Below are 72,089 nucleotides of genomic sequence, written 5' to 3'. Positions count from 1 at the left end.
GCATTGCAACTTTATATTTGGAACCAAATCAGTTTGTATGGTATCAATAGCTTTTCTCTCGTAAATAAATTGTTACTTGGGCAATTTTTACAGATGAAATGATAGCACATTATGAGGATACAAAAATAAACATTTTTTTAGCCAGTTGATAAATCTCAAACAAAAGGGTCCAATGATGGAGCACATTGAGGACTTCCAAAATTTGAATATAAGGGTAAAAGATATTCCAGAGGAGAATAGGGTTGATGTGTTCATAGAGACTTTAAAGGATAACATCCAACATGAGGTTCACCTTTGGGAACCTGATTCATTGGAGAAGGCATTCAGGTTGGTAAGAAAAATGGAAAGAAAAATTATGGCAACAAGGAAGCCTACCACTCACAATTATAAAGATGGAAGTGTTGTTGCCCCTAGCCTTCCACAACCTACAAGGTTGACACCACAAAAATTGGAAGAAAAAAGAACAAAATGGCTTTGTTACAGTTGTGATAGCAAATACACTAAAGGTCATAATTGCGCTGAGAAGAAATTATTTTACATAGATTTTGAAAAGGAGGAAGAAAAGGAACAAGAAATTTCAAAAGAATAGGATATACACCAGGAACAAACCCTAGAGAAAGACGAAATGAATCCGGTCTTATCTTGTAATGCATTGGCTGGAATTTCCACTCCTCAAACTATCAAGATAGAAGGACATATCAAGAAGAAAAAGGTAATAGTGTCAATTGATTTGGGCAGTACCCATAATTTTATTCATTGTAAGATAGCCAAGGAATTGAATTGTTTCCTATATCCAGCACCAGAGTGTCAACTGATGGTTGCAAGTGGAGGAACCATAAATTTCTCTGGAAAGTGCCATAATATCAAGCTATCCATGGAAGAATATGTATTGAATAGCCCAATGCTTTCCATTCCAATGGGTGGTGTTAATGTTGTACTAGGAGTCCAATGGCTACAATCCTTGGGTACAATAGCTTTTAATTTTCAAGAAATTTTCATTAAATTTTCTTCAGAAGGAAAGGAAGTTGAATTAAGGAGTATCGCAAGGAAACTGGGAAAGATAATCATCTCTAATGAAATGATATAGCTTCTAAAGAAATCATAATGAGGCATAATTGCACAATTATGTTCGCTAGAGGTTCCAGCATCAAAATCATCTATTTATCCAGAGCTCCAAAAATTCTTAGACAATCATTCCAAGGTATTTGAGACTCCCAAAGGCCTCCCACCTATTTGTGATCATGATCATGTTATTCATTTGATTCCAGGAAGTTTTCCTCCAAACATCAGGCCTTACAAACATCCCTATGCCCAAAAGAGTGAAATTGAATGTATGGTTGCAGAAATGCTAAAGGCTGGTATAATTCAACCTGGTCAAAGTACTCCAGTAGTATTGGTTCACAAGAAGGATGGATCATGGCGCATGTGTTTGGATTATAGGGAGCTCAACAAGATCATTATTAAAGATAAATTTCCCATTCCTGTCATTGATGAATTATTGGATCAATTTACTTCACCAAGTTGGATCTTTGTTCAAGATATCATCAAAATGGAATGAAGACTGAAGACATTCCAAAAACAGAAATTAGAACTCATGAGGGTCATTATGAATTTTTGGTTATGCCTTTAGACCTTACCAATGCACCTTCTACATTTCAAGGTTTGGTGAATTCCATTTTCAAACCCTTCCTTAGAAATTTATGTTAGTATTTTTTGATGATATACTAATCTACAGCAGGTCTTTGAAGGATCATGTTCAACATGTTGACAAGGTGCTCAAACTATTGGAGGAGAAACAATTATATGCAAAAAGCTCCAAATGTTTCTTTGGAGTACAAGAGGTGGAATATCTGGGTCATATTGTAGCTCATGAAGGTGTTAAGGTAGACCGTAGAAAAATTAAAACCATTAAGGAATGGAAAATCCCCACATCCATAAAGCGTCTGCAAGGATTTCTCGGGTTGACTGGTTATTATCACAAGTTTGTTAAGAATTATGGGAGAATAGCAGCACCTCTAAAAACATTATTGAAGAAATACGCATTTTCATGGACTCCAGAAGCAAAGAAAGCCTTTGAACATCCTAAAGAGGCAATGTTCCAAGAACCGATCTTAACTACGTCGGACTTCACAAAAACCTTTATTGTAGAATCTCGGGAAATGGAATTAGTGTTGTTTTAATGCAAGAAGAAAGACCCATTGCTTTCAAAAGTCATCCAATCAAAGGAAAGTATTTACACAAAGCTATTTATGAGAAGGAAATTTTGGCAATACTACATGCACTTAAGAAATGGTGACCCTACCTAATGGGAAGACACTTCAAGGTAAAAACGGATCATGATAGCCTTAAATACTTTTTAGAACAAAGATTATCTTCAGAAGAGCAAAAAAAATGGGTCACAAAGATGTTGGGTTATGACTTTGAAATCATCTACAAAAAAGGGAAGCAAAATGTTGTTGCAATGCACTCTCAAGAAAGGATGAGGATGTGGAAGCATTTCTTTACGCCATTTCTATTATCTAACCAGATTGGATAAACGAAGCAAGGGATGAATGGAAGAATGACGAAGAAGTGTGGGCACTCATTCAAAAGATACAACAAGATCCCAGTACATTTAATACATTTAGTTGGAAAAATGATTCGTTATGGTACAAGGATCTCTTATACCTATGTAAGAATTCCCAACTCAAACAAAAGATTCTTATGGAATTGCACACCTCTCCCTTAGGAGGGCACTCAAGATTTCTAAAAACTTACCACATGGTTAAGAAGGAATTTTTTCGGATGGCCTTAAATTGGATATTCAAAAGTTTGTGGAGGAATGTTTGGTTTGCCAACAAAATAAAGTTGAAACAATTAAGACCCCAGGTTTATTACAACCTTTATCCATTCCAAGCCAACATTGGGAGGAGGTTTCAATGGATTTTATCACAGGTTTACCCAAGTCCGAAGGAAATAGTGTTATCGTGGTGGTAGTTGACAGACTTACCAAGTATGCACACTTTTTTGCATTATCTCATCCATTTAAAGAGAATACAGTTTCTACTGCATTTATGGAAACAATTCAAAAGCTACATGGAAATCTAAAGATTATTGTAAGTGACAGAGATCCCATTTTCACTGGAAATTTTTGGACAGAATTATTTTCATGTCTTAGTACTCAGTTAGCTCATAGCTCATCTTATCATCCTCAATATGATGGGCAAACTGAGATAGAAAACAAATGTTTGGAAGGATATCTTCATTGCTTTATATCTGATAAATAGACACAATGGGTCAAATGGTTGCCTCTGGTTGAATGGTGGTATAACACTTCCTTCCATACTATAGCAAAAATGACCCCATTTATGGCACTTTATGGATATCATCCACTGTCCATCACATCATATTTAAGAGAAAATTCTATGGTTCAAGCAGTGGAAGATCACATCGAGCATCAACAAAAATTTCTCCAACTCTTAAAGGATAACCTCACTTTGGCGTAGAATATAATGAAACAATAGGAAGATCAACATCGTAGCAAAAGAAGTTTTGATGTAGGTGATTGGGTATTCCTACGACTACAACCATATAAAAAAATGTCCCTCAAGCAAGCTAAGAAGGATAATAAATTATCACCAAAGTATTATGGTTCGTACAAGGTGTTGCAAAAGATAGGTACTATGGCATACAAATTGGAGCTTCCTACAACTTCCCGATTGCACCCAGTTTTCCATGTTTCATGCTTAAAGAAGGTTATAGGTGACAAGCTCCCAGTTCAAACAATATTTCCATAACTTGATGAGGAAAGAAAATTCATATTGGGACTTGAAGCAGTCACAAAAACAAGAACTTGACAGCTATGAAATTGATCGATTTCGGAGTATTTCATCAAGTGGAAGAACTTCTCGCTGAAGATTCCACATGGGAGGATGAGAATTTTATACAGAAGCATCCAGAACTACTCAAACGTTGAGGACAACACTTTTTTGAAGGAGAGGGACATGTTAGGTCCCTATATTACTGGTGATTCCCCCATTATTATTGTCATTGTATTCCTTATTGTTATTGTTGTGCTCCTATTATCCCCATATTGTTATTATTGTGCCCCATAGAAGCCCACTATTGTTATTTTTGTATCATTATATTATTATTATTATGTCGGCTTTGATTATATTGTGACCCCTTAGACTCCTGTATATAGAAAGGAGGTTTTGTCATTTGTATCATCCAATAATTGTTCATTTGTGTAATGTAAAGGAGGTTTCCCCCTCGAAGAGGTTGATTTCTAAGTCGTTTATGTATCTTTTCTATCTTTTTGTGAGTTGATTTCATAACAAATGATTTTGTTATTCTTCCATATTTTTCAAACTAATCGAACAACCCTTAATTCAATTTTAGAGCTCTAATCAAAGTTTCAGCAAACCTATTCCATGCAAATAGGCATCGGTTGATTCTCCTAGTTGATCTGCTCTAAATTGGATGCTCCACATCACCATAGTGATATGACAATCAAAACAACTTTATTTACTTTTCATGCATCCAATGAATGTAACCAATCGTGTCTTAATTTAAAATATTAATGGTTGAGTGACCCTCATATGCAAGGGATGGTTTGCATGGGTGTTAATGCCTTCTTTTTTCAACCTTTCACAATGAAATTTTAAATCTGCATACTCTAACATTATTTTTTTGGGGGGAGGGGGTGGATGATAGCCAATTTCTTGCAATTCAAACACTCAAGTGGTAGGGGATCAAGCTGCAAAGGAGATGTTGCATTTCTCTGTCATTTTCATGTTGAAACAAAGAATTTTTTTCTACACAACTTCAACATCATACATTGGCCTTCCTGCAGAGTGTGCTAGAGGAGGTAGGGCCCCCTCTCTGATATACCATACATTATTTCAATTTTCTATAGGTAGATGCTTAATTTTATTTCATCATATATGTGTGTTGTTCCTTTCCTTCAGACTATTCATTGTCTGCTTGAATTATTGTTTTAATCATGCTCCTTTTCTTTTATTCTTTGCTTTCAATTATTAAATAATGTGAAATGGAAATTCCAGTGGAATTTTTTATTTATGTCCTTAGATCTAAACATTCCTAACCCAATGAAACTTGAGAAGGTTGTAAAACATACTAGGATCTAAAACTACAACCATAAGTTCCTTTGGATCGAGTTTAGTGATTTAATTTCTCTTTTGATTACAGTTTAAAAGTATGATAAAACTACATGAATTAGTCAAGTTTTGGAGAATGTGAATGTTGAGTATTAATACTTCATTTGTTAATTGAACCAAAATAAAGTCGTATCAATCATTAAAGATACACTTGACTTTGGTTTCTGGAAGTAATTTATCAAACTATTTGATTGTAATATATTAGTATTTCCTGACATGGTCCTACATATATTTTTCCAATGCCTCATAAGCTTATGAGCATTTAGATTGATAATTTAATGATTAGAAATTTAAAGTAACTAAATTGTCCAAAAATGAGTCCACGTCACCTTTTATAAGCCTCCATGGACTCCATCAATCCTCCTAAGCAATGTACTCCACTAGATCAATTTTCCCTACAAGAACATTATTGGAGCCCAAGAATCCCTTACACAACTACAAGTATTTGGACAACAATCCAAGAAACTCCATGCTATCTAGGGTCTGATGCCATCCTCTTATATGTACTAAACCCATTTTCACAAGTCGAGCATTATCCAAGAAAGTGAACACTCCATGTAGCTATCATGAAGGATATCCACTAAATTGTAAAGAGAATTCCAACACCTAAGGGAAGAATACCAAGCTAAATGTTGGAAACATAATCCTTAGGGTCATGTAAATTTGGCACATTCACTTTATTGAATGGCAAAAATCCTCAAGTGAAGGCCAATAGTCATGAAAATTCCAAGATATCTCTTCAAATATGAAAACAAGGGTCAAGAAAATGTGTATTTATATGTATATTTAGTTAGTAATATGCATCTCACATTTATCATAATTTTGCTTTCCAATTTTGTGAGTTCCAATAGTGGCATCAGAGCTTCTCATATTTTCATTTAGGCACTCTACCTTCTCTGCTTTTTAGGTTTCTGACCTGCACAAGAACACCCCTAGCCCCTTTGTTTCATCCAGATCTTCCATCCCTATCTTTCCCTTGGTATGTTCCACCAACTTTGAGAGTATGGACGAACGCTCGACCTATAGTGCCCCTAATATACTCATCATAGAACTCAATTCATTCAACCCACACTAAAGAATATACCACTCTAAGCCTTTGATAAATCATGAGCATTTCACTTGACCTTGTCAATGCAGAAAAATGAGTGCATGAAAAAGGGTCATAACAGTCTAGATTTGTATAGGTGTAATTTGGCACCTACGATATCTCTTTGTCACACATGGGGGAACAGACATATTAGTGGGTTGTTTTAAGTTAAATTTAAAGTATAAATATTAAATATTGAGTTGTTCCTCCCTTTTATAGGTCTCCTAAGACTTGTAGACTCCATTTATGGATGATTGTTTACCAGTAAATATTAAATAGATTCATGCATGCATGATGTATGGGGAAATGATGTTTTCTATTATGACACCAATGTCTGGTAACAACAACCCATGAATTGGTGAACCCTTTTATATGCAAGGGACGACTATTTGTTCACCCTCAGTCGTCCACATCATCGTTAGCCTCCTCAACCAATCTAGTGAACCTTCCACTAGCCTTGTTTCCCATCTTCTAGAACTATTAAACTCATTTTCATTCTTTTGGTTTCTTTAAACTTGCTCTTGTTCTGAAGCTTGCATTGATTTGGTGGCTATGGTCAAAGTCTACACAAGTTGTTGGTAAATCTTTGAGCCAACCATTTTTTGAATCTAACCCTTCTAAGGGAACTAATTGGGTTTAGGTTTTTATCCTCTTCCATTGCTTATTAGAGAACGTATTCCATCAAACCTATGTTCCTACATGGATGATTTTATAGATGGATTAATATTGTAGTCAAAAAAAAAAAAATCCTTGTAAAGTTTAATATGGTTAAGTGATTTAATAGTTAGCTATGCATTTCCTGTAAAGATTGGATGTGGTGTTGGGTTCAATATTCTTGGAGTATTTTTCACAAAAAACTTATTCAATGACTGGGTTAGTAAAGGATCCCTTTACAAATGCTAGAGAGATATCATGGCATTCATGGCATATGAAGAACGTTGTAAGCACTCCATCGAATGTTGTGTGTTGTATCACAAAGATGATTGAAAATTTTGATATAGGGATTCTTGTTTGACAAATCAAAGTTGCATATAGTTTTGAGATGAGTAGTGGTCATTGTGCATGATGGTTGCTTTGATTGGTCAGCCTCTTGGATCATATGAGCTTGTAGAAGCAGTTGAAGAGCAAGGATTTAGTGAAATTTTACAGATTGTGATAGGCAAGGACAAGGTCCCAATATAGACCTACTCAAAGCAGCCTTATGTGTAATGTTGTAAATATTCTTATCATTACTAGAAATGGTTATAGTGTTGTAGAGAAATTCTCTCAAGTCTTTCAATGAACATATATATTGCCCTCATGGTTGGAATTTTCCATATGAAAGAGGTACCAATACTTCCCATGAAAGAGAATCTACCTTTCTTGCATTCATTATAACTAGAAAGTCATTCTTGCTCGGAAAGCCAATAATTTCTTTGGTGGTATCCAATGCCTTGATTCTTGTCTTTTTATTAATGTCCTAAGAGCCCAAGTTGGTATCTATTTTTTCATCATTATCTTACCATTTTTTGAGCTTGAGAAAATAGCCAAACTTCATGGATTATTAGAGTTATTGAACACTATAATGCACTCTAATGTTGATGTTACAATCGAAATCGGCAAATCCATTTCCATCGATATTCAAACCTATTTACAGGATGCACAGTTGAAGATCGATTTCTCTAATTTGAATCACATATTCAACAAGATGAATTACAAAAAAGGAATATAAATTATGATTTGGTTCTCGTTAAGAATAATTCTTTGTTTGACGTTGATTCCCAACAACAGCGTGCACATGATCATATCATTTCACATGAACATATAGGGGTTCTACTTGCACTCTCCAATCCTATCATTAGACCTTGGGAAGAAATTCTCAGTAATAAGCATAAAACCAGTATTGGATATGAAAAGGATGTGACCTTTCACATTCCAAACTATTATAAACCCATCCAATTTCAAAATGTTGGATTTCCTTAGGAAAACTTGTCTTCACCTACTCCACTTCCATAGCCACTTCAGATTGTGAAATGCCAACATTGTGATTGAGTTAGCCACATGAAATATCAATGTTTTGATCTTCATTCTTGTGAGCATTCTAGAAAACCTTATCATCATTTAGGTAGATGTTCTAGACATAGGACTCCTGCAAGAGAAAAGATTCACCTTGGATGGATTTCTTATTGGCAATGGTATTCAACACCCAAGAAGATATATTAGTCATAGCTCAAAGTTCATTCTCGAGTGTTGATAGATCTTGTAGTGGAGAGATATTCATAATATCACCTTGTATCTGAGATGGAGGGAATTGATAGTCAACTACTAGATTCAAAGTCATATCAAGCGAGCATGAGGGCCACATCTTGAACCATAGCCCACTACCAGAGCCTAGAGCCAGATTCATAGTTATAGCCAAAGATAGACTCATGTTCCATGAGCATGATGTACTTGGCGCTCAGCCCTAAACCACCATTTGTAGAAGATTGTGGCTTCTGTTATCCACCTCATCAGTTTGTGATCATCTTTAAACAATTATCAGGGAGCACTTCCACTTTGAAAAATACTTTAGCTTCTAAGTCATATTCATAATTGTTCCAAGAATTGCTTCGAGCCAAGTTTCAAAGTTGGTTGTCTGCATCAAATCACCACCCGTAGAAGACTTCGGCTTCTACTACCTCATTTGGTTTATGGTCTTCCTTAAACCCCCAGATTTAGAGAGAATATCTAGTCATTCACTGTTATCCACCTTTTTGTATCAACTCTCTTCTTGGACTCATATACACCTCTTCGAATAAGGGGGGGAATGTTGGAATCATAATCCATAGAGTTATGTAAATTTGGCACATTCACTTAAGTGGAATGTGAAAAACCTCAAGTGAAGGCAAACATTCATGGGGAGTCCAAGAGACCTCTTCAAATATCAAACCAAGGGTCAAGAAAATGTGTATTTATATGTATATTCTATTAATAATATGCATCTCACGTTGATCCTAAATATGTTTTCCAATTTCATGAATTACAACACCAACATCCAGCTAAGTTTATGCACTCATTGAGTAAACTGTTTCAACCATGCAAATCCATCACGAACGATCTCCCATGTAACATTCCTCCATCTCGGACCATCCAAGGACTAAACATAGACCATGTACCCCAAGGTTCATGAATAACCCCAAACATGGTGTAAGCACCTTTGAAGTAAGTTGAAAAACTAATAATGTTTGTAAAAGTAATTAGAGTTTTGTCAACATCAACATGCCTCGACAACCCCCTCCAATGGCACTTCCATTCATTGCACGAACACCTCATGCTCTTATGAGATGTAATGCTCCTTGAGAAGCACATTTATGGAACTAAATAAATAGCCTATTGTGTCACATTCAATGAAAGTTGAGGACAAAGCCCTAAAAGGGAATTCAAGGAAAGATGAGGACAAAGTCATGAAATCCTTTAAAGTGTATGTTTTTCATGTCTAGTTTATCTTAATTTTAAATATTTCATGAAACACAAACATAGATCCAACATTTCCTCAAGGATGGTCACAAAAATGGCCACAAGAGTTATCCTCGTATGGCTTTTCAATATCAAAAATTGGAGGTACAAAAAAATGTCGCATTAATTCCCTTGTAGTGAACTTTCCAAAATTTATATGCAATGCAAAGAAGCTAGTACAACACAACCTTCTTCAATCAATTGGAATTATTTGATTTGACCCCTTAAACTAGAGTTATTACCCTACGTCATCACATGACAGTGTTTAGGCTAACAAAGATTTGGTGCCATTGTTACAGAGGATTTCTATTCAAAAGAAACATTCTATGAACATTATTGTTCACCTTAGTGTCAAATTGATAAACATAGAAAAATCCAAGTTTCTTAAAGATTACCTTCCTGTAGTATTTCCATATACATTGGTTGATTATTTCTGACAAGTTTTGGTTTATGGTTCGACCTTGATGACAATCCATTTCCACGATTATATAATCTTCTAAATCAAGTGATTGGCGTTGAGCTTTGTCTCCGCCATTTGCATGTCCATCGTACCAATAGCAAATCTATGTAACGAGGATTTTATGAATATGTGTGATGTCTCTAACACAACCCTCATAACAATTATACAATGCTAGCAAATTTTCTTGGTGTCTTTCCAAATCTTGTGATTCAAAGAAAAGATGTTGATCAAGATATGTTTGTTCACCTCAACAAACAAATCTATTAAGCCTACAATAATCACATGATTTCCATGATGAAGAATATGATTTTGACAAGATTTATTTTTGTAATTTTGATGAATGTCGTTGAGTACTACCAAAGTCAAGTAGCGGGAGCATAATAGACCCTTCTAACCACTATGTGCATTGGTTCCTTGTAGCCTTCCTTTCTTTTCTCCTAAAAGACACTAGCATCGAACTTAATATGACTATAATTCATCTAATATTATTTCACTTCTTGGTTTATAAAATTTTGGTTCTAGAGTTGAGATCAAGGGTTGTGGCATATATTTTAGACTCATGCAATGAATTAGGAAGAATGAATTAGGAAGAATAAGTGGTTCACCAAAGCCTTGTAAGATCAGTGAATTTTTGTGGATATTTCGTTGGATAGTTAGTCACACTAGATCTAATAAAAGTCTATTTAAAATCCAAAATCTATACTATGAGGGTTATATTTCTTTAGACTCGTGGATTTATTAAGTTATTGTTTTCATGCATGCAATATAAAAAATGTAGAAAATAGAGAACATACACAAATACAATCATTCACAACCATAATAACATGAGATATAATCTAGGAAACACTTTCTGGAGAAAACTCAACTAGAAAATGAGGCTATTGTGCTCTCCCTTTCTCTAAATGGAAATGGATGCAAGTACAAAGGAGTCAGAGTTGTGGCATGTGGGCTGCTACACTGCACAAACCATATGTGGTTAAGTTTGACTTCTTCAAATTTTAACTAGAGTTACAATATGGACTCCTCTAAAGTCCTCTTGTTAATTTTTCTTCCAAGGGCTAGAAGGGGTTTTGCTTGATGAGGAAGATTGTCCAAAGGAGAGAATTTATCTTTGAGCTGCTGAATTAACTCTCCCTCTTAGCTAGGGAGAAATTACTGACTGCAACATATGTCCTATCATAAATATCTTGTCATCATCAAATGTCATCTCTACTCTTCTCGACTCATCTTTGCTTATCTCTGCTTATCCCTGCTTACCTTTGTTCGTCTCTGCTCATACATTGAACACTCTTGAATCTAAAAGAAGAAGAATTTGACCTCAAAGGGGAGCCCAATGCTACTACCGGGAAATATTTGCAAGTGGGGAGCTCAGTGCTACTCCCTGAGAAACATCGTCATCAGGGAGTTCCAACTCAACCCACATCATAGTCAAGGAGCCCAACTCAACTCTTAACAACATCGAAGAGCTTCTTCAATCCGAAACAACATCAGGGAGCCCTGCTCAACTTGGAACCATATTGAGGAGCCAAGCTCAACCCTCTATCAGCAGACAATAGGAAGGATATGGCTCATTGAAAGGTGAGGATCATAGCTCTCCTATTGTCCAGAGTTCTCTCAACCCCAGGAGCTCTTTGTCTCAATTCCTCACCCTGGGAGCTCAGACAAGGGGTAAGAGCATAGCTCAGTGTCCTTGATCATCTCGGACCCTTACCCAAGAAATTCACATCCATCAGTCCATGTTGCTCTCTCTGAAGATCAAAAACATATCAAGGTGCTTGTATCTAGTTTCGGCTTTAACAACTCATTGAAGAGTTCAATCACACTATGTCATACATTATCAAAAGCAACAACCCTTTGTTTTCTTGTTCATGCAGGGTATCAAATCAAATATTATATTAGAACAAATGTCATAAAAGAATACCTTATTCATCATTTCTCCCTCACATGGGCAGCAACCGCAAGCCTAAGCATGTCTCATACAGTGGTATTGTCTAAATACATGAAGATGTCTTTGTCCCAGTGATATACAGGACTCTCTGTCAATTGGATCACACTCTTGTTGTCGCAATATATCACTGTCGCATCCAGAACTTGCTCAAACAACTCTCCAACGAGATTCCTTAACCAAATTGTCTCACAGCTAGCCATGCTAGCAACAATGTACTCAATGTGGGTCGTGCTTCAAGCTACGGACTTCTATTTCCTGCTCATCCAAAATATCATTGCAGATCTCAAACTAAAGCATCATCCAAATGTGCTCTTCCTATCAATAATGTTTCCAACCTAATTAGCATCAGTGCATCCATGCAATCCCATGCAGATATTTCAAAATGTGCTCGGCGACAACCCAATTTGTATGAAGCGACTCAAACATGAATTGACTTAAGGTGTTCACTGCAAAGCATATATCCAAACAAGTGTTCACAAGGGACATCAATGCCTCAATCATCTGTTGGTTTTCAAAGGGATCTGCCAAGTTAGGTCCAACAACATCTCTGCATAATTTCTTTGAAATTCAATTCCATCAAGGTGTCCAAGGATTTGCATTCTATCTTTCCAAAACTCTCCAATAGCTTCACGACATATTTTCCTTGAGAAAGGAAGATTTCTCCAAGTCTTTGCCAAACTTTTAATCCTAGAAAGTAATGTATCGTGCCAAGATCCTTCATGTCAAAGTTAGAGGCCAACTCCTTATTTTGATCATCAGAGGCTCAATACATGTCAAAAATAGATCATCAACATATAATACCAAAATCAACAGCATACCTTGGACCACCTTGAAGTAGGGATTGGAATTAACACTACTCCCTGTAAATCCAAGCTTCATCGAGTAATTGTTAATGCAAACATACCAAACTCAAGGAGCTTGCTTCAAACCATACAATGCTTTCTGCAAACTTAACATTGGCCAAACCAATATACTCAGCGTCAAACAAATCAAGATTGTGTAATCGAATCAACCAAGTCTTGTTATCAAGCCTTTATCATACTCCAGGGTTTCTTCCAAACCCTAACCTTATGTTATATGTCAAACCTTAATAACCAGTTTGCCTAAGGTTTCTTTCAAGCCCTAGCATTCTTTTAGGTCTTTGTCATCTTCACTTGCTTCCATCAATGGTGTCTTCACGAGAGTGATCTTTAATGACTTTTCTTCAACCCAGCTTTGATACCATGTTAGTTCTTCTTCCAAGGGCTAGGAGGGGTTTTGCTTGATGAGGAAGACTATCCAAAGGATAGAATTTGTCCTTGTGCCAAATTAACACCTCTTCATCATAATCATATGGCTAGCCCCTCTTTTATGAATAATGGCAGCCAATGTAGCATCCTCTCAAATCATGGAGGACAAACAAGGAAGTCAAATTACTGGTGGCATAACTTTTGCATACAAACTCCAATTGAGGCAAGCAATTTGAAGGCGATTCTTGCATCATTGGAAAGGTATATGTGTAGCATAACGTTATGGGGTGCAATGCTTAAGCAGCAAAGTTTTACCCACCAAAAATATCAATTGATACCTCAAACTACTTCCAAAAAGTTTCAGACCTTGTCAAACTCAAACTCGCTAGTAAAAATGGTATTGTGCACTAATTCCTCCATTTTTTCCACTTACCTGCATCAAAATGGATGACAAATAATATAATATAATTATCTAATTCGGGGCATTGCAACTGTATGTAAATAGAGTTTTTAATATTGAGAAACCTGTTGGAGACTACATCCAATTATTAATCTTATTGCACATCTAATTTATGTTCAGTTTTCAATTCAGTTCTCTAGTTGTATTTTTATTCATATTGCACATTCAATTTTTGTGGTCTTTTTATTCATATTGCACATTTAATTGTTGTTTGGTTCTCTGCACTTCTCCATTAGTATTTAATGTCGAACTATTATGTCCATATTTTCCACTTCTATTAGATACATCCAACACAATAGAATCCCTTCTATTAGATACATCCAACACAATAGAATCCCTTCTACCAATAGTGTTGACTCATGATTGCACGACAAGAAACCATACCACTATATTGGGTTGTCAATGCAGGGCAAACTAATGTACCAAGGAAAAAGTTCACCCAGAAATAAATTGAGACTTCGAAAACAATGGACCCTTGCTCCCAAAAGGGGGGAGCCCACTAACTAGACACTCACAACATTGAATCAAAGCATTCAAAGCACTTGAGACTTCGAAAACAATGGACCCTTGCTCCCAAAAGGGGGGAGCCCACTAACTAGACACTCACAACATTGAATCAAAGCATTCAAAGCACTTTCTCGATCACGCAACGCAGTGAACCATAAAAACAAGGTAGAGCAATTCTGTTCAAACCCATTCGAATGACCGCCACTAACTTGAATGAATGAATTCAAAGGTGTCTAAATGGCCATATCCGAAGGTCCAGGTTTGAATGAATTCATTCGAACCTCTCCCAACAATCACATTCAAATGGATAGTGTTAAACAAATCCATTTAAACTTATCCAAACAATCCCTCTCCATATTGAATGGTCCAAAAAAGGCCTATGTATGGTTCAACTGGGTGCCACGAATCTCTAAATCGTTGACACTCTATGCAAGCTAACGTGATTTTGGCTCCTGCGTATCCACAACCCGTGTCCATGTTCAAACAATATTTTTTGGCCTCAAGACTTTCTGAGTGTAATTCCCACCCCTTGACAACATTCTTCATATTGAAACTCGAGAGCTTTCTAATGAGAATTGGATCACTTTATTCAGAGTTTGTGTCCAAGTGCTATGATCATGACAAGATGACCATGATTTTGCACCTCAATGCCCCCAAGTCCTTGCTTCCTCCAACATTATCTTTTCAACTTCTATTATAATTTTAAAGTATAAGCGCTCTAGGGGCACTTTTTGCCCGTAAGTGTAACACGCATCTCGTTACAGAGATGCCTACCACCATTATTGGACCCATTGATGAATATAGGCGTTGTTATTGATACTCTCTACAAGCAATTGCAATAGAGGATATGTCGTGTGTGAAGAAAATCAAACGTGTTCGTGCGGCTTTAAGCAATTCACCATCCCAACAGCTCACAAGAACAAATACAATTACGGTATTCCAACCACTATTTTCTGCCATTTTGGCTCCGAAAAATGACATTTCCTAAATTTAAGATCAATTTTCTTTCCTGATTAAAAAAATTGAATGATATAAATCAAGTACATTGTTGTAATAATTATTTGCAATTGGTATAAATTTAAATAGTCTAAAAGGTTTGGAGACTAATTGAATCCTATGCACTTGGAGTTTGACTATTGAGAGTTTGACTATTAAAGATAACACATGAATGAACTGCCAATGAACTGTGTTCAGAAGCTTCCTTTTAACCTCTGAAAAGTAAAGAAACTTTACACTGCCAGGAAACAACACGGGTCCCAAGAGATTTCGAAATTTCCAAAAAGAATAAAATGATAACTCTATAATATGACATTTGGCTGTCAGCGACCTGAAGTTGAAAAAAAAATGTTATTTAAAATGCACTTATGTTACAAATATCCATCAAAGACGCTAAGCGAGATGAATATGCTAACATTACAGATAAAATTAACAAGATCCAACCATCCGCCAAAATGTAGAGAGACCAAAAATACAATTCGCAATATTTTAGTATATATTTCAGTTGTGCTGTAGGGATCTCCCCTCAATACATAAAGAACCAGCCCACAGATGCTGCATAAAGCTACACTCGCTTAACAAGTTGATATTCCAGATTCTCCTGTAATGTAGACTTTTGAGAAAAGCACAGCCTTTCTCTAGAATCTATATACAGCTTCTAGCCATCACAACTTGACGACATGGCTCTCTAAAACTGATAAACTGAGATCTTCTCTTGATTGTGATCGTCGACTCTGCAACCGCATTTGACCTCTGTGAGGCGTCCACAAGGGTCCAGTATCAGTTTGTATTTGCCCCAAATTGCTTGGAAAACACAATCCAACTGACACAGTTGACTGATGCTTGAGAGAATCAGCATGTTGCACACTTCCACCCGCAAGGGTTTGCGCAAGTCCAAATGGTTGCTGACACCCTGAATTTGAAGGGCTAAGTGGTATCTTTGCTCTTCCATCCCCTGAAAATAATGAAGAAAAATAATTCCAGTTACATTACAGAATATGATGCTTGGGAAAACACAAACAGAAATCATATACAATTTGCAACATCATGATTCATAACTGTTTTAATTTCATTTCAAGGAAGAATAAGCAACATTATTAGAATTTCATGACAAATGAATTTGGAAGGTTTCCTGTGATGAGATCAATAAAGTAGATACAAAATCCTGCTTGTAAAGTAAAACTAAACAATAGAAATCTTAATGGCGAACACATGAATTTCTATCTCATCCAATCAGGATTAGTAGACTGAGCATGTTATTAAAAGAAGCAAAGCTCCCCCCCGAACCACTTATAGGGAAGGCAGTTTCACAACACATGAGACAGAATAAAATGGGGGAAACTAGTTGAAGGATCAAACCAAAGACAATAGAAACAGATCTACAAACTGTAAGTCCTGACTTAAATTTCAGTTCAACGATAATACATGAGAAGAGTAGAACATGCAGCCTACCTCCTACAATGGATGTCAGCCCATCCCCTAGAATTGCCTTATTTGATCCTTTTTTAGTTTTTTATAGCAGCTTCAACCACACCAGTTAGCAATTCTGGAAATGAGTTCAAACAACTTTAGGAAAATGGAAAAGAAAAGATGAAATTCCTCATTGTAAATAAATGTCAGTTGCATTAGAACCAAGCCCATAAAAAAAGAAATCCAATCAGATCCAAAACGTATCCATGTTTACAGTATGTGTAAACAAAGCTAAAGCTTTTGGAGAGATGCAAAAGTGGTGACTTCTATTCGATCCTTGCTAATTCTGTCCATGATATGAACAACTTCCCCATATAACTCCGTTTGTCAAGAATAACTTAGAGCAATGCCTTTGGAGAAAAATGGAAATGATAAGCAAATAATGAGCATGTAAGAAGTTGGGGAAGTTAAGCCTAGATCGCACGGGAAACACATTCAACTTGAGTTTGTCACCATGTTGATGGTTATCCCCTGGATTGACTACCTACGAAGGTGCACTGTCTTCGATATCTCTTGCATGTAAAATTTTCCCTCAATTTCCAGGATCGAAGAAGTATGCATTGTATTAAATTATAACCAAAATTGGAATCAAACTATTCTAATGTTAAAAACTTCTTCTGAACGTCACTCATCAGAAAAGGAATGCATTGCCATGGATCAGTGGCCAATGAAGAGGAGCATTAAAAAAAATAGTGACAAGCATGATCTGCAATGTTACAATTGATGTTATAGCTCAGATCTTTTTGACACATTTCACAAGCAGGGAACAAGGAAAGAATCCTGAGCATATGACCAGAAACAAGGGTCAACTAAGATGCCCTAAGGCACTTGCCAAGAAACGTGTTGGTGTGAAAACAGAACTAGAGAGGACACCCCTTTGTGACCAGATGCTGAAAAGAGTCATGGCTATGCAGGTTAGCCCAGTAGCAAATTTAGGCACTATGGAACTGGTCTTGAATAGAAAAAACGAAATAATTAATTGCTAGATTCCGGTTTGCATATTAAATACAAGGGGTCAAAAACATATCATTAATAATTTCTCAGTACTACAAGGTACCTCAAGGGAAATACACTTGTTGTTTCTTCAATTTGGTCGCTTCTTTAACATAGTTACGACACATACTAATGACCACACAACATTTCAAATTAAAGTTAGCCTCTTTTCCTAAATTACCATCTCGTCTGTAGAAAAGATCAGCTCTATAAACTCTATTATAAGGTTTATTAAGGAACACACACATGGTATGACTTCTACATTTGAGAAATATATGTGTTTTATAATTAAACAAGCTTTGGGAAGTATCCTGTGTACAGTGTTAAATCTTTTATATTTGCTTTAAGGAAGGCATGCTTTTTGAAATTCATGGAATCTCCAAATGTTTCATTGTCCACTTTGACTGTTTGACATAATCCAGCAACGTCAACAGTATCATGTAGAATGTCATCGAGTATCCCATTCTTCATATCCACAGTTCTTGACTCACGCAAATGGTACATCAAAGGCACTTGGTTTCATCCTTGTGAACAGAGCATCCAGCAAGGGAGGCACCTCAGCTCACTTGGAATCCCAGAAACCTGATTATGAGGAAACATTAGATGCAGCCACATTATAATATACTCATTTTCCACACAATACTGCCATAGGTGTTCCCAATCATCTGAAACACTTCATAGACTTTAAACCTGTTCTGCATTTAATTGTGTAGTAATCACAAAAATGAAAAATGTGGAACAGCAGTAGCCAAACATATCAAGAGCCCATGAGCTTTTAGTCTTGAACAGCTCATGACCTGAGGATGCCTCTTCTGTGGTTTTACCCTTGTTGAGATTAGTGGAACATGAGAAAATTAATTGACATCCTCACCGGGAGTGAGCTGACTTTATTCCACATACTACAGGTTCACATGTACAATCCTTTGTTGTGTGCTGTTTTTTCATGGAACAAGTCATCATCATGAGTATGGTTACAGAAATTATAAACTATTGCTAATACTCAGCTGAGCACTAGTCCAAACTAACCGTATTAATTTTCTCAAAACCTTTGGCAAACCAAAGACAACCAACCATGGCACTCAAGCAACAAACACTTGTAAATTCAATAAGAAACTTAAGTGAAAATTTTATGCAAACATATGCAGCGGACTTGTGGAAAAAGCAGGGGAATCAACATTTCTGTAACCACAGAGGTTAAAAACTTGACATAAGCATAAGATGCAGCGAAGAGTAATAAATGCATAGCCTCTGAAAGAAAAGAGAATTAAAAGGAAACATAAACGCAAACATATAGAGGCAGATTGTCAAGTGAGTGAAGGGAAAGAAAAATGATCAATCAAGATTATTCAATTGGTAAAATAACTTTTTTTCTGAGTTAAGGCTTCTGTGATGTGAATAACTTCGATTAATTTTTTTGGATCCATCACACTGAGTTTTTTGAGTCGATATTTGGATGCTTCGAGCCAGCAAGTGTTTTTTGAGTCCTGATGATGAGCCACTGTGGCTGGCTCAAAATGTCAACTCAAAAAACTCACTGTGATCCAGTGTATCCAGTGTACCTCTCAGGTGACCTCCTCTATCTGCGCTGAGAAGATGGTGCTCCCACATTCTCTCTCGCATCCTCCAACAATTTGTTAGCTTCTCTTGTGGACTTTCGTCCATCTCTGGAAGACTCTGCTTGAGTGGATGTCTCCACTCCTGGCACCTCTGCATGCGGCTTCTCTTCATCAATCTGAGGCTCCTCCTCCTTAGGAACCAACAGTTCCTCCATAGCCTGTAGTTGGAGCTCCCTCTCAAGGGAAATTTGCATGGCCTTCTTCTCATCAAACTTGAGATCTCTGTAAACCACTGTCTTCCAACTGGTAGGCAAGTACACCCAATAGTTTTGAGGTGTATCAGTGTACCCCACAAATATCCCCAAATTTGTTGTTGGCTCAAGCTTCTTCCGTGCATCCTTTGTCACATGGCAATATACCGATGAGCCAAAGATCCTGAAGTGACCCACATCTGGTCTCTTACCGGAGAAAGCTTCCTCTGGTGTCTTCATCCCAAGTATATGATGCAGGCTTCTATTATGCAAATAGACCATTGTGTTGCATGCCTTAGCCCACAAGTGAAGTGGTAGGCCTTGGTCATGCAACATTTCCCGTGTTGCCCCTACAATAGTTATGTTCTTCCTCTTGGCCACCCCATTTTGTTGTGGGTTATGAGGTTCCGTCAACTCTCGTTTAATTCCTTACGCTGCATAGAATTCCTTAAACTCTTGAGCGACATATTCTCCACCGTTGCCGCTTCTCAAGGCCTTGATCTTCTTCCCTGACTCTTTCTCGACCAAAGCTTTGAACTCACAAAACTTTGTGAAAGTTTATTCCTTCTTCTGCATGAAATAAATCCAGCATTTACGAGAATAGTCATCAATGAAAATCACATAATACATTTTCTTCGTTGTGGATGATGTCGAGAATGGTCCACACAAATCAGTATGAACTCGCTCTAAGATAGCCTCTGCTCGACTATCTCAATCATGAAAGGAAGACTTGGTGTACTTTCCCAAGGTACAACCTTTGCATGTGTCAACTTGCTCAAGTTTACCTTTGGGAAGTCCTGTAGATATCTGCTGCATTCTCTTCAAAGCCCCATGATGCAAATGGCTCAACCGCCTATCCCACAACTCACCAATGTCTTGGCTTTGCACCAATTCTGCTTTCGTACTCAATGCTGCATAATCATCTACCTCTAGTTTATAGAGATCCTTCACTCGAATCCCTATCCTCTTGGTTTGACCTGTGGCTATGTGTCTTAGGAACACCTTTTCTTTACTGAAGACAACATCGTAGCCTTTGTCCTCCAACATCTTGAGCGATACCAAGTTCTTCTTCAGTCCAGGCACATACATCACATCTGTTAAGGTGAGAGGAGCTCCATGCTCCCTCTGAAAGGCAACCATGCCCACTTCTGAAACACTATACCTTCTGTTGTCACCCATCTCTATGTGCATCTTGAGGTCTTTCTCCTTCAAGGCACTGAATAAATTTTTATCAGCGGTCATGTGGAATGACACTCCACTGTCAAGATACTAGACACAGCCCATCATCGATGACACCATGCATGCAATGAGGGTAAAGTCCATTTCAAACTGAGAGGCTAATGCCTCACCTTTCGATCCTTCCGAGGATCCCTTCTTGGACTTCTTCGATGGAAATTAGTTGCATAATGTCCCATCTTGTGACAATTAAAGCATCTTACTTTAGACATGTCACCCTTCTTCCCTCCATGAGAAGAATTCGATTTCAAACGGGAAGCCTTCCCCTTCCCTTTCCTTGCCTTACTTGCTAATGCCAAATTTTCTTCATCATTATTCTTGGATGAAGAACCATCTCGTGTGCTCCTCCTGATCTCCTCCTGCATAAGATCCTACCATAGTCGTTCCCAATCTAGTAGTTTCTCCCTTCCATTCACAAAGTCCTGGTAGTTATTCCAACTCTTTAGAAGACCAAGGAGAGCGAGGCTCACCATTTCATCATTGACAGTAGTTATACCCACACTGCCAAACTCATCTCTGGAGGTGGTGAGATTATTCAGATATGTGGAAATAATATTGCCCTTCTCCATCTTGATTCTTCGAAGCTTATCCTTGAGCTCCAATTTCCTCTAGTCGCTACTGTTCTGGTAGAGGTCCTTCAATGTCTTCCACACTGAAAAGGAGTATCCTTCCCATAGAGACTTGAGACAATATGTGTCAAACTCCCTCAAGGATGATCTATCTCGCCTTCACCACACCCTTCTTCCACTCAACCAACTCTTGTGCATTAGCTGAAGTTGGCTTTGGGATTTCTTGATCAATGAATTCCTTCGAGCCATTTCCTTCTAATAAAACCTCCATTTTATTTTTCCATGCTATGTAATTCGAGCTACCTTCCAAGGCATACTCGAGTCTCAAGCCATAGAATGCCATTGTCCAACCTTGAAGTATGATATGAATTCAATTTTCACCTGCAACCCCGAACTTCAAACTTCGAATTCTCTTCTCAGTATATTGTTCACAACTCTGATACCATGTAGAAAATATGTTATAGGTTAACCCGATAATGAAATATAAATCAAAGAAGAATACTATAACCTACTTCTACTATCAATTTGTGGAATCTTAAAGATCGAGCTGAACAATATAACCAGAAGAAGAAGAATCAATGGCACAATACACATGAAAATACTTTGGGAAAAGTCTCAGATAAAAACCCCACACTATTGTATTATCATACATGGTGGAAATACATAGGAATTATACAAAGCCTTAGCTCTCACAGCTAGCCAGCTCTCAGTACAATCCTCACAGATGCTCACAGGCAATCTTGGCTTCTCTCCAACCTTCCTCTCTGCCCTCCAAGATCCTATTTCCTTGTGTTGTTCCTTGTGGATGATTAGACTATTACCAAGTGGAAAAACAAGCCTTCAAAACTGCGCAATAGTCAAAGATGAATCCTTGACTGCATGCATAAGTTTTCTCCATGAGAAAACACATGCAACTGATAGTACATTGTCCTTGAACATCAATCTCAATTGATTCTTTCTCAAAATAGACATGCATGAGTTTCTGATGAGGGAATCTTCAGTTAACTGGAGCAGCACTAGTTGAGTGCATTAATGCATCAACTTACTATTAGTTCCTCAAATAGTTTGGAATTAATTTAACTGGACTTAACTCAGTAAACTAAGTTAACTAATTACAACTCAAATATAACTCAATCTTATCTCCTTAATTTAAGGGATAACTCTTGCATGACTTCAAAAGGACTTCTAACTTGAATTTCTCCAACTAATTAATTTAAAATAAATTAATTAATTATTTCCAAGTAGCTGTTAAGACTAAATTCAATTTTAATTCACAATTTAATTCAAGGACAAACTAAATTGGAATATTCTTGTTTCCATATGTCAACAAGCAGTGGAGAAACACCATAGATGAAACTAAGACTCTGACGACTATACTGCTTGTGCATCATATACTCTTCAACCCCAATCGAAACAACTGTGTTGACTTGGCTTGGAATGTGTGTCGACTTTCCAAGGGTTTGGAAGATTCTACATCTTACAATCAAGCTAGTGTGGAAACCAAGACAAAATGAGAACTGAACAATACCTTTGGAGGTGTTAGACTTGTTTTTCACAAACAAGGTCCATTCAAAGAGTTGGAGTTCTACCAGTGTGTCGCTAAGTGTTGTAGCGGCTACAACCGCCCTCCAAAATTTTACCTTAGCTTTGTTTTGGAGCCTCCCTACCAACCTTTCACAACAGCATGTATTGCCTTGCCAAGTAGACAAGCTCTAGTTTTTTTCTTGCAGAATGGAAACCTTTCCGTGAGAGCTTGATGCATCTCCCTCATAGGCTGTTTCACCAGACTTGGTCGAGCTACAGGCTGAGTAGCGCCCTCAAGAAGTTGCACAATTCTGGAGGGAAACTAGCCTTCCCTCCAGAAATTGTGCAATTTTGTATGGCAGCCTGCTGGGCTCCAGAATTGCGCAAATCTGCCTATCACAGTTCAATGATAAAATTGCATAATTCCTCCTAGCAGGGCTGCTCAACCTAGAAATTGCACAATTCTCGGAAGAAGTCAGTTGCTCTGCACAGAAATTGTGCAATCCCTCTAGGCAACTAGCCCAGCTCCCTCTAAGAAATGCACATTTTTTCCTCCCATCTGAGCATACTGTTGCATGTGTAGTTGAGTTGACAGGTTCCCTCCGGGACCGAGCAAAATTGATTTGCATGCATGGGTTGCTCCTCCCAAAGTGGCATGCAAAGGCATCCCTTGATTCAGGGATTTATTTTTAACAGCTAGAGGTTACATGCAAGGATCGTCTCAAAATCCTCCTGCCAAGTGTCACTTTTCCTAGATTTGTGGCATGCGCGTCACAACCTCGATCTTATCAAAACTCATCAACTGGATGCTGCAGAGCTCAATCCTCACATTGACCTTCCAGCTCTCACATCCCGCATTGCATGTAGGAGTTGTCAGCACATTCAGCTCAGTTGTCTTGGGGTAAGTGCGCTACTCATGACTTGCACCGCGTTTATGTCACTTTTGGTGTTTTTCTTTTTGTGAGTGTTGTCTTCTTTATTTCAATGAGCGCTTGTTGTTGTTTGCATGCATACTAGCTTGTACTAGCACCATTTCAGTTTTTGTTTGCATCTCACTACTGTCACATGCATGATATTGTTTTGCATGGATGGTCGTTGTTACGGTGACTCACTTCGCACACATGCATGCTTTCTATTTTCTAAATCCTACACTTTTTGTTTGCATGAATGATCATTCACTCTCATTTACGCTCATCTCACCATGCATTCAGACTTCTCATGTTTTCAGTCGCCCGTCGGTCGAACTGGGCTGCCTTGGCCCAGATTGTGCCTTTCCCTGCTAGCATTGCACATTTCAGGATGCGAAGGCTCTGCCTTCCCTCCAAAAATTGTGCAAGTCTAGCTAGGCACTGACATCTAGGCTTGCATTGGGCAATTCTTGGAGGCATTGTCCCACTGTTCCCAGAAACTATGCAATGCAGTTTGTTGATTACATGTCATTGTTGACTAAAATTGTGCATTGTGTAGTTTCAGTGCTCAACAGACCAAGATGGACTATGCATTACATAGTTCCAGCAGTCAATCAACTTCTTGACAACCTAGACTGTGCCTTGCACAGTTTTGGTAGTTATTCTCCCAACCTCCCGACGGAAATTGCGAAACCAACATGATCAGTCACACAAGTATGTTGCAAGTCAATTCTCAAGTTTGTTTTGGTTTTCGACTGATAGATTTCTTGCCATGAGTGTTTCCATGTCTCTAGGTATCACAGGTTTTTATCTACCTATCAGCAGCACAAGTACTATGGCCTTCACGAGAGGAGAGTCAAAGGACACCATTGAGATCACAACGTGGGTTGCAGCCAAGAAAGTTTCTATGAGCTTGCCTACCTATGAAGACATCAAGTTGTTCGTAGACAAGGACATCAAGATAAGATGGTAGCAACATCAAAACGATCAACATCACAATGAGTAGCACCATAAGAAGCAACAGAAGGCAGCACACTCGCATGCGGTGAATGCAAGAGGAAGGTTGTTGACAACACAGAGGCAAAACAAAGTTGCAAGGTCGAGCAGATCCACTTGTGATGAAAGAAACTTTAGAGATTGAGGCTATGAGGTGACAACGCGACAAGACTATTGTACAAGAGTAGAGAAAAGAACAAAGAAGGAGTTGCAGGTGATGAAGCAACAACTCAAGGAAGAACATGAGCTGCACAGATGAGAGAATGAGTTGCAGTAGGAACATGTACAACATGGGGTGCAACATGCATAGACAGATGAAATTGCACCCGTATAAGTGATAGATCCATCCCATCAACTGGCATGGAGCAGACATCGTGAGTGGTGTTGTTGATCACATGCAAGGGAATTCAACAGCATGCATGTCATTATGCGCATGCATGTGACCTAACCCATTTGGCACACTCACCGAGGAAAAGACAAGAAGCAAGTCTGACTGGATCTAAACATGCAGTTGGCGGTTGATGCACATGACCACTAGCACACACTGGAAGACCAACACAAGCACTACGCATCAACGTTTTGTCAGTTCGGACACACCCAAGAAGACCATGCACATGCTAGCAGACAAGTTGGATGGAGGAGCCATACCAATGCACCCGGATGCAACAAAGGCAAGAGTTTGCTTCAGCAAGATGTCACCATGGAGCACATGCACACCATAATGGAAGACCAAACTTGGCATCAGCTCACCAACTTCACCATCACAAGCATGTCAAAGAGTTGGTCTCATGACAACAGACCGAGTGTCGGTGATGTCTTGCATGGCTTGCTCAAGCGTTTTTGTCTCACATGGGCACATGTGCATTTTAGTGTAACATCTTGTCAAGTGGAAGTTCAAGTGCGGATAATTGGATGTAATAGGCATATAGTAGATGAAGAGCCATGAGGGTAGATGAACTGTCACAAAGGGTAATTTCAAGGGTCACCCCACCCTTTGGTATAAATAGAACCTCATAACTCATTATAAAGGCTTTTGGTCAACCAAGATTTTGATATGACTATCTTAGAGAAAGCTTGGATAATATTGTAAGGAGCCTTGGCTTCTTCATTGTGCATATCTAGTACATCTCTTTGGAGGAGCATGCGATTGTGGCTGTAAAGTTCCACTATTTGAACTAGTGGTTAGACATGGATATATTGTATCACTGGAACTTACACTTATTAATATAAGAGAGCTAGCACATTTCATGCATATGTTGTATTGTATTTTATGCTATTTGGTTTACTCTAAATGATATATGTAATTGTTTTCTTATGCATGCATGTATGGACTTTTCTGTGTATGTATGTATGAATCTTTCTATTGTTGGTTTAACCATCACTTTGGATCGCTAGCTAACTTGCCTTCCATGTTGTGATGCATCTTTTCTCATGTGTTCCCTTCTTAACTCCATGCTATCACAAGTTTCCAAGGGGCGCACTCATCTCAACTCGCATGTGTTTGAACCTCTCATGCACCTTCATTGGCTTGCTACGACTGTCACACCCTTGCTACCAATAGAGACATATTTCTTTCCTCTATGTGAAATCGCAGTCAATGCATTACCGTACCACCCATTGCTGGGACTCCTACACCAAATGGTCTGAGATCAAATTGGGAATTCTTACCATGGAGATCCCCTTACATGTTGGTGGGTCCAACACTGTCAACAAAATCTCATGTCTAGTTTTTACTGCATAACTAGTCTGTTTTTACTCTGTTTTGTTATGCATAAATTTGCTTAAGATTTTTTTGAGCTCTATTTCGTTGCAGAAGTCAACTGTGTGATTTAATCTTCGTAATTACAGTCTCAAGGAAGACTCCTCTTCCTAAAATTTCATGTGGTACCAAAGCTAGTGTAAAATTTTCTTAGAGTAAGTGAAAGTGTTTTTATTGGGAGCTAAAAGTTGATTTGAAGGCATTATTTCTGGAGCATATTTTACCAGCAGGAAGAATGTTCTTTTTAGCAGTCAGAAATGGTAGCATCAAGCACAATCTTGACGAATCCTCAAATACCTCAGTTTAATGGAAAACATCATGACTATTGGGCTATTGCAATGAATGCTATGATTTCTTCTCAAGATATTTGGGATTTGGTGGAGAATGGTTTTCAAGAACCAATATATGCAACAATATACAATGTGTTGACACAAGCAGAAAAGTGTTTGGTTAGGGACAACAGGAAGAATGATTCAAAATCCATATATTACATTTTTCAAGCAATTCAAGAAAGTATTTTCCTAAGAATTGTAGCAGAAACAAAGTCCAAACAAGCATGTGATACCCTCCAGAAAGCATAAAAAGGCATGGGTAAAGTGAAGACAACAAAGCTACAAATGGTAAGGAGATATTTTGAGATAATTTGTATGAAAGAGTTTGAGAATGTAGACTCATTTTTTACACAAGTAATTGGATTGGTTACTCAAATCAGGTCTCATGGTGAGACACTTGAGGAAAGGATAATAGTTGAGAAAATTTTGAGAAGCATTCTAGCAAGATTTGATGTCATTGTTGTATAGGAAAGAAGAAAAGTATCTCTCACAATTTTCAGTGGATGAGCTTCATGCATCACTTATTTCTCATGAACATACATTGAACAGAGCAACACTCTTCTCATTGGAGCATGCCTTCAAGACACAAGTTTCATTTGGTCAAGGTAGAGGAAGAGAAATATCAAATGGTAGAGGAAGAGGCAGAAGCCCACATAGAGGTGGAAAAGGAATCCCTTCAAGCTCAAGTGGAAGGGGCAATAATCAAAATACAAGTCAAGGCTCAAGCTAGAATCAAACAAAAGGTTAGAGGTATGATAAATCTCAAGTTCAACGTCATTATTGTAAGAAGTATGGTCATTATGCAAATGAATGTAGAAAGAAGAAACATGATATAAGTAACAAACCAAGTGAAAAATTTCATAAAGGAAAATCAAAACAAAGATAGCATGTTTTTATATTTTAATGTAGCACAAGAAAAATAAAGGAATGTATGGTTTCTAGATTCACAGTGTAGCAATCACATGACAAGGAACATAGAAATGTTTACCAATATAGATGAAGTGTGAAACTTGAAGTGACATTAGGGACAGATAACAAAGTCTTTTTCATGGGAAAAATGAAGAGTCACCATTCTAATAAAGAAGGGGGAGAATAAGTACATTTCAGATGGTTATTTTGTCCATGGTTTGAAGCATAACCTTATAAGCATTGGACAACTCATGCAAAAGGGCTACAATGTCTTTTTCAAGAATGGAGAGTGCACAATTTTGGATAAGTCTCCAAGCAAATAGTTGATTGCAAAAGTTTATATGACAAGAAATATAATGTTTCCCCTAAAGATAAAACTAGATTTGAAGGAAGAAGATGCACAAGAACAATTGTCAATGAATTCACAAGAGGATGGAAGAAAATTTGTTGTTGTCACATAAGTAAACTTTCAAGCAAAGGTCAAAGATGAAAACTGGTTATGACATCTGAGATTTGGTCACCTTAATTTTGGAGGTTTGAATTTGTTGCATAGGAAAGGCATGTTGATGAGACTGCCACTCATAGAAAAACTGGATAGCTTATGTGAGGGATGCATCTTGGGAAAACAACATAGAGAGACATTTCCTGCAGGAAAGTCGATAAGGGAAAAAACACCTTTGGAGATTGTCCATTCATACTTATGTGGACCAATGCAGACACCACCAATTAGGGGAAGCTATTATTTCTTGACTCCAATAGATGATTGCACAAGGAAAACATGGGTTTACTTCCTAAAACTGAAAAGTGAAGTGTTTGAGCGCTTCCACCAATACAAATATTTTGCTGAGAAGAAAAGCGGACACTACATCAAAATTTTGAGGACTAACAGAGGTGGTCAATACATCTCAAAAGACTTCCAACGTTTTTGTAGGGAGAATGGAATTCACAAGAAATTTAGAATGAGGTATACACCTCAACAAAATGGTGTCGTGGAAAGGAAGAATAGGACTATTATGGAAATGTCAAGGAGTATGTTGAAGGAAAAACATTTTCCAAATGACTATTGAGTTGAAGCTGTCACTTGCGCAACATATATCATCAATAGGTGTCCAACCAAAAGTGTCAAGAATATGGTTCCTGAAGAGGCATTCAGTGGAAGAAAGCGTAGTGTCACTCACATAAGAGTGTTTGGATGTGTGGATTATGCACATGTCCCAGATGAATCAAGGAAGAAGTTTGACAACAAGGGGGGGGGAATGAATATTTATTGTATATAGTGATGAATCCAAGGCATACAATCTCCAAAATTCAATAACCAAGAAGGTCATAATCAATAGAGATGTGCATTTTATAGAAGAGGAAGTATGGGATGGAATTTTAGAGAAGACAACTAATGTGAAAACATGCATACCACACGAATACAAAGAGGAATTCACCACAACAAGTAATTCCTCAATGGTGAATCCTCCTACTCCTATTCAAGCTCAACAAAGTAGTCACCAAGTGACACCTTCAATAAATAATAGGATAGTGTCATGCATTCAAGAAATTACTACTCGAAGCACACTACAAATACCTGCAACGTCATATACCACAAGCTCAACATCAAGTGACATGTCAAGCCCATATTCTACAAACATAAGAAGACAACAATTCGGAAATTTAAGTCAAATTTATGAGCAAAATGAAGTTGATAGCATTGTAGGTATTAATTCCTTATTTGAATTGTTTTGTCATGTACATGACCCAATCCATTTTGAGGATTTAGTCAAAGAGGAAAAATGGATCGCAACAATGGATGAAGAAATAGGAGCAACATAAAAGAATGATACATGGGATTTAGTGAACCTTTCGTAGGGAAAATAAGTCATTAGAGTGAAGTGGGTCTATAAGACTAAGAGAAATGTTGAAGGAAATATTGGAGGGCATAAAGCAAGGCTAGTTGTCAAAGGATACAAGCAGAAACATGGAAGAGATTATGCGGTGACATTTGCGCTAGTCATGAGAATGGAGACAGTGCATACAATATTATCAATTGCCGCGAAACATAAATGGAAAGTGTATGAAATGGATGTAAAATCAGCATTTTTGAATGGAGTGATGAAAGAGGAAGTATATGTTGCACAATCACCTGGTTATGAGGTAGAAGGCCAAGAAGACAAGGTGTATAGGTTGAATAAAGATCTTTATGGGTTGAAGCAAGCACTGTATTCATGGTATAACAAAATAGAAACTTACTTGATGGACAATGGCATTAACAAATGTGATGGTGAACCTATTCTCTATATCAAAGAGAGTGATTGTAAGATTTTTATTATTGCCTTATATGTAGAATGATTTGATTTTTACAGGGAGTGATGATTTCCTCATTCTTGATTTCAAAGAAGTCATGAAAAGTGAGTTTGAAATGACTGAATTGGGGTTGTTAAGTTATTTTTTGGACATAGAGTTGAACTAAACAAAAAATCGAATTTTTATTTCCTAAGAAAAGTATGTACTAGGAATTTTAGAGAGGTTTAATATGTAGAACAACAAGCCCACACGAACTCCAATTGTCATAGGATTGAAGTTGAGCAAAGAATATTGTAGAAGAAGTGTCAATCCAACATTATACAAAAGTATGGTGGGAAGCTTGATGTATTTGAAAGAAACTAAGACGGATATAATGTATACAGTAAGCCTGGTGTCAAGGTTCATGGAGACACCCAAGGAGACACATTGACAAGCAGCGAAAATGATTTTAAGGTATGTCAATGGGACAAAGGAGTATGGTATTTTGTACACCACAACGAATGATTTTAGGCTGGTTGATCACACTGATAATGACTGGGTAGGCAGTGTTGATGATAGAAAGAAGCACATAAGGATATGTTTTTCATTTAGGTTTGGGAGACATTTCATGGGCCTCTAAGAAGTAGCTAATAGTATCATTTTCAACTGCAGAAGCTAAATATGTTGTCCCAACAGAAGGAGTGTGTCAAGAAGTTTGGATGAGAAGAATATTGAGGGATTTATGCCATGAACAAGAGGGAAAAACAACTATTTTTTGTGATAATAATTCTGCAATTGCACTGTCAAAGAATTTTATTTTTCACAAGAGAAAGCAAATTGACACTAAATATCAGTTTATTAGAGAATTGATTAACAATGGTGAAATTGTTTTGGAACATTGCAGGTCGCAAAAATAGTTGGCACACATCTTCACAAAGCCATCATCACATGAAAATTTTGTCAATATAAGAGACTGTTTGGGAATTGTCAATGATGGAAGTTTTGATTAAGGGGGATTGTTGGAAAAATAATCCCAACCACCGCAGTTATAATACTGAGAACAAACATCCTCCGAAATTACAACAACAAATCGAACACCATTTTTCCTTGCATGGAGAAGATTTTGTTTGCAAGCTCAAGGACATGGATTAAATGAAGTTCTGGGTTGGAGTACAAACTTCTCATTCCGCAACACATCAGATAATTAAGAAAGAATGTGAATTTAATGCAGGGTTGGCAAAATGTATGGTCCAAAAATTTATTCCACAACCGACATATGTGCTTTGTAACATCTGCAAGTTCAGACAATTATGTTTTAGTACACACAGGTAACATATGGAAGTTCATAAAATTATGTTTTAGTACAAACACCCATCCTAGGTTTGAATACTTCGACTTTTCATGTATTAAAATATTAAAAAATGTATGTTTTGAATATAGATGTATGTAGAAGTACTTTTATATGAGGTAAGTCTCAAAAGTTTTAGGGAGAAAATCATGGAGCAATTTGTGGAGGGCAAGTAAAAACAACTTAGTTACAGGCTTTACAGTGAGTTACTATGTAAAGTGTAAATCTCAGTGAGAACTCCTTGGTGAAGGAACCACAACTTTCATATATAAATGTCTTTCATGTATTTGAAAATATAATCTAATTGGAAAATCATTCTAAAAATATCATGTCTAGTTTTTACAACACTCTGTTACTCTTACCCTGTTTTGTTGTGAAAGTCAACTGTGTGATTTAATCTCCGCAATTATAGTCTAAGGAAGACCCCTTTGCTTTTCATATAAGTGTTAAAATAAAGAAATGAATAATATTATTGAGCCTAGAAGCTCATTCTACAACCCAATATGAGGGGATGTGTAATTTTGTTGAGTTGACATGTGCCGGTTAAAAAAGAAAATTATGCTCTAATAGAAAAATAATGTGACTATAATAAAAAAATTGAATATGCTATAAAGTAATTAGAAGTGAAAGAATGTAAGTAAAATATTTAAATCTTATACTTTTCAAAAATATTTCAACAATAAATTTAAATAAACTATTTGAAGAACTATGATAACCAATTTATGTCGATATCAACTTCTTATATATCTATGTATAAAAAAAAATTGATAGAATAAAATATTTTAATGTTGTATATAAAAAATATTCAATGTGGGTTATCAATAAAACATTTTAATGTGAATTAATATTGATATATACTTAAAAATCTATTAATAATAAAAACCCATTTTAATTTAACTATAAAATATAAAATATTTGAATGTACATGTGATGTAAAATATTTTAATGTCAATTATGTATATACTATATATCATTTAATTTTTTTAATGTACATACCATGAAAAAATTAGGTTTTAAGACTAAAACATATAAAATTAGGTTTCAAGACTAAAACATATATTTGGTCCTATATATACTCTATAGAGCATTCAAAAATACAATTTAAACAATGAGAAATAACACATTGTATTTTAAGTTATAAAGAAGTTTGTACATGAAGAAATTTCATCCCTCCCTGCTCATATTAAATCTGTACTTAAAATAAATCTATGCTAGTTCCAACTCATCTTTTATATATATATATATATATATTCCAATGAAAAATTCATACTTAAAATAACTCATATATCTAGTTCCAATTCATCTCATATATATATATATATATATATATTCCAGTGAAAAATTCATACTTAAAATAACTCATATATATATACTTAAAATAACATCTTTCCCTGCTCATATTAAATCTACTCATCTCATCTAACATTATATATATATAAATCTATGCTAATTCCAACTCATCTCATCTAACATATATATATATATATATATAAAATCATACTTAAAAAATTCAAGTGAAAAAATCATACTTAAAATAACTCTCGCTTACACCACTTAAACCACACTCACCCTCACAACTAACTAACTAGTCAAAATCTATACATGAGAAAAATCATGGCAAGCCAAGGCTTATTCTCGTTCGTCTCTGTCCGAGAGAAATGGCGATGGAATCTAGAAAGAGCAGGCGACAATATTTTGCCGGACCAAGGGGGGAGATTATTGTTGGTAGTAGTACCAGAGTTTATTGATGTGCTGGGGCTGGCGTTGCTCATAACATGGCTGGCTCTCAAATGAAATATTCACAGAATGGTTCTCCTAACTCCCATTTTCTTTAAATAAATCGTCCCATTTTCTTTAAATAAATCGTCCCTCCTTGGGGGATCTTTGATAGCACCCGGCCATCTCTTTGAAATAATTGTTTCATTATACTCAATTTAATATACATAAGGTTTGTGTCAGCTGCTTATATTTTATATCTAATGGCAGCGATTCTCGACAACTGATTGCATCTCATTATTGGTTGGGAAATCTGTCATGAACAAAATATTGGTTGAGAAATCTGTCATTTATCAAGCTATATCTAATCGATAAATTGATCTAAAAAATAACCATCATAATCATTTTGCAAAAATGATTAACGCAATAAAGAATGGAGTCTCTCTCCAAATAATGGATGCAATTTACAACGTGTATTACTTTAATTTGTTTTTAGAAGTTTAAGATGAAAAATGAAAATTAAAAGTTATTATTATTTAATCATCGAGAAAAGCCCAAGTACAACTTGGAATATGGCTCTGTTTCCCAATTCCAAATCACGGAAGATGGCCTCGCCAATTGCAAGCTGTTCTTCAACATTACGACCAGGAATCGCAACGAGAAAGTGGGCATCTGGTATGACATAATCTACGCATTCCTTTTGAACGATGACAAAGAAATTGCGTCGGATTACATTCCGCAATTCTTTCGGGGCCACAAGAACAACACCTCCCTCCATGCTTCCTCCCTGCATGCTTCTTTAAGTGGATACTTAGTTTCTATGGAGCCAGACACTTGGGGAGATCTCAAGCTGGAGCATTCCTCCGGTAAGGTTGATCTGGTTTTGAGATTGTACGCTAGGTTTCGATTCCAGAGAGGGCACTGGAATCGAGGCATTACACAATGAGTGTCAAGTGCAACCATTTCAAATTAGGCAACGCTCTGTCCCAGTGGAGCAGAAAGAGTCTTGAAAATGTAGTTTTTAAACATCTTTACATAATTTTTACGCCTTAAGGCGTTCCCTTTGAAATGAACTCCCCTCCATGCAACTGTGTCTCGATGTGGGCTGTTAAATGCAACCGTGTCTCGATGTGGGCTGTTAAATGGATTGTTAGACGATTCAATAATCTAGAGCCATTAGATCATCAGTTCTGAAGCGACACAGGGAAATTTTATGGGTATATCGAAGTGGGTGGCGGTATTCAGACCATTTTTGGTTTGGATTCTCAGATTTTTGGAGCCCAATCCCCAGTTCGCAGATTTTTGTATCTGCTTCCTGTTTTCTGATTCTGGTTCTCACATTTTCGTATCTCTATCTTCTTGTCTGATTTGGGTCAGCAGTGGTTTTTGGTGTGGGAAGAAAACTTCTGAAGATGAAGATCAAGGCATATATTCCTGATTTCAAGCTTGCATTTGAGCGTTTCTGTATACATGCTGGAGGGAGGGCAGTCTTGGATGAGTTGGAGAAGAATATACCCTATCGGAATGTTCTGCTTTGTATCTATTTCAATATCGAGGACCAGGCCCTGAATCGGATCTGTTAGGGGCATTTCCAGCGAAATTGTGGAAAAGGGTTTCATCCGGATTCGAACTCCAGACCTCCAAGATGATGCACATAATGTTTTACTGCAGGAGCTGCTGTTCGACGGCTGGAAGACTCAATCATGGCTTGGTTACTCGCTTACCCTTCTTGCTGTATTGCTTTTTTCTGTATTTCATGAGTATATTGTCAATCTGCGGTCTCGTTTCAAGGGGATTTTCCGAGTGGTAAAGCTGCCTCGGACCTCAATGCTCCTCTGATTGGAAGAAACCCTAGAGCACTTGGATTTAGGGTCATGGAATCCGCCATTTTTGGTCTGAATGCAGGGCTGGGATATTTGCTCATGTTGGCAGCGATGTCTTTCAATGGGGTTTTTTTTATAGCTGTGATCCTGGGGTTTGTTGTTGGGTATTTCTTCTTGCCATGGGGAAGGCGAAGAAGAAAACATTGAAAGTCCATGTGGGTGCTCGTGAACTTCATGATCATTGTATATTGTTGTTTTCTTTTGATGCTTTCGGTTGTGGGAGACATGACCCTGCTGTTCGAGGGCTGGAAGACTCAATCATGGCTTGGTTACTCGCTTACCCTTGTTGCTCCTTGTTTTTTTTGTTTTTTGCTTTTGTATTTCATGAGTATATTGTTAATCTACGGTCTTGTTTCAAGGGGATTTCGAGTGGTAAAGCTGCCTTGGACCTTAATGCTTCTCTGATTGGAAGAAACCCTAGAGCACTTGGATTTAGGGTCATGGAATCGACCATGTTGGCAGCGATGTCTTTCAATGGGGGTTTTTATATCTGTCATTCTGGGATTTGTTGTTGGGTATTTATTCTTCATAAGCCATGGGGAAGTGGAAGAAGAAAACACTGAAAGTCCGTTTGAGTGCTCGTGAACTTCATGATCATTGTATATTGTTGTTTTCTTTTGATGCTTTCGGTTGTGGGAGACAGGTTGAGAAAACTGACCAAAACAATGTTCCCAGAAAAAATTAAAAATAAAAATGCTTACTACACTATTTTTCAAACATTTACCAATAATATTCCCTGTTGAATTTTGTCTTGCAAGCATCCCCTTAGGTTTTATTATTTTTTTTTACTAGAATTCAGGATGCTTTAGGCACTTTTCACTAAGATATTACCGGACAATCTGCTACTAACCCCATTGACCACATCTCATTAAAACATATGAATCCTTGGACTGTTTGTACATTGGTTGGCTTCATGTTCTGAACTGTTCAGAGGAGAATATTAGCATACTTTTCTGGAATATTAACCTACTAACTTTGTGATTATGATCTTTTTCTTTATCCACATTCACTTTAATTAAGCCAATGTTTATATGAAAAGAATTTGTGGGCCTTCATTGGAGACAAATTACCTATATTGCTTTCCATGTGGGTGCTCGTGAACTTAATGATCATTGTATATTGTTGTTTTCTTTCGATGCTTTCGGTTGTGGGAGACATGACCCTGCTGTTCGAGGGCTGTATCGTTTAAATGCAATTTATGGATGGATTTGAATCATTGGCCCTTATTTCCTTTCTTTGGGTTTAGATCATTCAAACCTTTAGTTCGCTCGACCAGGATGCCTCAACTTCACTGCTCAGAGAAATACACTGATGATACTTATGAATACAGGTTTGTAACTCAGAGCTTGCGCAATTTTTTTTGTTAAATAAAACAGGTGGTGAGTTGAATATCTGTAATTAGGGTTTTATTTCACCCAAATGGATTATTTTGATGATTGGGTGTTATGTGTCATCTCCAGACATGTGGTTCTCCCTCCGGGAACTACCAAATTGCTTCCCAAGAACCGACTTCTCAATGAAGTAAGCACCGTATTTTTGTTCTCAAATGCTATTTTTAATGCAAATGCATGTGTTTTGCCAACTTCCCAATGTGGTAATCAGCACCTAATTTGTTTTCAAATGCCATTTTTAATGCAAATGCATCTGTTTTGCTAACTTCCCAATGTGGTAATCAGCACCTAATCTGTTTTCAAATGCCATTTTTAATGTGATAATTTGTTTGTTTGTTTTATTTTTTATTTTTATTATTATAAACCTATTAATAATTTTAACCAAATTGATATTATTTTTGGTCCAGAACGAATGGCGAGCCATTGGAGTTCAACAGTCTCGTGGATGGGTGCACTATGCCATTCATCGTCCTAAGCCACACATCATGTTATTCAGAAGACCTTTGAATTACCAGCAAAACCAAAAATAATAGGCTGGGGCTCAATCTCAACCTATGGGTTTGAAAGCCCAGTAAGATTATCAACACTATCAAACCGTGTTAGTGATGTCTGTCATGAATTAACATGTATTCTTAGTCGTAGAATAGGCCCCAAGCCAGGGGCAGACCCTGCATCCAATTTTGAGCTTTTCATTTTTTGTTGGACAAGCCTTTGTTTTTAGACCTGCTTGATTTCTGTCAAGTGAAAATAAGAATCTCACAGTCAGTATATAAAAGGATGTAATGTCAAATATCTTAATAAAATTGAAGGAATCGTTGCCCATGATATCTGGAATTTATTAAGAAATTTTCTTTTGCCAAGCTGAAGGATCGACGACCATTCCAATCCCGCAATCATATCTGTTAACTTCAAAATCTCCTTATAAGATGTATTCGAAATTCTCTGTCATCATGGCCCTCCACCCAAAACAACCTATTGATGTCTAGACTGAAGGTTTTCCATGAATTTATGTAGGTCCTTTTAAAGTTAGAATGCCAGGTAATTAAATAAACGCAGAGAAGGAGACGATGTGTCCACGTTTTTCTTACATTGCAAATCATTTCCTCGAAGTTTGGACATATATTAAATAAATGCCCGATAACTGCTCTTGGTCAGTTACAATCAGATGCATATCAAAGTTTCTTTGAGATATTTATAGTTTTATCTTTGAGTGTGGGTATGCTTGATTGATGGTTGTCTAGATGGTCAGTTGAATATCTATAATTAGGGATTTATTTCACCCAAATGGATTATTTTGATGATTGGGCATTATGTATCATCTCCAGACATGTGGTTCTCCCTCCAAAAACTACCAAATTGCTTCCCATCTGCATAGGCTCCTCTATAATATAAAACAAATAGGATCTGTATCATCATTAACAAGATTCAATACAGACAAAAGAAACAATTATCTTGAATAGCTGCGAGAACATCATGTCAAGCAACACATGAAATTGGTATTTTACACTGACATTCCAAGCAAAACTACAACAGAAAACCACCATTGTGCTTGCCAATACATGCACAGATTTGCAAACAGCTTTCAACAGATCTTCTAATACAAGTCACTAATCAAGAGAAGATGCCACCAAGCTTCCTAGCAAAGTCATCGTCATCATCATCTTCTAGAAAGTCTTCATCTTCTTGCTCATATTCATTCCTTTCCCACTCTTCATTGTCCTCATGCTCTGCATGTTCCAAATCATACTCTTCATGGTCAACATCTTCATCTTCATTGATGTGAACAACATCATTCATTACTGCATCTTCCTGGTCATCCACTACAACAGGCTTTGCTCCATTTGAAAAGGCTGATGGTTTGTATTCTACAAGAGTATCCACGTCATTGGATGCCTCAGTGTCATCCACGCCAGGAGTAAAAGTGGGAAATTCAGATGTATAACTCTCACCAGCTGGAAGTTCTCCCTCTTCAACATCTTTTTCAGGTGGTGGCAAGCCATCATTTCCCTTGCTCAAATTGAAACCCTGAATGGCCTGACCCTGCCCTTTTGTAGGTATATTTCCTTCATTGTCACCATTTTCTTGAGTCACTTCCCATTTTTTCTTCAGAATATCACTTAATGGATTTGGAGCCTGAAAGTCTTGTTCCCCACTTGAATCACTGATTACCTTGCCCAATCTCATCTTCCTTCCTTCCCAAGGAAGATTTTGTCTGTGTTTGTCTGGACTCTTCATAGAGGGATTCTCTAAGGATCCATGCTCCGTTGCTTGTGCAGTAGAAGGTTCTTCACTACTCTCATGATTCTTTTCTTGTTTGATTTGTGCAAGAGTCTTAGGCCCAGCAAAATTTATGGCATCTGTCCTTGTTTCAGTGTTCCTAAAAGTTTGACCTCTAGGTACACTGGATTCTGATGATATAGAACAATTTGCAGGCATTCTTCCCCTCTCCTTTTCACGATACTTGCTTCTAAAATGATCATTTAAGCCCCGTCTGCTTGGTGAGCTTCTGTACCAAGCCCTCTCTAACTTTCCTTCTTGATCAACTTCTATATTGTCAGATGGCTCTCTTTTGAAGCCACTAGCCTCTACTTGAATCCTACCCTATGATCACCTACTACTGTGATTCATACCTTGCCTTAACTGATCCCTGTATATATATTACTGTCTATGGTCATCATCTTATTTCCTAGAGCCACGGTGAAATTCACCATGTCGACTATCCACATGCTGTCTCTTTGAGGGGCTATCCACTACTTTAGCCTCACCAGCCCTCCTACGTTTTGAAATCCAGTGGCGGAGATCCTCCATATTGTTCTGTTCAGGATCATCTTCACTAAGCAAGGACCTCCTTTCTCGCACAATCGGTCTCTCCAGAACCCTGTCATCAAAAGCATTAGACTGCTTTCGACCATGGAGCTTATGAACCATATAAAAACAGGGGATATGAGCATGTCAAATCCTGCATTAGACTGCTTTCATCCACAAGTACATCAAATCCTGGCGATGATCCACCCAACAAATCCTCCGATTCTAATCCATTTTGTAGTCTCTCTCCTGGAGGATGAGACAGGCGTATCTGAGACCTATTTCTTGAAGCATCATGTATCCTTTGTCTTGTAGGTTCAATCTCTGGCAAAAATTGTTCGACTTCATGTGGGCTTCCCATTATATAGGTAGGCTGAGATCTTGATTGAGAGACATGTCTAGCTTCTGGTTGCAACTGGGCTTCCTTGACATTATTTGACTGCAGTGTTAAAGGATTGCCCAAATGCCCTGCTTGGAAGTTATTGGACTGCAATGCAACAGGGTTACTTGACTGTGACGCCTTGAAGTTATTTGCCTTTGCTACCACAGGGTTTCTTGACTGCACTGCCTGAAAGTTGTTTGACTTCAATGTCATGGGGTTGCTTGACTGCACTGCATTAGGATCAATTGATTGCACTGCCTTGGGAAAGCTTAAATCAGATGGATGTTTTCCATCTTTGTTGCTTTCAGTTTCATTGACTGCTTGTTTCCCACTTGCCTGAGGCTCTGTAACTGCTGGACTTGGTTTTGTTGTCTTTTGAGAAGTTAGATTAGCTCCTGAAAATGGACCATGCACAAAAGGGCACTTATCACCCTTTACACAATATCCCTGCTGGAAAAAATAGCAGGGAACTTTCGGTTTGTTTGCAGTGCCAGATGCCGGTAACGATGCTGAGGACGATGGTGGCACTGTTGCTGGTGTTGGTGCTCTTGACAAGCCATCTAGTGGCTGAAACGGAAACACAAATACACAAGTTAGTGTCATAAATAGATTAAAAAAAATTATACAAAGAAATATTTACAGTCTTCAAAATTACCAAAAGACAGACATACAACAAGAAACAACCAAAATAGGTCGCAACCTACAAGCCTATCAGAAACACACACTACAATTAGGTTTATTTATTAGAGATAATGGGAGAGAAATTAAAACACCCGTAATTGAGTGCACTACTTGGATCTATATACAAACACTGATGCAGAAATGAATGTATAAAGTCGTCAACACTAATAATAATAATAATAATAATAAAGTAGGAGGAAAATATTCTTGACAAACCTGTATGAATATCAAGAAAATTCCTATGAAAAATGTGAAAAGAATCCACAACCACATAAAATACAACATGACAAATACAAGAAAAATAATGCCCATAAAAAAAACGCAGACAATAAAGAATAGAGTCCAAAAAGAAAGACCTGTGGGACTTTTAAGTTAACAATTTTGTAACTAGAAAAATAAACCAAATGAGGTAATAATACTGCACAACAAAGGGACATCTACCATATTAATAGATGGGCTGAAGGGACCCCTAATGAATTGGAGAATAATTGGAAGGGCCAAGAAGGTGCAATGAACAATCATGCTAGAAAGGATCGGAATAAAGATCATTTAAGGGATTGTCAGAGATTTCATCAAACTGTCTTATTACTAATGGACTATATTACAATGGAAACTACATGATCAGCCTTTCCTAGAAAATCTATAATTAATGTGACTTAATTAAAAAGTTATTAATAATAAGAGAAACTCACAGGATGTCTAAAAGCGCAGGTAGGATTTAGACAAATGCCCCTAAGCCAGTACCAAAAATCTCTGGGATTGATCCTGGAACTTTCACTGTGATGCCAGGTAATTAAATAAATGCAGAGAAGTAGACGATGCGTCCACATTGTTCTCACATTGCAAATCATTTCCTGGAAGTTCGAACATATATTAAATAAATGCCCGATCTCAAAGTTTCTTTGAGATATTTATAGTTTTATCTTTGAGTGAGGGTATGCTTGATTGTTGGCTGTCTAGGTGGTGAGTTGAATATCTGTAATTAGGGTTTTATTTCACCCATATGGATTATTTTGATGATTGGGCGTTATGTGTCATCTCCAGAGATGTGGTTCTCCCTCCAAAAACTGCAAAATTGCTTCCCATCTACATAGGCTCCTCTATAATTTATAAAACAAATAGGATCTGTATCATCATTAACAAGATTAAATACAGAAAAAAAGAGACAATTATCTTGAATAGCGGTGAGAACATCATGTCAAGAAACACATGAAATTGGCATTTTACACCGACATTCCAATCAAAACTACAACAGAAAACCACCATTGTGCTTGCCAATACATGCACAGATTTGCAAACAGCTTTCAAAAGATCTTCTAATACAAGTCACTAATAAAGAGAAGATGCCACCAAGCTTCCTAGCAAAGTCGTCGTCATCATCATCTTCTAGAAAGACTTCATCTTCTTTCTCATCTTCATTCCTTTCCCACTCTTCATTGTCCTCATGCTCTGCATGTTCCAAATCATACTCTTCATGGTCAATATCTTCATCTTCATTGTTGTGAACAACATCATTCATTACTGCATCTTCCTGGTCATCCACTACAACATGCTTTGCTCCATTTGAAAGGCTGATGGTTTGTCTTCTACAAGAGTATCCACGTTATTGGATGCCTCAGTGTCATCCACCCCAGGAGTAAAAGTGGGCAGTTGGGATGTATAATTGTCACCTGCTGGAAGTTCTCCCTCTTCAAAATCTTTTTCAGGTGGTGGCAAGTCATCATTTCCCTTGCTCAAATTCTTCAACATCTTTTTCAAGTGGTGGCAAGTCATCATTTCCCTTGCTCAAATTGAAACCCTGAATGGCCTGACCTTGCCCTTCTATAGGTATATTTCCTTCATTGTCACCATTTTCTTGAGTCACTTTCCGTTTTTTCTTCAGAATATCACTTAATGGCTTTGGAGCCTGAAAGTCTTGTTCCCCACTTGAATCACTGATTACCTTGCCCAATCTCATCTTCATTTATTCCCAAGGAAGATTTTGTCTGTGTTTGTCTGGACTCTTCATAGAGGGATTCTGTAAGGATCCATGCTCTGTTGATTATGCAGTAGAAGTTTCTTCACTGCTCTCACGATTCTTTTCTTGTTTGATTTGTGCAAGAGTCTTAGGCTAGGCAAAATTTATGGCATCTATCCTTGTTTCAATGTTCCTAAAAGTTTGACCTCTAGGTACCCTGGATTCTGATGATATAGAACCATCTGCAGGCATTCTGCCCCTCCTTTTCACGATACTTGCTTCTAAAATGATCATTTAAGCCCCGTATGCCTGGTGAGCTTCTGGACCAAGCCCTCTCTAACTTGCCTTCTTGATCAGCTTCTATATTGTCAGATGGATCTCTTTTGAAGCCACTAGCCTCTACTTGAATCCTACCCTGCAATCGCTTACTACTGTGATTCATACCTTGCCTTAACTGATCCCTATATATATCTTGCTATCTATGGTCATCATCTTGTTGCCTGGAGCCACGGTGAAATTCACCATGTCGACTATCCACATGTTGTCTCTTTGAGGGGCTATCCACTACTTTAGCCTCACCAGCCCTCCTATGTTTTGAAATCTGATGGCGGAGATCCTCCATATTGTTCCATTCAGGATCATCTTCACTAGACAAGGACCTCCTTTCTCGCACAATCGGTCTCTCTAGAACCCTGTCATCAAAAGCATTAGACTGCTTTCGGCCACCACACTCATATCCCCTGTTTTTATATGGTTCATAAGCTCCATGGTCATACTGAAATTTAGCATCATAGTAGCCAGTTCGGACAAGCTCTCGTTTGTTGTGCATATTTCTTTCACGACCATTGATTCCATCTCTTCTAGATTCCATATCATGTTTATAGTAATTAGCATCCTCCCAGTGGCTTAGCTGGTCAGGTCCATCATCCACAAGTACATCAAATACTGGCGATGATCCACCCAGCAAATCCTCCGATTCTAATCCATTTTGTAGTCTCTCTTCTAGAGGATGAGACAGGCATATCCGAGACCTGTTTCTTGAAGCATCATGTATCCTTTGTCTTGTAGGTTCAATCTCTGGCAAAAATTGTTTGACTTCATGTGGACTTCCCTTTATATAGGTAGGCTGAGATCTTGATTGAGAGACATGTCTAGCTTCTGGTTGCGACTGGGCTTCCTTGACATTATTTGACTGCAGTGTTAAAGGATTGCCCAAATGCCCTTCTTGGAAGTTATTGGACTGCAATGCAACAGGGTTACTTGACTGTGATGCCTTGAAGTTATTTTCCTTTGCTACCACAGGGTTTCTTGACTGCACTGCCTGAAAGTTGTTTGACTTCAATGTCATGGGGTTGCTTGACTACACTGCATTAGGATCAATTGATTGCACTGCCTTGGGAAAGCTTAAATAAGATGGATGTTTTCCATCTTTATTGCTTTCAATTTCATTGACTACTTGCTTCCCACTTGCCCGAGGCTATGTAACTGCTGGACTTGGTTTTGTTGTCTTTTGAGAAGTTAGATTAGCTCCTGAAAACGGGCCATGCACAATAGGGCACTTATCACCCTTTACAGAATATCCCAATTTGCTTCCCATCTGCATAGGCTCCTCTATAATATAGAACAAATAGGATCTGTATCATCATTAACAAGATTCAATATAGAAAAAAGAAACAATTATCTTGAATAGCTGTGAGAACATCATGTCAAGCAACACATGAAATTGGCCTTTTACACTAACATTCCCAGGAAAACTACAACAAAAAACCACCATTGTGCTTGCCAATACATGTACATATTTGCAAACAACTTTCAAAAGATCTTCTAATACAAGTCACTAATCAAGAGAAGATGCCACCAAGCTTCCTAACAAAGTCGTCGTCATCATCATCTTCTAAAAAGTCTTCATCTTCTTGCTCACCTTCATCCCTTTCCCACTCTTCATTGTCCTCATGCTTTGCATGTTCCAAATCATACTCTTCATGGTCAACATCTTCATCTTCATTACTGTGAACAACATCATTCATTACTGCATCTTCCTGGTCATCCACTACAACAGGCTTTGCTCCATTTGAAAAGGCTGATGGTTTGTCTTCTACAAGAGTATCCACGTCATTGGAAGCCTCAGTGTCATCCACCCTAGGAGAAAAAGTGGGCAGTTCAGATGTATAACTATCACCAGCTGGAATTTCTCCCTCTTCAACATCTTTTTTAGGTGGTGGCAAGCCATCATTTCCCTTGCTCAAATTGAAACCCCGAATGGCCTGACCCTGCCCTTCTGTAGGTATATTTCCTTCATTGTCACCATTTTCTTGAGTCAATTTCCATTTTTTCTTCAGAATATCACTTAATGGCTTTGGAGCCTGAAAGTCTTGTTCCCCACTTGAATCACTGATTACCTTGCCCAATCTCATCTTCCTTTCTTCCTAAGGAAGATTTTATCTGGGCTTGTCTGGACTCTTCAAAGAGGGATTCTGTAAGGATCCATGCTCTGTTGATTGTGTAGTAGAAGATTCTTCACTACTCTCACGATTTTCTTCTTGTTTGATTTGTACAAGAGTCTTAGGCCTAGCAAAATTTATGGCATCTTTCCTTGTTTCAGTGTTCCTAAAAGTTTGACCTCTAGGTACCCTGGATTCTGATGATATAGAACCATCTGCAGGCATTATGCCCCTCCCTTTCATGATACTTGCTTCTGAAATGATCATTTAAGCCCCGTCTGCTTGGTGAGCTTCTGGACCAAGCCCTCTCAAAATTTCCTTCTTGATAAGCTTCTATATTGTCAGATGGCTCTCTTTTGAAGCCACTAGCCTCTACTTGAATCCTACCCTGCAATCACCTGCTACTGTGATTCATACCTTGCCTTAACTGATCCCTGTATATATCTTGATGTCTACGGTCATCATCTTGTTGCCTAGAGCCATGTTGAAATTCACCATGTCGACTATCCACATGGTGTCTCTTTGAGGGGCTATCCACTACTTTAGCCTCACCATCCCTCCTACGTTTTGAAATCCGGTGGCAGAGATCCTCCATATTGTTCCGTTCAAGATAATCTTCCCTAGACAAGGACCTCCTTTCCCACACAATCGGTCTCTCCAGAACCCTATCATCAAAAGCATTAGACTGCTTTCAACCACCAGGCTCATATCCCCTATTTTTATATGGTTCATAAGCTCCATGGTCATACTGAAATTCAGCATTATAGTAGCCAGTTCGGACAAGCTCTCGTTTGTTGTGCGTATTTCTTTCTTGACCATTGATTGCATCTCTTCCAGATTCCATATCATGTTTATAGTAATCAACATCCTCCCAGTGGCTCAGCTAGTCAGGTCCATCATCCACAAGAACATCAAATCCTGGCGATGATCCACCCAGCAAATCCTCCGATTCTAATCCATTTTGTAGTCTCTCTTCTAGAGGATGAGACGGGCGTATCCGAGACCTGTTTCTTGAAGCATCATGTATCCTTTGTCTTGTAGGTTCAATCTCTGGCAAAAATTGTTCGACTTCATGTGGACTTCCCTTTATATAGGTAGGTTGAGATCTTGATTTAGAGACATGTCTAGCTTCTGGTTGCGACTGGGCTTCCGTGACATTATTTGACTGCAGTGTTAAAGGATTGCCCAAATGCCCTGCTTGGAAGTTATTGGACTGCAATGCAACAGGGTTACTTGACTGTGACGCCTTGAAGTTATTTGCCTTTGCTACCATAGGGTTTCTTGACTGCACTGCCTAAAATTTGTTTGACTTCAATGTCATGGGGTTGCTTGACTGCACTACATGAGGATCAATTGATTGCACTGCCTTGGGAAAACTTAAATCAGATGGATTTTTTCCATCTTTGTTGCTTTCAGTTTCATTGACTTCTTGTTTCCCACTTTCCTGAGGCTTTGTAACTGCTGGACTTGGTTTTGTTGTCTTTTGAGAAGTTAGATTAGCTCCTGAAATCGGACCATGCACAAGGGAACTTATCACCCTTTACACAATATCCCAAATTTCTTCCCATTTGCATAGGCTCCTCTATATTATAAAACAAATAGGATCTGTATCATCTTTAACAAGATTTAATACAGAAAAAAGAAACAATTATCTTGAATAGCTGTGAGAAAATCATGTCATGCAACACATGAAATTGGCATTTTACACTGACATTCCAAGCAAAACTACAACAAAAAACCACCATTGTGCTTGCCAGTACATGCACATATTTTCAAACAGCTTTCAAAATATCTTCTAATACAAGTTACTAATCAAGAGAAGATGCCACCAAGCTTCCTAGCAAAGTCGTCGTCATCATCATCTTCTAGAAAGTCTTCATCTTCTTACTCATCTTCATTCCTTTCCCACTCTTCATTGTCCTCATGCTCTGCATGTTCCAAATCATACTCTTCATGGTCAACATCTTCATCTTCATTGCTGTGAATAACATCATTCATTATTGCATCTTCCTGGTCATCAACTACGACATGCTTTGCTCCATTTGAAAAGGTTGATGGTTTGTCTTCTACAAGAGTATGCACGTCATTGGATGCCTCAGTGTCATCCACCCCAGGAGTAAAAGTGGGCAGTTCAGATGTATAACTGTCACCAGCTGGAAGTTCTCCCTCTTCAACATCCTTTTCAGGTGGTGGCAAGCCATCATTTCCCTTGCTCAAATTGAAACCCTGAATGGCCTGACCCTGCCCTTATGTAGGTATATTGCCTTCATTGTCACCATTTTCTTGAGTCACTTTCCATTTTTTCTTCATAATATCACTTAATGGATTTGGAGCCTGAAAGTCTTGTTTCCCACTTGAATCACTGATTACCTTGCCCAATCTCATCTTCCTTTCTTCCCAAGAAAGATTTTGTCTCTGTTTGTTTGGACTCTTCATAGAGGGATTCTGTAAGGATCCATGCTCTGTTGATTGTGCAGTAGAAGGTTCTTCACTTCTCTCACGATCCTTTTCTTCTTTGATTTGTGCAGGAGTCTTAGGCCCAACAAAATTTATGGCATCTGTCCTTGTTTCAGTGTTCCTAAACGTTTTACCTCTAGGTACCATGGATTCTGATGATATAGAACCATCTGCAAGCATTATGCCCCTCCTTTTCACGATACTTGCTTCTGAAATGATCATTTAAGCCCCGTCTGCTTGGTGAGCTTCTGGACCAAGCCCTCTCTAACTTGCCTTCTTGATCAACTTCTATATTGTCAGATGGCACTCTTTTGAAGCCACTAGCCTCTACTTGAATCCTACCCTGCAATCGCCTACTATTGTGATTCATACCTTGCCTTAACTGATCCCTGTATATATCTTGATGTCTATGGTCATCATCTTTTTGCCTAGAGCCACGGTGAAATTCACCATGTCGACTATCCACATGCTGTCTCTTTGAGGGGCTATCCACTACTTTAGCCTCACCAACCCTCCTACATTTTGAAATCCGGTGGCAGAGATCGTCCATATCATTCCGTTCAGGATCATCTTCACTAGACAAGGACCTCCTTTCTCACACAATCGGTCTCTCTAGAACCCTGTCATCAAAAGCATTAGACTGCTTTCAGCCACCACGCTCATATCCCCTATTTTTATATGGTTCATAAGCTCTATGGTCATACTGAAATTCAGCATCATAGTAGCAAGTTCGGACAAGCTCTCGTTTGTTGTGCATATTTCTTTCTTGACCATTGATTGCATCTCTTCCAGATTCCATATCATGTTTATAGTAATCAGCATCCTCCCGCTGGCTTAGCTAGTCAGGTCCATCATCCACAAGTACATCAAATCCTGGCGATGATCCACCCAAAAAATCCTCCGATTCTAATCCATTATGTAGTCTCTCTTCTGGAGGATGAGACGGGCGTATCCGAGACCTGTTTCTTGAAGCATCATGTATCCTTTGTCTTGTAGGTTCAATCTCTGACAAAAATTGTTCAACTTCATGTGGACTTCCCTTTATATAGGTAGGCTGAGATCTTGATTGAGAGACATGTCTAGCTTCTGGTTGCGACTGGGCTTCCTTGACATGATTTGACTGCAGTGTTAGAGGATTTCCCAAATGCCCTACTTGGAAGTTATTGGACTACAATGCAACAGGGTTACTTGACTGTGACGCCTTGAGGTTATTTTCCTTTGCTACCACATGGTTTCTTGACTACATTCCCTGAAAGTTGTTTGACTTCAATTTCATGGGGTTGCTTGATTGCACTGCATTAGGATCAATTGATTGCACTGCCTTGGGAAAGCTTAAATCAAATGGATGTTTTCCATCTTTGTTGCTTTCAATTTCATTGACTGCTTGTTTCCCACTTGCCTGAGGCTCTGTAACTGTTGGACTTGGTTTTTTTGTCTTTTGAGATGTTATATTATCTCCTGAAATCGGACCATGCACAATAGGGCACTTATCACCCTTTACACAATATCCTTGCTGGAAAAAATAGCAGGGAACTTTCGGTTTGTTTGCAGTGCCAGATGCCGGTAACGATGCTGAGGACGATGGTGGCACTATTGTTGGTGTTGGTGCTCTTGACAAGCCATTTAGTGGCTGAAACAGAAACACAAATACACAAGTTAGTGTCATAAATATATTAAAAAAAATTAGACAAATAAATATTTATAGTCTTCAAAATTACCAAAAGACAGACATACAACAAGAAACAACCAAAATATGTCACAGCCTACAAGCCTATCAGAAACACACACTACAATTAGGTTTATTTATTAGAGATAATGGGACTATCAGAAACACACACTACAATCAGGTTTATTTATTAGAGATAATGGGAGATAAATTAAAACACCCGTAATTGAGTGCACTACTTGGATCTATATACAAGCACTGATGCAGAAATGAATGTATAAAGTCATCAACACAAAAAATAATAATAATAATAAAGTACGAGGAAAATATTCTTGAAAAACCTGTATGAATATCAAGAAAATTCCTACAGAAAATGTGAAAAGAATCCACAACCACATAAAATACAACATGACAAATACAAGAAAACTAATGCCCATAAAAAAAACGCAAACAATAAAGAATACAGTCCAAAAAGAAAGACCTGTGGGACTTTTAAGTTAACAATTTTGTAACTAGAAAAACAAACCAGATGAGGTAATAATACTGCACAACAAAGGGACATCTACCATATTAACAGATAGGCTGAAGGGATCCCTGATGAGTTGAAGAATAATTGGAAGGGCCAAGAAGGTGCAATGAACAATCATGCTAGAAAGGATCGGAATAAAGATCATTTAAGGGATTGTCAGAGATTTCATCAAACTGTCTTATTGCTAATGGACTATATTACAATGGAAACTTCAGGATCAACCTTTTCTAGAAAATCTATCATTAATGCGACTTAATTAAAAAGTTCTTAATAATAAGAGAAACTCACAGGATGTCTAAAAGCGTAGGTATGATTTAGACAACTTTCCCCAAGCCAGTACCAGCAATCTCTGGGATTGATCCTGGCACTTTCACTGTGCCGATATTCACAAACATTACCCTGCAGAAAGACAAAAGCTCTTAGTACATTTCAAGATTTTTATGAGCAAATGTAACACTAAGTTACTAACAAAGCTACCTCAATTAAAAACATAGAACATAGATACCAAGCAATTTTATTTTTTATTTTTATTATTATAAACATATTAATAATTTTAACCAAAGTGATATTCTTTATGGTCCAAAATGAATGGCGAGCCATTGGAGTTCAGCAGTCTCATGGATGGGTGCACTATGCCATTCATCGTCCTGAGCCGCACATCATGTTATTCAGAAGACCTTTGAATTACCAGCAAAACCAGCAGCAACAGGCTGGGGCTCAATCTCGACCTATGGGTCTCAATCTAATTAATGAATGCATTATGTTGTGTGTGGAGCATGATTGTTCAGAGGTCTTTGTTTCAGTCGGATGTATACCCCAGGAAGTTTGTACACCCCTCCATGCGGGGGGGTGCACGGGGGACTTGTCCCCCCCGCGGGGGTCCGGGGGCCAGCGGTCCCCTGGCGGGGGCTCGGGGGCAGCGCCCCCAAAGCTAAAAACAAATGTAAAATTTCCTTGTAAAAGTATAGTAATTTCTAGTCAATCTGGGCCGTTCATTAGGCAGATGATCTGACAGTAGAACTTATGTTTAGTTTAGGGTTTTTTTCCCTAGAAGGCAACCCCCTCTCTTTGTATGAGGGCATTGTATTTGAGGCTGAGATATAGATGCGTATTCTGTGAGCAAGAAACTGAGAGGTGACACTGTGAGAGAAAACAGAGGATATTACAGCGGATTTGCTGTAGGTTGTGTCTCTTCATTTTTCTGGATAATAGAATGGAAGGACTGGCTGTTTGGGGTGGACGTAGCCCAAATTGGGTGAACCGCGTATATCTATGTCTCTCTTGTTTTATACGTTCTCTTTGTTTATATTTCTGCAATATTTTATGTGTTCCATTGCTCCGTAATATATAATTTCCTAACACATTAGGTTGACCATAACAAAATATCCATTTTCAGAATACACATTGTCATCCACCCTTGCTTTCAACAATGTCCATTCACATGTCACTATTCTTCCCCACTCTATGCCTTACCACTCTATGCCTTACGACGTTTCCTTTGCAACATAAGGTGCAAATGCTAGTTTATAACCAATTAAACATATTTCTTTGCTCTCTCCTAAATACTTATCATAGCATACTTTGTAGGTATATCTCATAGTGATGGGTAGCCCCTATTAAGTCTCGATGAGGATAGATACCGCGACCTTTTTACCTTTGTAAGTTTTAAGTCTTAATGAAAAGGGATAATTTATTTATTTATTTTTGAGTATTGGGATTTAATGAAAAGTGTTAAGTAAATGATTGATTGGTTATTGTAACATTTTTTTAGCCTTGTATTACTTTCATGTGTAAGTATGTCATGTTTTCAAAAAATAATAAAAATAATTTTAGTTAATGTTGGCCAATCTTAAATTATATATAACTTTTTAATCTTATTAATTGACTAAGATTAATTATTAAAATATAACTATAGTATTTTGTTAGAGATAATGGAAAATGTCCTAGAATAGTGAATCGGTTCACGGTACCTCAGGATAGGAATTAGTTTCTATTTCTTAGGGTATGGTTCTAGCTTCCCTAAAACCATGATTGCTATATAATGTGTGATGTACTTTGAGTATGTAGAGCGTTCTGCAGAGCCAAACTCTCCTGGTTCAGATTTTCTTTCGTAGAGTTGACCACTGGCCATTTTTTATTAATACAAACATCACTTTTTAACATGGTATCATAGCTATAGGGCTGGGAAAACATGTACGCTGAGTGAAGGATTTTTCCGTCGCGACTATGGCGAATTCGTCATATGGTTTGGGGGAAAAATCGCATCAATCTCACTGTGAGACTCTTGTGTTTTTATTTTTTTGACCGTCGTGAATCTATGTTGTACAACTGCACTGACCATCGCAAATCCGTGGTTGCTAATTGTGCCGACCGTGCAAACAAAAAATGGGGGTTGCGTCTTGGCAGTGGCTGTCGAGAGAAGGCTGCGACGAACCTATATGTGGTTCCTCACAGGACTGTCATGGAGAGCGCACAGTGTGGTGGAGACTTGCTTGGAGACCGCGTGGAGAGAGCATGCAGACTACAAGGGATCAGCCAGTGCTAGAGGTTGTTGAAAATACCAGAAATCGGACTCGCAAAGATCACAAATTTCTGTCTTTGACATGGATATGGGGTAGATCTAACATACATATTTTTTTACCTATCAATTTTTTTTAATCGCGAAGATGAATATTCAAATGATTGAAGCATACTTGAATGAGCATAACAAGCTCGATGGCTCCAATTATGCGAATTGGAAAGTCAAGATGCAAACTCTGCTAGAAGTGCAGAGTGCTTGGACGATTGAAAATGGGGATGAGAAGAAGCCAGCAGTTGGATCAGCATCAATCCCAGATTGAGGGAAGCAAGAAGGTAAAGCAAGGACGTTGTTGAAGATGTCAGTGAAAGACTGCATCATACCACATACCAGAGAATGTAAATCAGCAAGCGAAATTCGGGGAATTTTGAAGGATTTGTATGAGATCAAGAATATAAATCGTCTTCTATTCCTGAAGAGCAAGATCTTATCCTTGAAGATGGAGGAAAATGAAACAATTTCTTCCTTGATAGCGAGGATCAAAGATTTGAAGAACAAATTGGCAGACATTGGTGAAAAAATTGCAGATAGAGATCTAGTAACCATTACCATGAATGGTGTGACCAATGACTACCAAATGTTTATCACTGGGATAAATGTGAGAAAGAAAATCCCAAAGTTTGAAGAACTAACAGGAATATTGATGCAAGAAGAAGAAATAAGATCAACTCTAAAGCCCCAAAGTGCAGATATTGCGTTGATGGTGAAAAAGAACTTCTTTAAAGGAAAAGTAAATCTGCGACAACAAAACGGAGGAAGCTCACAGAAAAGACCAAATCATACTCAAGGTATGCATTCGAATAGAGACAACTCTTAAATTAAATGTTTTTATTGCAGAAAACTTGGTCATATCACTAAGGAGTGCAGGAAGAAGAAATATCATGAACAACAACAGAAGTAGAAACGGCATGCAGGTCATCTCGCAAATGATAATCATGAGCAGAACTTCAGATTGTTCAAGGTAGACTTTGATGAGAATGTTTATGGAGACATCCGGTATGTAGATTCGGGAACATCAACACATATGACGGGGAACAAGCAATGGTTCGAATATTTTAAATAAATCAACGACGGAGCACAAATCTACCTAGGTGATGATAGACGTCATCAGATCAAAGGGTGTGGAGAAATTTCTGTCATTTTACCTAGTGGTACTGTAAGACAAATTCATAATGTCATGTATGTGCCTGGTGTAACAAAGAACTTTATTTTTGTATCCATCATTAGAGATCAAGATCTCAAAGTTGAATTTTTAAAATCTAACTATTATATTAAAGATTTGTTAGATGGCATGAAGACTATTGCTACAGGAATTCAAACAGGAGGTTTGTACAAATTGGATGTAAGACTAGCACTAGTTCTAGCTTTGACAAAAGTGAGTTTGACTATAGAAGGGCTGTGGCATCAGAGATTTGGTCATATCAACTACAATGAATTGTTGTTACTTTAGAAAAAGAAAATGTTTAGAGATCTTCCTATGTTAAAACAAGTGCATAATGATTGTGATGCTTGTACATTAGGAAAGATGCATAGAGAGAAATTCCCTGTTCGAGTAGAGAAGAAACAGAGAGACATACTTGAATTAGTGCAGGAAGATCTTTGTGGACCCATGCAAACAAAGTCATTAGGAGGTGCACTGTATTTTTTACTCTTTATTGATGATGGCACAAATTTTTCTTGGGTATATTTTTTGAGTAAGAAAAGTCACACATTTGAATACTTTAAGCTATTAAAAAACATGATTGAAAAGAAAACAGGGAAGCATATAAAAATTCTCCACTCCGATCAAGGGGGAGAATACAGGAAGGATGAGATTATCAAGTATTATAAAGACCATGGGATATTACAGCAATTCACAGTGCCCCATACTCCTCAGCAGAATGGAGTAATGGAAAGAAAGAATAGAACATTGGTGGATTGTGCTAGGAGCATGTTGAAAGGTAAGGATCTTTCGAATGGTTTTTGGGATGAAGCGTTGAATACTGTAGTTTATTTGAAAAATAGGAGTCCCACAAAGAGTCTTGAGTTTAAAACTCCTTATGAAGCATTATATGGATTTAAACCTGCAGCAAAACATTTAAGGTTGTTTGGGTCTAAAGCATTTGCCCATATTCCAAAGAAAGACATAAGGAAACTAGATTCAAAAGCCATTAGATGTACCTTTATAGGGTATTGTTCACAATATAAAGCTTATAGATTATTTAGTCCCTCTACTCACAAGATTTTTGTTAGTAGAGATGTCATATTCCATGAGCAGGATCATGAATAATCTGATAAGCGCAATGAGGAATGGGATATTCCGTTCTTGGTGGAAGAAAGTGAAGAAACAGGAAACAACCAAGATCAACAGACAAAGGCAGAAGAATAGAATTCAGATGCAACAGTCAAGTCGAGTCCAGCAAAGGAAACTCAAAATAGGTCAGAAGCTACACCAACGCTCATAAGACCAGATAGGAAGACTCAATTTCTTGCAAGATATAGGGAAAATGCTTTTATAACTAGTATGGTGAATGTTGTTGAACCTTCTAGTTATAAGGAAGCAAATGAATGTAGTGAATGAAAAACATCTATGGAACAGGAATATGAATCTATAATCAGGAACAACACTTGGGAGATGGTTGAACTTCCTAAAGGGAAACAAACTATAGGTTGTAAATGGTTGTATAAACCAAAGATTAATGTAGATGGAACCATAGATAAATTAAAAGCTAGATTGGTAACAAAGGGATATTCACAAAAAGAAGGCATTGAGTCCTATGAAGAAACATTTTCCCCTATAGCTAAACTAAATACCATTAGAATGTTAGTTTCTTTAGCTACTAAGAAACATTGGATGATTCATCAATTAGATGTAAAGTCTGCATTTTTAAATGGAGAATTGAAAGAAGAGGCTAATTTAGAGAAAACCGAGGGGTTTGTCCAGAAAGGGAAAGAACATTTAGTCTGTAGATTAAAGAAATCACTTTATGGACTAAAGCAAGCACCCAGGTCCTGGTATGAAAATATTGATTCATTTTTTATGCAACTTGGCTACAATAGAAGTAAAAATGACCCCAATCTGTATACCATGAAAGATGAACAGAGGCGCATAGTGTTGATTTCTTTGTATGTAGATGATTTAATTATTACAGGTGATGCTATTGCTCTAATCAAAGAAATCAAGCAATAAATGTCATAGGTATTCGGAATTAAAGACCTTGGTGAATTAAGATACTGTTTTGGTCTTGAGATTTGGACAGATTTAGGATAAACTTTTCTTGTCCCAGGTAAGTATGTCAAAGGTCCACTGGAAAGATTTAGGATGGATCAGTGTAAGGCCGAAATAGTACCATTACGGCAGAACATTAAACTTCAGAGTGAGGATGGCTCTAAAGAGGAAAATGCAACACTTCACAGACAAGTGGTTGGGAGCCTAATCTACCTGAGCACTACTAGACCAGATTTGGCTTATGAAGTTAGTGTGCTAAGTCAATACATGTACAAGCCACTTGAGAGTCATTGGAATGCAGAAAAATGTGTTTTGAGGTATCTACAAGGTACTATAAACTAAGGTATTATTTATACTAATTCCTCTGATGTTAGATTGACAGGATTTATAGATTCAGATTGGGCTAGAAATGTAGACAACTGCAGATCCATAATAGGCTATGCATTCAGCATTAGATCTGGGTTGATTACATGGAGCAGCAAGAAACAAAATACAATTTCCTTGTCTTCAGCGGAAGCAGAGTATCAAACTATGTGTGCAGCAACATCTGAGGCAGTTTGGTTGCAGAGACTTCTCCAGGATGTTGGGTAAGAACAGAAAGATGCAACAACAATGAGATGTGACAATCAGAGTTCAATCAAACTTGCTAATAATCCGGTGTTTCTCAAAAACACAAAACACATTAATACACAATTCCACTTTGTTAGGTAGAAAGTACAATCAAAAGAAATCCGTCTTCTATATACATTTTCACTAAGCCTCATGGGTAAATTAAGTTTGAAATGTTTAGGGAGATGTTAAGCATATTTGTGAACCCCTTCTCCATTAAGGGGGAGTGTTAGAGATAATGGAGAATATCCTAGAATAGTGAATTGGTTCACGATACCTCAAGATAGGAATTAGTTTCTATTTTTTAGGGTATGGTTCTAACTTCCCTAAAACCATGATTGTTATATAATGTGTGATGTATATTGAGTTTGTAGAGCATTCTCCAGAGCCAGACTCTCCTGGTTCAGACTCTCTTTTGTAGCGCTGACCAGTGGCTGTTTTTTATTAATACAAACATCATTTTTTAACATATTTGAATGAATAGTAAGTTATCTCATACTTTTAATGGTTCCTTTATCATATATGTGAATTTGAATGGATCATAAACTTACCGTTAACAAAAAAAATTACCACATTAAAATTCCAAATTAAGTAAAATTTTAAATAATTTTACTCTTTACTAAAGTCAATGTCATATTAAATCAAAGGAAAAAGGTTAATTCAATACAAAGAATCGAAAATCTTGCCCCAAAATATTTACATGTAACATAAAGATTAAACATTTAACATGTAATGTACATGTTAAGATTAAACATTAAACATGTTAACGTTTAACATTTTTAATTTAACGTCGGCCCTATTTAAAAATCAATTTAATTATTATTATGTATAAACACAATATAAATTTAAAATATAAAGAGGTTTAGAAAACACTCGAAAAAGAGATATGGTAAAACAAAATAAATATCTAAATAAACTGGAGATATGGTAAATAAATGAAACCTCTTTTTATACTTACTCGAGAGGTGTGGCAAATAAATAAAATTTCTTTTTATATTTACTCCATAAACCTTTTTATATTTAAAGAAAACTCAAAAAAAAAATATTTAGGTGAAGCCTTGTTGTGGTCACCAACAACCCCCCTTCTTTGTTTGATATTAGTAATAACATCAAGCAAAGGGGGACCCTTAACCAAAAAATCCAAAACATATTTTTGTTTGAAAAAAATCTTTTGTATCAACTCCCTAAGAGCTATATCGCGTCGCAAAGGAAAAAGGAGCGCTTTCCCAAAGCACACAAACACACCAAGGAAGAGCGACGCGAGAACTAATCGCATCGCGTGCATTAAAGGCGCTCAAAAGAGGAGAACCTAAAGAGCAGCCGACGGCCGATATGCGACGTCGCAAGTCGCAATGTCGCATGAGCAGCACAAAGTGACAAAGCGAAAAACCTTGCGATATTGCGATATGCGATCTGCGACCATGCAAAGCTGCGACCTGCGATTTATGGTGTGCGACACATGAGACTATCAATCGTTGCGATGCCACCTATTTACCTCGCAATATTCGATGCTGCAATGCAAATTGCAGAAGCCAACCGTCGCAGGCATTCCTCGGCACGATCTAGGAACCTAAAGTTAGGCGCGCACCTTACGGGAAATTAATGATTGTACGCCTGTGTATCCAAAGATGATTATGTTGAATTTTTCGAAGAGCCAAGTCATAATGGGTGACATGATTATGCATTCATTAGAACTTAATTGCTTTCATGTCAATCTTTTCTTCTGTCTCTTTTCATTTATGTGAACTATAAGTCAGCAACTGATATAAATCTATATGCAGGAAACATCCAAGGAAAAGCACCAGAACTAGAAGAAAAGAGAGGAGATGACGTCGCAGATGGATACCGCATATAGCAGTACCGCGAATCCCAGAGTATCACTCAACAAATGCTGATGGAAATAGGTTATCTAGGACTCAGAGTCAAACGCGCACAAAAGCAAAGCGTTTATGAAAGATCCTGAGTCCTAAATTGGGTAAAGCAAAAAGAAAAACGCTTAAGGGGAAAGATGTTGGCATTATGAGATAAGTGTTGTCCTTGATGGCAAACCTCACTGATGACAAATCATAGTACAGAAGGTCAGCAGCAAGGCATTGATGATCAGACTATAAGAAGAAGAGAAAGTTCATACACGCAGGTTCGTTAAGCCCAAGTCGCGTGTACACGCAGGTTGGCTTCAGCAAAGGCGCGTGTATGTGGAAACATACCTTTGGTCCATGGCGGTTAGTCCTTGGAAGTTGTGCCTATGGTTTCGGACCATTATGTCTCGACGGGCGTGTTGATCCCTAGTTTTGAAGTTGATGGTATTGTGTTACTATGGTTTTGGCTCTTGGTATTGAACAAGGCCTAAGGCTATATAAGGAGGAGATCATTAGGCAAGTGATGGTAAGCAAGGAGTGAGAGTGTGCATGAGTGATGAAGATCTAAGGAAGTGTGATCCAAGTGCTGGTTATGGGTTGGTAATCTAAACCAAGGTTTCACTCATATGGAGGATGATGAATGATGGAACGAGATCTCAAGGGTTGGAATGATTATCTTCATATGGTTTGACTATGGATAGACTAGATCTACTGACGCATGTTTATTATTATGATCTGGGTATGTTTTGATGTCTGATATAGCTACAGAGTTTTAAGGTTGAATTTACAGATCTGTACGCGGGTTGGTCTTGGTAAAAGAGCGTATACACGCAGGTTGGGTTCATCCAAGTAGCGTATACAATGTGAAGTATGATATTTGAATATGGAGCTGGATCTGGTTATTGCTATGCTGTCTGGTTGTTGTTGACAGGGTTACAGTGATTCAGAATTGGGTGTTTCAGTGATTGATGATGCAGGTTGTACTACAATGATGATTGTCTTATGGATCCAGTATGAAAATGTATGAAACGTGGTCCCGCATAGATCGTAGGCCGGCACCTACGTACTGGTAAACATATCAGCCAGTACAAGAGCCAGGGGGTTGTAGCTCCCTTCCACTAGCAGCTGGAAAACGAGTAAAGAAGCATTCTGTAGGTAGGCACCTACGTACTAGTAAATGGATCGGCTAGTACAAAAGCTAAGAGGGTTGTAGCCCTCTGCAGGTTGTAGCCTGCGTGCTGGTAAAGGACTGCACCAGTACATTGTAAAAGAAGTTTCTCATTAAAGAAGAAAGAAACAAATTGCAGCAGGTGGTTTTCACCCACATTGGGTTTCCACCTTATATCATGGTGTTCATGTGTGTGGCTCTTGTGTGATGTTTTGTTCTGTTACTCTGCACCTGTTTACTGTTAATATGCTTAATAATGATCTGATGCATTTACTGAAGATTAAGCTAACTGAATTATAAGATCTCTGGATATACGCGAGTTTCTTTAGACACAGTAGCGTGTACACGCGGGTTCACTTAATTGAAGTAGCGTATATGTTTCTGAGTATGAAATTGAAAAAGTTTGATTGATCTGATAATACTGATTCACCCCCCCTCTCAGTATTATTTCCAACAATTGGTATCAGAGCAGGTCCTTCAGAGAAGCTTGATCACTTGAAGGAGATTCGTAGAACAATGGGGAAGAAAGCACGTTAGAAGAAGAAGACAGCTCTAAGGAACAATGACAACCTGTCGTTGTGTGGAAGCAAGTATTCAGATCCTGAAGCACCTCAGATTGAAGATGGACAAGCAAATGAAGCGTCAGATCAAATCATAGATCAACAAGATCTACCTAGCAAAAGGGAGAATGCCCTCAAAGAAGAAATCATCAGATTAGAAGAACAGTTGGAATGTGCCTCCAGAGTTCGAGAAATGCTGCTAGCACTAAATAAAGAGCAAGAAAACGAGATCCTCAAACTAAGGCATCAGTTGGATGAAGGAAGGAAAGCTGAAGAGACCTTGAAGAAGCAATGTCTTGAAAAAGAAGAACAACATCAAGTTGAGGTAAATATCTTGAAAAGCAAATTAGAAGAAAAGGATAAGCTTTTACGATTTCAAGATAGCTCTAAAGTCTTGGATGATATTCTTAGTAGTCAAAGATCTCCTGCTATCAAGACTGGTCTTGGTTTTCATGAATATGTTGAAGGTGAATCTAGTTCACAAGGTGAGGCAAGAAACTCTAATGTGAAATCTGAAATGCCCAAAAAGGAACAACCAAGGAAAGAAATTCCTCAAGGAAGATTCTCTACTCCTAACTATGGACGTGATAGACGATTATTTCCTCCACTGAATAATGTTGAATGTTATGTATGTCATAATCTTGGACATGTTGCAGCCATATGTAGAAGAAGAAGGTTTCAAGACCATCATGCAGAAAGATCATCACATTCAAGGTACTTTAATGGATATTGCTTTTCTTGCAATATGTTTGGCCACAAAGCTGCTGATTGCTACAGGAGGAATATGAAACATGTAAGATGCTATGCATGTAACAAGTTTGGACATAAAGCAAGAGATTGCAGGAACAAAGCTCATGATAAGAAGAAATCATCAACACGCTTGAAGATATGGAAGAAGAAGGAGGTTCAGTCAGAAAAATATGGCACAGCACAGGGTACTCAGCACAGCACAGACATAACAGACTCAGGGGGAGCTGAAGGTATAGAACTTCAGTGTTCTGATTCTCATACGCAAGTTTCATGAAGGAAATACGCGTATATACGCGAGTTAAACACTGCAAAGTCGCGTATATGTCAGTCTGAGGAAAAGCAGTGGGGACAGGCTCAGAAAAGGGATCTGATATGATTCAGTCCAGTATTATTTGCTCTATTGGTTACAGTCTGCTGAGGATGTGTGGAAATGTTTTGTTACTTGTATGATGACTAGAAGTGTTTTGATCCTAACTTGAGGATGATGATGTTTTGATGCTTATTGCTGATATATGCATGATCAGATCTAACAGATGGCACTGGTTGAGGGGGAGCATATGCCTTTAGTAATTCATTGTTGGCATTATCCTTGGTGATGATTCTTATATGGCTAAATAATATATCTTTGCTATGATGTGGTTGTGAGTTGTCTATGATAAACTCTCATATGATTCTTGAAGTTACATAGAAGATGTTCAGATCAGATTTATGGTTGATCCTTTGATGATGCTTACATGGTGAACTTCATAAGGATAAGGAGAAGTACAAAGCTTGAATACACATCTTCCTCACTTGATGATGAGTCACTAATATACTGCTGTTGTCATATGCTCATACAGTTATGATGTAGGCACTCTTGTGAATAAGGATTGTTGCTATTGATGATGTCAAGAAGTTCTGTCAAATGAGCTTGAGCTCAAGATACATAGTGCTGATACATGGATGACTACTCAAAGGAAATTTACAAGTTGCTGATATGGAGATTGGTATACGCGAGTTGGATAAGGCCTATCCGCGTATATACGCTTGTTTAGGTGGATGCAGACGCGTATATGGAATTTTTGAAGGAAATCAGCAGGGACAGATGTTGGTTGCAGAAAGTCTGATATGGGTCTGACAGAGATCATCTGGCACAGGTTCAGGGGGAGCAGATAATCTTCCAATGATGCATTGTTGGCATTATCTTAAAGCTTTTGGTTCTAGTTCACATTTGGTGTTGATTTCAGGAGGAACAAAGGCGAAAGGAGAACAGAAGGATCTCTTGGTTGCTGATCTGAATGGTGATTATCAGATACTGCTAGTGACTTTCATAAGTCTTGGTCTAGATCTATTGTCTCTATGTCATGTATCTCTCTTGTGATATCTCTTTCATGGTGTCAAGGTCATGTAACGGCCTATTTTGGTTTCCCCACTATGCCTGGGATGATTGATGCAATGTGATTGGTTGTCATATGTAAAATTTTGATGTATTCCCACTTGGTTGGGTGGATGAGTCAATTTTTGTATATCCTCACTTAGTTGAGAGATGGATGTATGTATGAGTCCTAAGTGATAGGAAGGTCTTTTATGATGTATAGAGTCATGTTCTTCTTGAAGAACATCTTTTGCAGATCTTGCCTAGGGTCAGGAAGAGCATGAACAGCACACTTCAGCAGTACAGAGACTTGGCATGTACTCAGGGGGAGCATTGACAGATTGGTACACCTTGGCATATACAAAGGGGGAGATTACTCAGAGATTTCAGCAGGTACTCAGGGGGAGTATGGACAGTGGAATGATTCAGCAAAGGAAGAGAATATCTTGGTCCACCCTTTGCCCTTGATGTCAAAGGGGGAGAGTGATTTGGTGTTGTTGCCATCAAGTCCAAAGGGGGAGATTGTTGGCATTATGAGATAAGTGTTGTCCTTGATGGCAAACCTCACTGATGACAAATCATAGTACAGAAGGTCAGCAGCAAGGCATTGATGATCAGACTATAAGAAGAAGAGAAAGTTCATACACGCAGGTTCGTTAAGCCCAAGTCACGTGTACACGTAGGTTGGCTTCAGCAAAGGCGCGTGTATGTGGAAACGTACCTTTGGTCCATGGCGGTTAGTCCTTGGAAGTTGTGCCTATGGTTTCGGACCATTATGTCTCGACGGGCGTGTTGATCCCTAGTTTTGAAGTTGATGGTATTGTGTTACTATGGTTTTGGCTCTTGGTATTGAACAAGGCCTAAGGCTATATAAGGAGAAGATCATTAGGCAAGTGATGGTAAGCAAGGAGTGAGAGTGTGCATGAGTGATGAAGATCTAAGGAAGTGTGATCCAAGTGCTGGTTATGGGTTGGTAATCTAAACCAAGGTTTCACTCATATGGAGGATGATGAATGATGGAACGAGATCTCAAGGGTTGGAATGATTATCTTCATATGGTTTGACTATGGATAGACTAGATCTACTGACGCATGTTTATTATTATGATCTGGGTATGTTTTGATGTCTGATATAGCTACAGAGTTTTAAGGTTGAATTTACAGATCTGTACGCGGGTTGGTCTTGGTAAAAGAGCGTATACACGCAGGTTGGGTTCATCCAAGTAGCGTATACAATGTGAAGTATGATATTTGAATATGGAGCTGGATCTGGTTATTGCTATGCTGTCTGGTTGTTGTTGACAGGGTTACAGTGATTCAGAATTGGGTGTTTCAGTGATTGATGATGCAGGTTGTACTACAATGATGATTGTCTTATGGATCCAGTATGAAAATGTATGAAACGTGGTCCCGCATAGATCGTAGGCTGGCACCTACGTACTGGTAAACATATCAGCCAGTACAAGAGCCAGGGGGTTGTAGCTCCCTTCCACTAGCAGCTGAAAACGAGTAAAGAAGCATTCTGTAGGTAGGCACCTACGTACTAGTAAATGGATCGGCTAGTACAAAAGCTAAGAGGGTTGTAGCCCTCTGCAGGTTGTAGCCTGCGTACTGGTAAAGGACTGCACCAGTACATTGTAAAAGAAGTTTCTCATTAAAGAAGAAAGAAACAAATTGCAGCAGGTGGTTTTCACCCACATTGGGTTTCCACCTTATATCATGGTGTTCATGTGTGTGGCTCTTGTGTGATGTTTTGATCTGTTACTCTGCACCTGTTTACTGTTAATATGCTTAATAATGATCTGATGCATTTACTGAAGATTAAGCTAACTGAATTATAAGATCTCTGGATATACGCGAGTTTCTTTAGACACAGTAGCGTGTACACGCGGGTTCACTTAATTGAAGTAGCGTATATGTTTCTGAGTATGAAATTGAAAAAGTTTGATTGATCTGATAATACTGATTCACCCCCCCTCTCAGTATTATTTCCAACAAAAGACGTCTCAGAAAAGCCTGAAACAAAGAATGGAAACAAGTTTCAATTGAGAAAATCGTTCAGGCAACAAAATCCCCAGCTCATTGAGTCATTCGCACGGCCGGAAACCGAAATAGCAACAACACAATCAGTTTGAAAGAAATCTGAGTCGTACTAAGAGTACACGCCGCGAAGGCACTCCTCCAGAAGAACACTTTCAAAAATATCTTCTAGTTTGTCAGAAAGAGGTGCCAGCTCTTGTTATTTCTAATTTTCAAGCTTGAACAAAAGGAAAGGACAAGCAGTCGACTCTTTCACGGCGAACAGTGCATCGCTTACAGCACTAAGGAGCAGATACAGAAATGGTTAGAAATTAGATTCAGTTTTTAGAAATAAATTTGTTTTAGTAAAAGGGCGGTCATTTGAAGCCGTTCCCTAAATTTGTGTAATTAAAATTAGCTGATTAGTAGTATTTAACCCTTCTCATTGCATTGGAGAAGGGTCCGGAAATTTGTCAAAAAAATTGTCCTCAGAACATGCACTTCTACAACCTCGGAGGGGGTTTTTGATGAATGGACGGATCAAGATTTATTTATGTTTGCATTTTAATATCTGCTACTGATGTTGCACTTCTGTACTCTTAGTAGGCATTAGAAGTAAGTAGAAATAGATCATTATTGCTTCAGGTCTGTGAGTATAAAGTCAGTCATAAATGGTACTTTTATCTCTTGACGAGTTTCTGCTTGCATTCTTAGAGTAATATACAACTGATGTTGTTTATATGTTAACGTATGAATGAGTAGACTACCATTTGGAACTTCTGTACGGTGGAGTCATTGATTTATGCTTAATACATGAATAACTGATTATGCGATATGTTGTTCACAACCGTTTTGTTTAACTTTTTATGCAGGATGGTTCATCTTAATTGATTTATATTCTCATAATAGCTGAATAATCTTCATTACCAGTTATTGTGTGAAATCTTTCTAGATCGCATAATGGAAAAATTTCTATCCCGGGTTAGCGTAGATTAGATGTGTTATTCTTGATGGATTAAAGTAGTATAAAGTTTAGTCTCAGAGTTTAGAACTAGATTAGCTTAGAAATAATTCCATATTTTCATTATCTAATCTTACACACACACACATCACCGAAATCTATACACACACACCCCCATAGAATGGGAAGCTGGTCCCGTTATCCCCAGTCGGACCCGCTACACCAAACGGGCACGGAGCTGCCAACCAGGTTCCCGACCGGGTGGGTATCCCCCTTGTTGTTGACCCGATTTCAGGGCCCTCAACATATTTGGCGCTAGAAGGAGGGCATGAACTATGAATGGCACATAAAGAAATATCAAAATACCATTCTGAGAGTAATACACCCTCATCAACTCCCTCGACTTCTCCAACACGGTTAAACCCAGAATTTGAAGTCGCTCGAGTACCTACCACTGCTACATATTCGAACATATCAGACCAATCTATCATTGATCCCCCTGAAATTCGAACTTTGATTCGTAAACTCCAGGGATTCTCTATTTTTAACCAGAATTCTGATAAATCTAAAAGCAGCGTGACTTCGCAGTACAACCCTGCTCATCCCCTTACCAGATCGAAGAGTGAAAAATTTGGCATACAATCAAGTGAACTCCCTCTCCCCACCAGGAAAAGAGCAAGGAAAACACCACCAGAGTCTAACAGTCAGACTCCTTCATCCACTTCGTCCATATGAACTCCCTCACCGCGAAGTCAACCACCCACTCTTTCGTTCCAACTCACTCACCCATCTTCTACAAACCTTCCTCTTCAAACATCAAAGATCTTAATATCTTCATCTTCTCAACATCAGAGATCATCTTCTGCGCTTCCATTAACTAGCAGCTCAACGATGGCTCAGTCTCCATGGAACAATCCTGGGGCGGTTTTAATGCCTCCACCCTTGAGCCCTATACCGGCCCATCCTGAGAAATGGCTGCCTAAATTCAATCCGGAAGTAGGAATGCTAGCCGAGGAACATATCAATAATTTCATGCTTTCTGTTAATCTTAACGGAGTCACTAACGAAGACGCTGTTGTCCAGCTTTTCCCTTATACAATGCAAGGAACAGCTGGGTCATGGTACTTTTCGTTACCTTCCGGATCCATCACAAGCTGGGACATTTTTCAAAGCCAGTTCCTCACCAAGTTTGGTGATGACAGATCCACGGCGACATTGATCAATGACCTATCTAATCTTAAGGCTGAGGCTAGAGAACCCATTAAAGATTTTAACTTAAGGTTCAATAAGATCCTCAACAAAATCCCCGCTGCCTCACAACCCAGCGAGGAAGTAAGATGTGAATGGTACATCACGGCTTTACCTCCAAACTTGGCTATCTTCGTAGATAGGGCAAACAAGACCACCTTAGTCGACAACTTGACAGAAGCGTTAGCAGTGGAAAAATGCGTGGTAGCCCTAGAAAAGAGATCCGCTATAGAAGAACGCAAATCTAAGAAGATCTCTTTCAAAGAAGACACCAAGAAGAAGCAAACGAAAGATCCTTTCGATTTGGAAGGATTACAAAAAGTGTTGAAAGCCATGTCAAATGAGATGATTGATATTAAGAAACAAGTAGCAGAGACTTCTTCGAAAAAGCCTTTTAGGACTTTTAAAAGAAATCCTCCCGTGGAGGTAAGACCACCTAGTGTTGTCTCGAACATTGAATCTGAGGAAGACGAAGAAGAAGAGAATACCACTGAAGGGCAGACCGACGGGGAAGAGGTCGTAGAACTACAAGGAATGTGGGACTTCATCCTCCCACAAGAAGAGGATCAAGAAGCATTTCCTATTAGCACGAGAAGTAGAAATCAACTTGATCCTCCCCTAACTACCCCAAAATAAAAGGGCACAAGCCCTACAACAAAAGAAAAGGTCGCGACAAAAAAGACAACTGCTAAAGCGACCCAGATTAGCCCGGTCCAATCTGATCAAACGCCTCCATCAAGAACACTAATAGTGTCGGATGAAATGGAGTATAAAATCATTGATGACATGAAGAAGACTAGGGCTAATATCACTCTGTATGAATTGAGTAAATTGAAACACCAGCAGAAAATAATGATGAAAGAATTACATGCTATGCCTACTACATATTTACCTACAGCTGTAGCTTCCCACAATCTGGGGAGGCCTCCAACCAACACGATCAATAAAATTGATCCAAATGACATCGCCTTGATTGGAGAAAGATCAAGATCTCATACTCCTCCTTTTCTTCTCAGATATGAAATCTTCAACAAAAACGTGCACAATTGCTTGGTCAATTCTGGTGCTTCAACGAACATTTTACCCAGGTCAATATGTGCCAAATTGAATGTGCAACCTAAAAATCCGCAGTATGTATAGTTCAACTTGATCGATCCCAAGTCGAAGTGATTGGTGAACTCAATCAGGTGACCATAAGATTGTCGTCTAACCCAAAGGTGTGTCAGGTTATCGACATTCTAGTAGCTGATATCCCTGAGTTCTATGGTTTGATTCTTAGCAGGGATTGGTCGGAAAAACTCCACGGATATTTTTCAACCGATTGGTCGCACATGTGGTTACCATACAATGGTAAACCAAATCAGATAAAGGTTGAACGAGAATTGCACCAAAAATACATAGTGACAGAACTGGAAGGAGAAAATGAGGCCATAACGTACAATAGCAGCATTGTAGGCAATTACGCAATAGATTCTTTCCTAGGTAATTTCAATGCTCATATTTCACCATACTTAGAGAATTTAGTTTTATCCCAAGTTGAAAATTTCTCCCAAACTGATGACTCAAAATGTTTTAGTTTTTTTGATAATTCTGTAAATACATCTTTATTTTGGAAATTATATTTTGACGGATCAAAATCCAATGAGGGGGCGGGAGCAGGATGCGTTCTGATTAACCCAGACGGGAATAAGACTATGCTCACATGCAGACTTGAGTTCGATTGCACGAACAACACAGCGGAGTACGAAGCCTTGGTTCAAGGCCTATACAAAGCAATCGGATTGAACGTTAAGTATCTTCAAGTCTTTGGAGATTCGGAGATCATCGTAAAACAGGTACGTAACACCATACATTGCCTGTCAAGTCATTTAAAGCATTATCAATCATTAGTTCAAGATCTCACTACACATTTCGTAGCATTCAACATCTCGTCAATTCCAAGAATTCAAAACGCGAGCGCGGACCTGTTAGCTAACGTAGCCTCTAGACTCATCCCTTCTGAAGATTTTAGTCCTGATAGGTTTTCAATAGAATTAATCTTTAGACCATCCATCCCTGACAATATCACCAATTGGAGAGTGTTCAACGGCGATCCTGACATCGTAAATTTCCTTACTTCTGAAGGATCCTACTCAAATTAGATAATCGACGAAGACCATCATGATCATCATATACAACAAAATGGCTCCGACAATGCTATACAGAAATCGGTGGTCAAGTTAGAAGATTTATATGATTTGAAAAGTCGGTTCAAAAGGTCCGCCAATGCTAAACTTTGCAGTTCTATCCTGAACTATGAATTGGTAAACCTAGGGACCGATCAGAAGCCACAAAATGTTAACCTAGGTCATGGCCTAGCCCCTAAGGAGAAATCATCATATGTCCGTCTTCTGAGACAATACAAAAACGTTTTTGCCTGGAATTATGATGAGCTAAAAACATACAACACTTCTATCATTCAACATGTTATCCCTATGATTGACAATGAAAAACCTGTCCAGCAAAAGCTCAGAAAAATACACCCTAACCTAGAAAATCAGATAAAAATTGAGCTTAATAAGTTGATGAGAGCCAGAATAATTTTCCCCGTAAGGCATTCTAAATGGGTATCCAATATGGTGCCCGTTAGGAAGAAAAACAGAGACATTAGAATCTGTATCGATTTCCGAAATCTCAACAAAGCCTGTTAGAAAGATAACTTTCCCCTCCCACCTATGGAGAAAATATTACAGGCGGTAGCAGGCTCAGAATTAATGTCATTCCTGGATGGATTTTCAGGATACAATCAAGTACTGGTGCATCCCGATGATCAGTTAAAGACTACGTTCCGAACCAAATGGGGCACCTATGCATATCGGAAAATGCCATTTGGTCTGATCAATGCCGGAGCTACCTTTCAGAGAGCCATGGACATTGCGTTTAAAGGGTTAGTCAATAAATCAGTAGTGATTTACTTGGATGATATAACAGTGTACTCCAAAAAAAGAAACAACCACCTCAAAGATTTGAAGAAAATCTTTCAAATATGCTTGAGGTATGGGATTTTGCTCAACCCAAAGAAATCTTTCTTTGCATTAAGCGAAGGGAAATTGCTCGGATTCGTAGTGTCGAAATCTGGTATTCACATAGAACCTGACAGAATCAAGGAAATTTCCGAAATATCCATACCTCATAACAAGAAAGCCATGCAATCCTTCCTTGGACAGATCAATTTTGTCAAAAGATTTGTCCCGGATTTTTCACGTATTATTTCTCCCTTACAAAATATGATAAAAAAGAATTCAAATTTCAAATGGGGCCTAGATGAGCACGAAGCATTCAACTTAATCAAACAAGCTATCATCAATGCTCCATCTTTGGCCACCCCAAATTTTTCAGAATCTTTTACCTTATACAATTTTGCCTCAGAGAAATCCTATGTCGCGATTTTGACCCAAACAAATCAAGAGAAAGCGGAAGCTCCAATCGCATTCTTTAGCTTGAACTTACAAGGTGCTGAACTTAATTACTCAGACGTAGAGAAACAAGCATACGCTGTTTTCAAAGCGATCAAATATTTCAGACATTTCTTGCTTAAAGCCCACACTAAAGTCGTAGTATCGTTTCCGGTGGTAAGAAACCTTTTGGTGCAGAAAGACGTGGGCGAAAAGAGAGCTAATTGGATTACCGCTTTACAAGAATATGATCTTGAGATCAAACCAACAAACATTGTAAGAGGTCAAGGCTTCTGCAAGATGTTAGCCGAAGCATCGCAAATCCCAGAGAACTCATTTGAAGAGGTACAAACATACGAGGTAAGCCTAAACGATGCAGAATCATCATATGCTGACACCATTTATTTTCTTAAGAATGGGTATGATCCATCACGTATGGATCATACCAAGAAAAGAGCTCTGAGATTAAAAGCTAAACAATACCAGCTCATAAATGATGTCTTGTTTAAAAGGAATTACGATTCTGTGCTTTTTAGGCGTCTTGAGAAAACTGAAGCCGAAAAGGTTTTGCAGGAACTCCATGATGGACCAGCAGGCGGACACTATGTCGGAGATGCAACTGCACATAAAATCTTGCGTGCAGGATATTATTGGCCCACGCTGTTCAAAGACTCATACAATCACGTGAGGAGATGCCAAGTCTGCCAGACTGCTGCAGGAAAATAAAGGAAACCTGCCATGCCGCTACAACCAGTCATCATCGACCAACCATTCAGTCAATGGGGCTTGGACATAATAGGTGAGATCATTCCTCACTCTTCTAAGCAGCATAAGTATATCCTTACAACAACTGATTATTTTACCAAATGGGTAGAAGCGGTTCCTCTCAAGACAGTTCATTCTGAAAATATTATTGAATTCATAGATCAATTTATCATCACCAGGTTTGGATTGCCAACAACATTAATATTTGATAACGCTCCATATTTTTCTGGAAATACTATGACTGAGTTTGCGCTTAAAAGAGGTTTCAAAATGAAATATTCTGCCAACTACTATCCGCAAGGTAATGGATTGGCTAAATCAACAAACAATAACCTAATCAGAATTATCAAAAGAACGGTCGACCAAAACCAAAGGAATTGGCACAAAGCGCTGGTAAATGCTTTATGGGCTGATAGAATCACAAAGAAAGCTTCAATCGGCACTTCTCCCTTTAATTTAGTTTATGGGAGAGAAGTAGTTCTTCCGACTCACCTAGTCATTCCCTCTTTGTCTTTAGTGCAATATATCGATGAAGCATCTACTTTGTCTTTACAATTAAGACAAATGGAAATAATCAAACTAGAAGAACAAAGAGAACAAGCTAGGAAAACCCATTCTCATCACCAGGTGCTAATAAAATCTTCTTTTGACTCAGCCATCATAACCAGAAAAAACTTTCAGATGGGTGATTTAGTTTTGAAATGGGATAAGGCTCATGAAGAAAAGGGCAAACATACGAAATTTCAGAAGCTGTGGCTTGGCCCTTTTCGGATTGTGGAAGTCGTAGGCCCATCTACATTCGTGTTGCAGGATCTGGCAGGAAGGAGAGATTCTTTACCTGTCAATGGAATGATTCTTAAATTATATTTTCCATAGAAGAGAAATCTTCTAATTTTTGTAGGATAGATTTAGTTTTTAGTTTTTATTTTGTTTTGCTTTTCTCTTTTGAATAAAACCCGTTGTAGATGATCATTTAAAAAGGATTCATGAAAGAGCATGCCAATTCTCTATCAGATTTTGATTTCGCTTGTACAAATAGCAAAATTTTTGAAAATCTGAATTTTATTATTGACAAATAGAGTTAACTTCACTTTGATTACGATACTCGTTTCAACCTCTAAAAAACTTTGACAAAAGCAACCTCTGGTAAAAGAATTGTTTTGTATCAGCACCATGAAGGGTATCATCAATAATAAAATAAGCATTCTCTGCAAAGTTGTTGTTTTCAAAAAACTGTATTATTGTCGTCCAGAGCTTTCTTAAGGAAAAACAATGACTTCCTCCCTGCAAAAAGGAAACTACAGCATCCAGAGAAACAATCCAAGAAAAACACTATATCTCAAAGAATAAGAGGTCTCATCACGAGCCGGCTTATCATGATCACAGATATTACAACTTGCTGACTTTGCCAATACTGTCTATCAAAACAGGGCAACGACTTAAGATTGTTGCAATCCAAAGACAAGAGGTCTCATCACGAGCCGACTTGTTCAGCACAAGTGTAAATCAGGTGAATGACTGTGTCATAATTTGGCCACCAAACCAAGACATTGTTCTTTAGAGAATTAAAAAAGGAAAAGTGTGTTAAAAAGGATTTTTCTCTGGAATGTTGCGAGTAACCTCAAGCAGGAAAAAGGATCATTGCTGGATAATATGGTAACCCTGTCGAGGTTATGGATGCTTGCGGGAAGCAGAGGCTCTACCTATGGCAAATGAGCATACTTTTAAGCCAGTATGCAGAGAAGACCTTATTTTATCTTTTATCAAGACCAAGTAATGTCTGATGCAAATGCAAGAAGAAACCTGAGGAAGCAAGAAATTGAGATATAAAACGGGTTGAAACAAAATATCGTCGACAAGGTGAGGGGCAATCTACTCTATCTTTCCATAACAAAATTTAGACATATAAAAATTTTTGCTGTTTCTGAAGTGAACGATCAATAGAAATGCAGAGATTACTGGTTCTTCACAGTGAATCGCCATTGTTGTGGTCACCAAAAACCCCCCTTCTTTGTTTGATATTAGTAATAACATCAAGCAAAGGGGGACCCTTAACCAAAAAATCCAAAAAATATTTTTTTTTGAAAAAAATCTTTTGTATCAACTCCCTAAGAGCTATATCGTGTCGCAAAGGAAAAAGGAGCGCTTTCCCAAAGCACACAAACACACCAAGGAAGAGCGACGCGAGAACGCATCACATCGCGTGCATTAAAGGCGCTCAAAAGAG

At 38.1% G+C, this 72,089-nt stretch overlaps 1 protein-coding gene and 1 pseudogene across 1 annotated transcript; both read left to right on the top strand.

Annotated features, from left to right (window-relative positions):
• The first annotated feature begins 33,100 nt into the window (after positions 1-33,100).
• On the top strand, positions 33,101-34,997 carry LOC149161396 (NDR1/HIN1-like protein 26; annotated as a pseudogene).
• Positions 34,998-36,318: 1,321 nt separating this feature from the next.
• On the top strand, positions 36,319-49,804 carry LOC149161395 (cyclin-dependent kinases regulatory subunit 1-like). The gene is made up of 4 exons (XM_089434862.1): positions 36,319-36,371; positions 36,502-36,562; positions 36,840-36,946; positions 49,669-49,804. Exons 1-4 carry the CDS (start codon positions 36,319-36,321, stop codon positions 49,802-49,804), a joined length of 357 nt encoding a protein of 118 aa, XP_089290988.1.
• Positions 49,805-72,089: the final 22,285 nt, after the last annotated feature.

This window comes from Pinus tabuliformis, chromosome 5_2 (genome assembly GCF_031772625.1).
Source record: "Pinus tabuliformis cultivar Carrire ecotype Pingquan chromosome 5_2, CPIR1, whole genome shotgun sequence".
Taxonomy (NCBI): domain Eukaryota; kingdom Viridiplantae; phylum Streptophyta; class Pinopsida; order Pinales; family Pinaceae; genus Pinus; species Pinus tabuliformis.
This window is presented reverse-complemented; position numbering and strand designations above follow the sequence as displayed.

Excerpts from the sequence above, each read along its gene's own strand:
- LOC149161395 (XM_089434862.1), top strand. The coding sequence starts at position 36,319 with ATGCCTCAACTTCACTGCTCAGAGAAATACACTGATGATACTTATGAA. Across the intron at positions 36,372-36,501 it reads GATGATACTTATGAATACAG|ACATGTGGTTCTCCCTCCGG; the intron begins GTTTGTAACTCA and ends TGTCATCTCCAG. Across the intron at positions 36,947-49,668 it reads AGAAGACCTTTGAATTACCA|ACAACTTTCCCCAAGCCAGT; the intron begins GCAAAACCAAAA and ends GGTATGATTTAG.